The sequence below is a fragment of the Eubalaena glacialis genome, chromosome 6 (genome assembly GCF_028564815.1).
Source record: "Eubalaena glacialis isolate mEubGla1 chromosome 6, mEubGla1.1.hap2.+ XY, whole genome shotgun sequence".
NCBI classification, from domain to species: domain Eukaryota; kingdom Metazoa; phylum Chordata; class Mammalia; order Artiodactyla; family Balaenidae; genus Eubalaena; species Eubalaena glacialis.
The window spans coordinates 118,881,990-118,954,078 of NC_083721.1; the positions used below are offsets into that span (position 1 = coordinate 118,881,990).

The window sequence follows — 72,089 nt, forward strand, 5'->3', positions numbered from 1 at the left end:
TTATTTAACATGTGTGGAGGAGGAAAAAGTTTCTCCTCTATCCTCTTATGTTTAGTGTCTGGGGCTCTGCAAATTAAAAGGACAGATTAACAGGAAAATAAAAGAGAGTTTATTTATGTGTGCAGTGCTCATACACACTGGAGAACCCAGTAGTGAGTAATTCTGAGGGGTGGTTAGAATTGGGGGCAAATATACCATTTTAACAAAGGGTGATAAATTTGTAGGGAAGTGCAAGACAAAGGAAAAGGGGGTTGGGCTCCTGGCAGTGGTAAATTGTAAGAAAGTAAATATATGGGGAAACTAATGGAAGATAAGTTATTTCAGTAAGATTTGTTTGTGCAGACCCATCTTAGGGGAAACTTTCTGTCTCCCGTGGTGATGGTTGTTCTCCTCCTGGTCCAGGAGCGAGGAGGGGGAACATCTTCACAAAGCAAAATTTATATCCTGCTTTTAGGCAAATAAAGGAAGAGCAGAGAGCTCTTTCTGTATTGCTGCTTTTTATTGCCTTCGGCTCATAGTAATACTATGCCAAAGTGGCATATATTGGGGTGGCATATCCTGATCCTCTTCACATGATAAAAACTGCTGGGCACATTCAATTTCTTAACTGCTTCGTCCCCCCTCATTATATAATATATTGTTTTGTGTGGCTATGTAGTCTTTATAACTACCATTTTTCAATGAATAAATAACATTTCATTGCGTAGATCTATCATTATTTGCTCATGACGATAAACAAATAGGACATATAAGGCCCTACTACGAGATATTTGGGCTGTTCCCAAATTCCTCATGTTATCAATAACTGCAGTACACTTCATCTTTTCTATACTTACCAGATATATTTTATTCTAGGTTAGCAGAGTTTTAATTCTCTTAAAGAAGCTCAAAGCATGGTTTATAGCTTTGTGAGTTTAGATAGGAAGAGCTTAAGAAAACGTAGATGGGCCATGAGCCAATCCAGAGTCTCAGCCAGTTCAGTGAACACCATGAAAAATCAGTAGCAACAAGCACCTGCATAAGTCAGTAGCAACAAGAGGAGAGAGTTGTCACATCAACCAAGAGAATATGTACAAGTGATTTAGGAAGGTTAGAGACATCACCAGGGCTCAGTGTCCCAGCTGGAGAGACAGCTCTCATATCACAGTGAACACTGGCTACCCATCTACACTGAAACAGTTTTTCTAACATGACAAGTTAATTATGATTCCCAGATCACTTGGGGGCATTCTCAGTTCTTTGCAATAACCACAGTGCACAGTGTGCACACACACACACACACACACACACACACACACACAATCTATAAATGTCCATTTTCCTGCTCATTCACGTAGCAAAGGTGGGAGACCTTGGGATTAGGAGGTAGGAAGACCTTGATTAGGATCTTGGCCTCAACCCTTCCCACCAAGTTGACTGTTATCCAACGTGACTATTTCCCAGTCTTCTCACGCATGAAATGGGAATTGCATTTAAGGGAGTAATTAAATGGATTTTTTAAAAAGTACTTTAAAAACCACAAAACTGTACATAAATGTTATCTCTTATGTATTGTTAGGGCATTCAGAAATGCTGGCTTTGGGGACTTCCCTGGTGGTCCAGTGGTTAAGACTCTGTGCTTCCACTGCAAGGGCATGGGTTCAATCCCAGGTTGGGGAACTAAGATCCTGCACGCCCTACAGTGTGGCCAAAAAAAAAAAAAAGTGCTGGCTTTATTATATAATTAATACCCATCTTAAGGGCTGAGGGTAGAAATGATTACATAGCCACAGGCTGGTATTTTATACTTCCTTAACAGGGTACTTAACAGGATAGTTTGAGATTTTTTAAATGGGAGATATTGGTAAATGGTTTACGTCTTCTGCTATAGGAGATTCAAAAGAAAGAGTGGTATTTTCCCTTCCTTTTTGCCCAGTGGTGTTCAGAATCTGAGCTACATGCCTCCATGTGTCTAAACTGCTTTCCTGATGCTCCGCACCCAGAAAAGCCCCACCTACTTCCTTGCCTTCTTTTGGGGAGGTGGGAGTACATTTTGCTCAATTACTTATCTATTGGACCCTTGGGATCCCTGTAGACATTTGAGTTTGTGAACCCCCATTCTGAGAAGTCGTGATCAAACTTTGGCAATCTCTCTCACCTCCTTGCCCATATGCATGAAAAATTCAGTTGACAAATTCTCTGTTTCTATTCTTTCAGTTGAGTGTCTCTGCCCTAGTCCTCCCACTGCTGTCCTAATCTGTCCACATTACATTACCTCTTGCGTGTCTAATGTGATCACCTAATTGGCCTCCCTACTTCTAGTTTTTCCTCATTTCGATCCATCTTACACATCACTGCCAGATATTGATTATATCCCTAAAATAATGTTGCTTTTTGCCTCAAAATAAGCTACTGTCTCCAAATTGCTTGAAAAATTAAGTACAAACTATTCTAACATGATATTCAAGGCCCTCTACAGAATGTCCATGTGTCAGAGATTGTCAATTTGTCCTCTCCCTCCTTCTTAATAAGAGACAATCTTTTCCTACTGAATATTAGCCAGACACATGGCTGTTCTGAATAAGGACTACATTTCCCAGCCTCCCTTTTAGTTAGGGAGCCATGTTACTTAATTCTGCCAGTGAGATGTAAGATGTGATGTGTGCAACCTCTGGGAAGTACCTTAGGGAAAAGACGCATACCTCTTTGCCCTCCCCTTCCTCCTTCCTGCTGGCTGGGATGCAGATGTGGTGGCTGAAACTCAAGTAGCCATCTTAAACCATGGATGGAAGCCACATGCTGAGGATGACAGAGCCTGGTTCCCTGACCCCTTGGAGCACCACATCAGTCCTGAATTGACTATCTTGGAGCTTGTTTTATATAGGAAAGAAATAAACTTCTATCTTGGTTGATGTATTTTATTATACTTTCCCAAATATTCATTTTTAACAGTTTTATTTTGGTATAATTGATATACAAAAACTGCACATATTTAATGTATACAATTTAATGAATTTAATGTATACAATTTAATGAATTTAATGTATACAGTTTAATATGCATACACTTGTGAAACACTTGCTGCAGTCAAGGTAATAGACATGTCATCATCTCCAATAGTTTCCTTGTACCTCTTTGTTGTTGTCATTGTAAGAACACAACATGAAATCCATCCTCAACACATTTTTAAGTGCACAATACAGTATTCTTAACTATAGGCACAATGCTTTTCAGTAGATTGCTATAACTTATTCACCTTGCATAACTGAAACTTTATACTAATTGAACAACTCCTCATTTTCCCCTTCCCCAACCCCTGGCAACCACCATTTTATTCTCTACCTCTATGAATTTGATTATTTTAGATACCTCTTATAAGTGGAATCATACAGTGTTTGTCCTTCTGGCTTTTATCACTTAGCATAACATCCTCTGGGTTCATTTATGTTGTCACATATAATAGGATTTCCTTCTTTTGTTTTTCAAGGCTAAATAATATTCCATTGCATGAATATACCATATTTTCTTTATCCATTCATTTGTTGATGGACATTTCGGTTATTTCTGTCTCTCAGCTATTGTGAATAGTGCTGCAATGGACATGGGAGTGCATATACCTCTTTGAGATCCCGATTTCAACTCCTTTGGATATATACCCAGAAGTGGTATTGGGGTCTAAATATGCATTTTAATAAGAGATTTATTGAGATATAATTCACATACCATAATTTTCACTTTTTAAAGGTGCCATCTTCTCCTGTAATTGTCCCCTCTCCTTTGGACCCATAACTTTTTTGTTGTTTATTTGTTATGGTTGGCCTTATTTTATAATTATTACACCCCTGTCACATCTCTTCTATTCATATCCTATAGTACCTGGCATTTTTAGTAGCTCAATCGTTTGTTAACTTAAGAATTTGTATGCTATTTGTGAACTTATGAAAACACTGGTTAAGTTCAAATTCCAACATGAACAAAAATCAAATATATTTGAGAAACCTATACATACTTTGACGTATTCCTAGAGAATGGGTATTTTATTCAAGGCAACACATTGAATTTAAAGAAGTTTAGCAATGTTAACACAATATGGTTCAAAACAGGATCTTAATTAATAAATTTGTCAATTGTTCTTTCATTATGCAGATTTTAGTCAGGGTCCTGCCACAGAAAAAAATGGGCACCTCTTATGGTTAATAAATCTTATCAATCCCATTTTGCAAATGAGGAAAATAAAGCCCGGAATAAAAAAGTGTTATTTCAGGAAATGGTATCTCATTATTTGCTATTATCTAAAGACTTTAATCATAAACAGTTTCCTGCAGCTCTGAGAATATTACTTCCCCTACATCAATCAGCACTTCTCAAAATGTTAGCTATAGAAGACTATAGATGCTTAATCAGCATATGGATTCTGGGGCTCCACCCTATTCCTATGAATTAGAATCTCTGGGGATGGGGCTCTGGAATCTGCATTTTTAATAAGCTCCTCAGAAGATTTTTTATGTACATCGGGGTTTGAGAACCTCAACTCTGCATAATTAATAATACATTACACCAAATATCTCAGCCCTGGTTGAGCATCAGAAGCCCCATGGAACTTGAATTATCTTATTTCTGGGCTCCAGTCCCAGATATTCTGAGTCAGCCAGCTTTGAATCCTACTCCATTCTGCTCTCACTTCACCAAGGCTCAACTATCCAGAGGTTTGGAATCATTGTTTTGAGGACAATGCATTTAGATGAAAAATCAATCATCCATAAGATCATCTAGGGCACTGAATAGCATCTGGAAATAGATAAAATTCCTTTATGTTCTTCATACTAAGCCATCCCTGCTATGGAAGAAAGTTGGAATACTACATATATATATATAGATATAGATATACATATACATATATATATATAGACATACATATATACAGATAGAGAGATTTTCAACAATAGTGTCAACTTCCTTTTTTTTAACCAGAAAAACCTGTTAATTAGGAAAAACTAAGCTTTACTTAGCTTTATTGTAATAAGAGAGAACATCACCTTGACAGACAAGATTGTGTCTCAAAAGGGGAAACTCAAGGGGGGGATATTTAGAGGATTTTAAGAGGGATAAATGACTTGGGGATAAAAGCCTTGGAAGGCAGGAAACGGATTGGGCAGAGTTTACAACACAATAGCTTTGGGTTGTTGGGCACAGGGAGGACAGGGTCTTAAAGAGTCTTGATGGGCAAGTTGTTAACGCTTGGTAAGTAAGTCATTTTCACTGGCTCCCAGTCTTATTTTCCAGGAGCAAATACTTCCTGGAGCAAGCAGGTAAATTATTTGATCTGGTCCCAGGATCGCTGAACACAGGAGGAAAGTGTGTTTGTTTCCACTCTAATTGAAATGAAAATATTTACACTGAAGTCTCAATTGTCCCTAAAAACCCACTTTCCAGAATTTTACATTCTGTGATCACTGTGGTAGAAATCCATCAATTAACATTTGTATTTTGTTTCACAGTTTACAGAAAGCATTCCCACACGTGGTGTCTTTTGATACAATAACTTGTGAAGTAGTTAAGCCAGGTCATTTAATATTCCCGTTTTACAGATAAGGAAATGAAAACTCAGGGAAGTTATGTAATTTATCCTGTAAGTAAAGTGCTTTAGCTAGGAACTAAACCCTGCTATTCAGACTCCAAAATCCATACTCCTCAATAGCACCGCAAACAGGTTTTACAATGTTACATTGGAGGCTTTAAAAAAAAAAAAAAAGAAAGAAAGAAAAAAAGTGCTGAGGAATCTGGAGTTAGCCCTTGAAGTTTGTTTAATGTAATTTGGTTATAAGAATACTGGAAGGACCTCATTATAACTTGGCCACAACAATAAACTTCCAGAATCATGGACCCTAGAGAAGGAGCTATAACTGGTCAACAGCAGAGCGCTAATTAGCCAAGTATACATCAACTGAGAAATAGGAAAAAAAAAAAATTATGGCTTCCTGAGTGCAAAAACCACTGCATAGCACTTTTGTCCAGGTTGCTATTAGCTCCTTAAAGCAGACAACCTAGAAGCAAGTTCTGTGGGTTCCAAATTATAAATTCTTGGAGTGAAATGTGTTTTTCAAGGACACAAAGCCCCACAAGCCTGACCAGGAAGTTACACAGTTTTCAAGTGGAAACTTACTGGTGGGACTTAATGAGCCATGTCACTTCCATTAATGAAATGAAATATACCACATTTTCCAATGTCCCTTTGATTTGCAGATTCATCTTTATCAGATAAACAAATATCACAATCCCCTCTGCACTAGAAAAGCACACTCTATGATGATCTGGAAAAAAAAAAAAATCACAAAGTCAAATAAGGAAATAAATCCCAGATATGGTAGTTCATTATATGAACTATCTCTTGGAAAGTGAATGTCCAAATAGCTTAAGTAATTATCTATGGCTGCTTGAAGAGTGGAAGAAATCAATTGTCCCATGTGCTTTTCTCAGGCAGGGCCCATACTCTAAATCGGGGGCTCTCAACACTCACTGTACCTTGTAATCATCTGGGGAGCTTTGAAAATTCCTGATTTTCAAGCCTCACTCCAGGGCACATGAGTTTTTTAATTTCCCCAGGTGATTCCAAAGTGCAGCCAGAATTTAGAAACAGTGTTCAACACCAGTGGTTCTCTAAATATGGTCCCCAGATCAGCAGCAGCATCTGGGAACTTGTTAGGCATGCAAATTCTCCTACCCCACCCCTGACTCTCTGAAACAGAAATTCTGGGTGCGGGACCTAGCGATGGGATCCATCCGTGTTGTCACATGCCTCCAGGTGATTCTGGTATACGCTACAGCACTATTCAGAAACACTGTTCTAAATATAAGGGCTGCGTCCCTCTACCTGCAGCTTAAGGGAACACAAGCCTGACCTGCCCCAAACACTGCTTGAGACCTGTGGCTTTTGTTTAAAGACAGAAGCCACTGTTGACACAACACCCAGGCCTCTGGCTTTAGGTAAACTGTGAAGTACCATGTAAGTGAAAACTGTGGGGCTTTAAGGTAGAAGGGAACAACAAGTCCCAGGGCCCAACTCCAGGGCTGGTCCCATGAGGCAGGCTGGTCTCACACAGAGCATCTACTGAGGACCACAGTCAATAACCCATGGCCAACATTTGAGGATTTCCTCCCAGGATGCATTACACCTTCTTCCGACTGCCAAGATTTTTGTTCAGGGATTCACCTCTTCCCCTTTTAGTCCCTGAGTGGAGTCTCACTTCTCAGGAACCAGGCCAGTCACCTAAAGGCGTTGGCACTGAGGACCTTGGCCCCATCCTCCTGGCCACACGAGCATCACCCTGGAGGATCATTCAGTTCCTCGGCCATGCACTTCCTGAACTTCATTTCCAATGACCTTTCCCTAGACTCCAGCTCACCCATCCCTGCCCACAAATCTTTTAAATTCAGTAATTCAAGCGTGCCCTCTCTGGCCCTCAGCCTCCTCTCCTTCCAGTGCCTTTGCTTGAATGCTCTTGTTGACTTCCACCTGCCTTTCTCATTCTCTTCCTCTTTTGCTCCTCCTGAGACAATGAATGCCCCTCCCTCAAGGTCAGGGAATAAAACATGCACATGTTTCGCATCTCCAAACACTCTTTCTGTCACTGCTATTTGAATTTCACCATTTTCCTCAAATCTCTGCCACTCTAATATGATGGAAGAAGTCCCTTCTGCTTTCAAAGGCAAATCTCTAAATGCATTCTGGTCCCTCCCTCCACCCCTTTTCTAAGAAATTTCACGTTACTCAGTATCTGCCCTTATTTTTTTCTACTTTTTCAATCTTATTCTCAAAACTGGATCCTTCCTGTCAGCTGTTAAACATATACCAATCACTCCTGACTGAAGTCTTCCCCGTAAGAAGATACAAGCAGGCACTGTTCTATTCCCTCCCTTCTTGTTCATTCTTCCCACAGGAGTTGGCCACATTTCCTCTCTTGATGGGTTCATCATTTGTTCCTTAGCCCTTCTGGTCTGGTTTCTGTCCCCTACACTAATGTTTCCTATGAACTCAGCTCCATGTGCTTAAACCCTGTGGCTGCTCTTCAGTCCTCATTGTTCTTGACTCCTTAGAAGCATTTCACACCCTTGACCACTCCCTTCCTCTCCTCCTACCTTATTATCTCCACCAGTTAATTCCCCCTAGAAGATAAACTTCATGAAAACACAGGCCTTGTCTGTTTTGTACCTGCTGTATCTACATCCTAGAACAGTTTTGGCACATAGTAGGTGCTCATTTAATATTTATTCAATGAAGAAATGAATCGATTGCATAAATTTTCATCTCATTATAGTACAGGAAGGAAAGTACAACTAGAAAAGAACATATTATGGGGAGTGGGATCTACCCTCGTATTAGGTCCAGAAGTCTTCTGGTTTCCATGAAGCCACACTCTCACACTCTCTACCTCTCCTACCTCCCTTCCCAATCTCCTTTGCCAGATGCATTCCCCTTCTCTCACCCTGATGTTGTGTCATTCTTCAGGAATTGTTCCTAGACCCTATTTTCTTCTCACCTTACATCCCCTCCCCAGGTAACGTCAGCAGTGTCATTTACTGTCTGCATACCCATACCACCTTCAGTTAGATGTCCTCTCTTCTGAGCTCCGGACCAGTATATCCAGTATATCCCTTCCTGCTCAACATCTCCACCTGCATGACCTATAAGCACCTCAAATGCAACATGTCCAAAATTAAGCAGACAAACTAGTGCTTCCCCATTCCCCCTATCTGTTTATTTTCCATTGCTCTCTGTCTCAGCAAGTGACATCACCTTCTGCCTAGTTACTCATGCTTCCTTCTCCCTTAATTCTCCTCCCCAGAATCAAGGATAATGATTTTAGACATTGTTATAATAAATGGGATTCTGTCTCTCTTAGGCCCCTCATTCTTTTTTCCCCTTATCTACTAGATGCAGGTAAATCCCAATTATAGTACACACACACAACTTTCCTTTACAAACTTGCTTTATCTGGAGTTATTAAGTGTCTCTTTTTCTGTTTGTTCATTTCATTTGTTTACTAGCTAGGTCTTCCCACACCTCTTCCCATACCTCAAACAGCTCTGTAAGACATTTCTCCGTACAATGTCCCACTTTGTCAAACTTGATACATAGTCCGTCCATCCAATCCATTTTCCTCCCAGGGATATTTCTTTCAGAGTCCTCTCTTCTCTCTTTCTCTTCTCTCCCTGTTCCCCTGTTTCCTGGACCCCATGTCTTCTTCTTTTCTTGGTTTACTCTCTCATTCTAATGAAGCATTTCCTTTAGTAGCTTCTGAGAAGCATCAAAAGTAAATTTTTGAGACAACATGTCTGAAATGTCCTTAGTTTATCCTCATATTAAGATACTAATTTGCGTGAGTATAGAATTCCAGGTTGAAAATAATTTTCCATCAAAATTTTGAACTTGTTTTATTGTCTTTTATTTTTAAATGTTGTGGTTGAGACATCTGATGTCATTCTGACCTCCAATTCTTATATGTGACATGCTTTCTCTCTGGAAGATTTAGAGTGCCTCTATTTAGCATTGGAGACCCTTAATTTTGTGATGGGCCTTGATACATAGCTCTTTTTCATTCATTCCTTAGACCTTTACAATCTGAAAACTCATGTCCTTCAGTTCTGATAAGTTTTCTTATATTATTATTAGTTTTTAATATATAATTTCCTTTCCAGTATTTTCTTTTTCTATTTAAATCTCTTTCTGGATTTAAAGTTTTATTCTGTTTTTTTGTATCATCTCTTTTTCCTCTAACTTTTGGCTTCATATTTAATTTTGATTTTTCCCTTTTATACGAGAGGCTTTCCTTAAAAGGCTGTCATCCTTGGATATTGTAATTCAGCTTAAGCTACACTGTGTGTTTGAATGGAGCTTGTTGGTTGGTGGGCTTTACTGTGGGGCAATTGTATGGCCATCTGGCTTTTTCACAGCGACCCTAAGAAGTCAATTTCTGGATATCTTTATTCTGTGGTGGTTCAGTTTCTCCAGAGAAGATCCTCTGATCTCCAGCTTGGTGGTATTTATAAGCTTCCCTTGACTTCCTGGAGTAGGGGTCTGGGAACTTCCAAGGTCTCACTTTTCAGTTAGCAGACTTTCACTTAATCCCTCACTTTCCCCAAATCTGCGTCTTGGTTCCTGAATACAGTATCCTTCTGGTTCAATTTCTTCATAGGCTCTTTCTCCTGTATCTCTGAGCTTGACGGAGTGATAATATGTAAAGAGCATTAAAATGAATTTATCTAGGCAGAAATTTTGGAATCTGACCTTTCTTAGGTGCTGGCACTATCTCCTCAGAGAGAGATGGCTGTGAATGGCTGGATACTTGCAGGATTTCATGGATACCATGTCCTTCCATTGCCTCCAGGTTTAGAGTCTCTTTACTAATTCACGTGTTCCTTTTGCGCATAGTATTTTATGTCTGAAAGGAATCCAGCCCTATTGGTATGCAAAATTTTGGTATCACTCTTGGACAATTATTTATTTGTGTCAGACCTGTGCAGTGGGGCTCAGACAAACCTCCATTTTGTGCATTGCTGGGGTGACGGCAGGTGGAGAAGTGGAAAGAGGTTGGTGAAGAAAATGTGATGTTTGACTGGAAACATCTTTGTGGGACTGTCCCTTTGACCAATGTTTCTTTCCTGGTTTCCTAGTGCAAATCTACTGAGTAGTCATTGCCCATTTTAAAAGTCACTGGATTTTGAAAGTTGTCACTAATTCTGGCAACAAAAAAAGCTTGGTGTTTCACTAAAAGGGCTTCAAAATTAGACCAAAAGAAGATTTTTGACGGGGTGTGGGAAATGGAGCTGATGACTCTTTACACACTTGAAATGAAACCGTTAACACTGTGCTATCCGTTATAATGCACGTAAGTGACTTTAAATTTTTTACGAGCCTCATTAAAAAGGATTAAAAGAAACAGGTGAAACTAATTTTAATAATATACTTTATCTAATTCACTCTTTCCAAAACATTATCACGTCAACATGTAATCAATATAAAACGTCACTGAGTTATGCAACATTTTCAGGTGTGTCCTGAGTCTTTGAAACCCGGTGTGTATTGTATTCCTCCAGCACATGTCAGCTGGGGCTTAGTCACATTTCAAGTCGTTAATGTGGCCGCTGGTCACTGTACGGGACAGCACCGCTCTTAAATCATTCATTACCAATGGGAGGCAATGGGTTGTAACTATAATCTGTAAGCTTCCAGTGAAAAATTGCTGCATCTGAACCATTCAAATGTAAAGCAGGTTTATCTGTCAACAAGCATTGCTCCGTTGAGCTGAGAAAAATCTGGGCCTGCTGAACATAAGGCCTTGGGAGCCACTGAATGGAAACAGGCTTTCTGTCTGGAGGACCAGCTCCCATTAGCTTAGGAAGCCCTGGGCATTTTCCTTTCCTGAGGCGTCCAGTATTTTTCCTCAGTTTACAGATTAAGACTTTTATTTTCCCAGTTTCCAACGTGTCCTGTGTAGCAACTAAGGTATATTTTATGAGTCTCCGGGGAATTTCTGGAATTCAGATGGAATTCCATCAATGGTGTGCTAATGAGCGAAGCAGGACAGGCTCCACCTTCTCTCTGGGCTGGATGGGCCTGAACCCAGTTACAACTAATTTCTGCAGTAATCGAACAAGCGTGAATTCAAATAATATGCTCCTTTGCCTCACAATATATTCAGCTTCTGGGGATCCCAAATGTATTATCAAGATGACCTAATTCATTCGCACTCTACAGACCGGCTGTTTGGGTTGGTAAATACCCCATTTTATCTGTCTGCTTCGTTCCATGAGCTATTGTTTATTGCTCCTAAGAGAGACAAGGCTGGGGGAGGAGAGTGGGGTTACCCCCTTTCTAGACCAGCTGGCCCCTCCTGTTCCAGATTCTAAGACTATCTTCGCTGCTCTGTCCTCCATGCTTCTCACACACAGGACGGAGAGACATTCATGGAGACGGAAGTGCACCCAGAAACCCCTGTTTGACTTTCAGAGGATCAGCAGGGTTTTTTGTTTTTGGTTTGTTTTGTTTTTTCTGTCTGCGTGAAAGATGGTACCTTGAAATTCTCCAGTCCTGGCCAACTCTTCAGACAAACAGCTTGCTTGTTGTCAAATCGCCAACTCAGGCCAAGGCACCTCCTGCCCCTGGTCTGCTTGACTCCCAGCAGTCCTCTGCAACGAGCCGCTCACACTTCTAAAAAGGTGACATTTTAGCAGTCTGTTTATAAAACGGCCAAAGGAATATTCATCATGAGGTGCAAACAAAAGAGGCACTGGAGAGAAATGTTTTTCGCCAGGTTTTCCAGAACCCTGAAACCTGCCTCCCAGCCTCCCGGACACCTCTTTTTTCCCTGAGCAGCCCCACAAATATCAGAAGAACACAATTCAGCAGAACCGTGGCCCTGGAAGGCGGACACACGCTGTGTGAACACTCAGGTCGGGCAGTCTGTGATGGTTAGACATGTCAGAATCTGCCACGACTGTGTCCAAGGGATTATTAAAAGAATATGCTGAGGGGAAATTTTTCTGATTACAGCAAGAGTCCAAAAGGTTAAGGAATTGCTGAGTTAAAATATCCCTGACTGACTGGAGTTGCCCCTGGCATTATATTACATTTTGACAGGCGGCCCATGTTGGAAAACAAACAGACACTTCCTTCAACAAGATGGTGATAAATCAATTATTCTCCAGGAGCACGGCCACTGGAGCATAGATTTAAGAGTCTTATGCAGTTTTCTCTAGTGACTTATCCAGCTTGCTGTCTGCGAACTTGTTTGAACCTCTTCGGGGAAATACCAGAATCAGAAGTTAATGTCCTGAAGAGAAGCTACCATCAGAACATTACTCATTAACTGAGAAAACCTGAAAATAACCAGAAAGATCTGGCTGCAGTCATTGATGCCAGACCAATATGGAGCCGCTGTCTCTTTCCTCCAGAGGTCACCAGCCAGGCCATCCACGACACACTTGGAAAACCAGCGAAATAAACTCTGATGGACCACCTAGCCTGCATGACGCTGTTCAAGCTCAGAAGGGTGCAAAGTTACAGGGTGTTCCCAGCACCACAGGATTCCCCCAACACTAACCTCAGTCAGATGTTTACGGCCAAGGTACAATCCACCTCAATCCAAACAGCTCTGGCTGGGCTAGACGCCTCTCTCTCCCTCCTCTCTCTCTTTCTTCTCTCCATTTTTGCTCTTTCTCTCTCTCTCAACCAGCAAATGGAAATGGAGATTTAAGGAGTGGGGGCAGAGATGGGAGTCAGACGAATTTCACGGTGTCCTGGGCAAAGAGAAAGACAAACCCCTTTGCCCCTAATAATTAAAAGCTTCTCGGAGGAGCCACTTTCTGGCCGGAGCAGGAGGTGTGCAAGGGACTGAGGTAAGTCCCATACTGACATATTTTAAACAAAATACCTGACTGCTTCTTTCCTGGGCTGTGGGCACCTTGAAGGCAAGATCTATGTCTTAAGGTCTTCCTTTAAAACAATGTGTATTTTTTTCTAACTACAGAAGAAATCCATGCTCATTATAGAAAAACTGAAAAATACAAACAGATATTTTTATATAGCTTTAGAATAGTATTTGGAACATAACAGGCACTCAATAAAATTGTGTTGGAAGAAAGGACGGAAAGGAGAAATCAAGGATTCAGATAACTGTGACATCAATCTCCTCATTAAAGTGTACATAATTCAGCAGTGGTCACGTGGGGCACTGAGTCAGGAAGCGCTAAAGCCCAGAGCTGTTCAGGGTGTGGCTCAGGCTCACAAGCTGCCTGTGGCTCTGGCTGCCACCCCTGTCTTTGGTCTCAGGAGTTTATCAGGAGGTATAAAGTGAATTGATTGGATTGCGAGGAACTGAGATTACTTAGCTTGGAGAGGAGAAGCCTTGGGAACAACTTAAGAATTACTATGGCAATATTATCTCTATTATAAAAAGTAGTAAAGTTTATTAGAGACAAATTGGAAAATATAAATAAATCCCTTGGAGTTGCAAGCCTGTTGACAGTTTGGCACGTTCTCCCCAAGCATGTTTTCTAGACATACATTTTTGTCATTTGTTCTTTTTCCATCTTTGGGATCATGCTCAATCCGTGAAGGGTCACGAGCCGTCATTGGTGATGAAACCCATGTGGTGGGTCTAACTAGAACTGGAAAAGACCCAATGGAAGCTCATATAAAATGCCAAAATGCATGACACCCAGCATTGGCAAGCGTGGTTTCCTGCAGCCGTTGTGTTAGTAATAAAAGTATGTATAAGATGTCCTGGGTCAAGAGGCAAAATGAACTGTGTGGACAAAGAGGGTTGCCTGTCACTCCAGTAAACAACAAACGTTGGCTGCCATCAAGCCATCAGCCAGGGCACCACCGCCAACCACGGTGCGCCCTGCCAGGAGTTCAGGACTCAGGATGGAGGAAAAACAGGATACTGACCCTAGATAGTTAAGATGCATATCAAAGGAATAGTTTCAATGAGCCCAGACTCTTTCACCTTCCCATAGGTAGAAAAGCACTAAAATCATTAACTTGAGATGTCTGTGCTTTGTGATTAGCAGTGATCTTTTGATGTTCTACTATTGTTCCCCCCTCTCCCCCCGCAAAAACTCCTATATATCCCGGCTCCTCCCTTACCTCTTTGGAACAGTTCCTCAGAGCTATCTGAGAGGCTGCCTCCCCAATTACAGTCCTCAGTAAGGTCCCTGAATAAAACATAGCTAGCCACTTTTAGATTGGGCATTTTTTTTTTTTTTCAGTTAACTCTTTATTCTGGGTTGTGGGCAAAAGGTTTAAAAAATACTGTACAATATTTCTTTCTGCATGTTCCACCGACCAATTTAATAGAGAGGTGGTTATATGGCATTGTATTGTTAGTGGAAACATCATTGTAATTAGTAGTCTAATATGCCACCAAGTGGATGTACTATAATTTACCTAATCTTCTCCTACTGCTGGGCATTTAGATCACTTCATTATTATAAAATATATAGTAATTTAAAATATTTCTGCATAGTTTTTTTCTACTTTTAAGATTAGATTCCCCCAAATAAAATGATTATATTAAAGGATATGACTTAGGAAATGCTCAGAGAGCTCCATGCTTAATGCCAGAGGCACAGACACTATTTTGATGAGTTATTCTTCCCCCATCCCCAGCCCACACTTTCAAAGACTCCTATGGGAGTTGAAGTGCAGCTGGCAACGTGCACTTTGGATTTTCTTATTGAGAAAAGTTATCAAGAAGTAAACGTAAGTCAAGCATAGCCTATTGAAGCTTTGTTTCTGTTAAGCCATCAATCTCTCCCAACCTAGGACAAATACTTCCCAAGTGAGGGTTGTATGCCATTAAGATAACCTTATTTGATGGATATACATGCCATTAGACGACCTTGAATCAATACGGATATTACTCCTTTAACATTTCTCTCCCAATCCTCAAGTCTCTGTCAGGTGCCAGTATACCTTTAAACACTTGTTGTTTCCCCTGTATTAGGATGTGATTGGTTGCTAAAAACAGAAAACCCAACTCAGGATGTTCTCAAGGACTGAAATAGCCTAGAGGGCAGGAGGGAGGAGTCCTGGCTGGTCTGCTGAGCTGGCTCTGGGGCCTCTAGTATCTGGCCTCACTCTTGGGCTGGCAGCAGCTCTTCCCATGGCTGAGGCTGCTCCAGGGAGGGCATTTGTACTCAACATTGGCCCCAGTCAGCATCCAGAGGAAGAGATGCATTATCTTTCAGGGTCTCTCAAAAGAGAGAAAAAAATTTTTTTCCCCAAAAGCCTCCAGGAAATTTCCTCCTCATGTTTCATCAGCACAAATTGGCTCACACGGCCTTTCCTGAACAATCCTAATGGCCAAGAGTAGCCCTAAGCCTTAGGCCTAGGTCTGAGGCAAGGGGTCAGTGTGCTAGGTGACTGAACAAGACTCTCCAATCCCTTGTTAACAGAGAGCAGACCTCTGTCTGGATACCTTTAGGCAAACAACAGTGTCTGGCTTACTTTGAATAACACAAGGGTGTTTGGTTTTGCTTTTCTTTTTTCTCCCCCATTGCCTTCTCTTGATGGCAAATATTACTGATTTCTTATTTACAGTTGTAATAAAAATTTTTGTTTTTAATTATCATTCGGTTTTAAAATGTGATTTAGGAGATGTGGATGCCTATCTGGAGTGCGGAGTCAAAAGTACCTCTCTGAGTGGGGGATGGGAATGTCTGTGGCGCAGTCACTGCGGGAGCACGGGCCAGGGTCGCTGGGGCCATGCTTAGATCTCGTGATGTTTCGCAGCTCCAGACTAGACGTGGAGGCAGCTTCTCGCGAGAGCCCGTGCTGCGGGCTCTGCGCGGAGAGAGCTTGCTGCTGCTGTCACAGGGATGTATCCTGAGCTGCCGAAGCTGCCGTCCTGAACTCTCGTGCGGGGTCCTCTGATCCCATTGTTTCTTTTAGATTCACTGGGGCCTATCCGCTCTCAGAGCCCAAAATTTGGGGTGTGCGGTTCCACGGCCTGGGGCCTAGAGACTTAACAGCAACAGCCAGTGGCCGCCCTCCTCTTTCTGAGTACAAGCGCCGCAGGGACCCAAAAGCCTGCCCAGGCATGTAGAGAAAATGGCAGACAATACTGATTTTGAAGCAATGCTTGAGGCTCGTCAGAAGAAGGCTTGTCTAACAATATTTCACCTCAACGCTCGTGAATTCACCTTTGATGCCAGTGTGAACTGTCAGTCAGAAAGATGAGAACAAGGTGAGCAGTGCTAACGGCCATGAAGAACATAGCCCAAAAGTACTTTGCGTTAAAATTTAGATCTTCTTATATGGAAGAGGTCAAATCCAGTTATAGCAAAACACCTTTACATTAGAGGCCATATAACCAAAAAGTCCACATGTTACCAGAAGAGGGGGGACCTGCTTCTAGGGCCCAAGAGTGGTCTCTTTAACACTTGGAAGTGAATTGCCCAAGGAGACACACATACTGACAAAAACAAAAGACTTTATTGGAAAGAGGTGCTCAAGGGGAGAGCAGCAGGGTAAGGGAACCCAGGAGAACTGCTCTGCCCTGTGGCTCGCAGTCTCAGGTTTTATGGTAATGGGGTTACCTTCCAGGTTGTCTCTGGCCAATCATCTTGCTTGTGCCCATATTTGGTCTAACTCACGGTCCTTCCTGGTGGCGCCTGTGCATCTCTCAGCCAAGATGGATTCCAGGGTGAGGGTTTCTGGGAGGTTGGGCTGGTGTCTCCTCCCCCCTTTTGACCCTTCCCGAATTCTCCCCGTTAGTTTTCCGAGGCAGCACCGTGTTCCTTATCGGGACCTCCTGTTGTGAGACAACAGGTGCAAGCAGTTATTATTGTGCCTGGCCAAGGTGGGTGGTTTCCTTCAATGGTCCCCTAAAACAAAGGCCCAGCCCAGTGGACTACTTACTTACTTCAATGATGTTCAGTACAAAATTCCACAGCCACTAAAGACTTTGGAAAGTCCCCCTTTTTTTTTTTTAAATGATTTTTTTTTTAAATTTATTTATTTCTATTTATGGCTGTGTTGGGTCTCCGTTTCTGTGTGAGGGCTTTCTCTAGTTGTGGCAAGCGGGGGCCACTCTTCATCGCGGTGCGCGGGCCTCTCACTATCGCGGCCTCTCTTGTTGTGGAGCACAGGCTCCAGACGCGCAGGCTCAGTAGTTGTGGCTCACGGGCCCAGCTGCTCCGCAGCATGTGGGACCTTCCTAGACCAGGGCTCGAACCCATGTCCCCTGCATCGGCAGGCAGATTCTCAACCACTGCGCCACCAGGGAAGCTCGGAAAGTCCCTTTTAAGTTGCAACAGAACTTGTCTATTAGTGTGGATTTTGATGACACTTTTTTAGTTAACTTAATAAATGTTTTTGGAGCTTCAAAAAAAAATAAAATGTAATTTAATTTAGAGAAAAAGTTTAAAGACTAGGACACGTGATAGATCCATGAATGTGGTAAAAATTATGAAGGTGATAAGAAAATGAGAACTTTGAGGAACATCATCAAGCTATTACTTCCAGGCTAACAGATGTTTGGGCCTTCTAAATAAACAAAGTTAGATGTAAGAGACATTATCAGATCAGCTTCTCAGTTCCTATGGTTGTAGCCTGATGGGTTCTCAACCCCAGCTGGATGGCTTAGTCTGTGTGGGCTGCTGTAACAAAATACCACAGACCAGGTGGCTTATAAACAACAGATCTTTATTTCTCACAGTTCTGGAGGCTGGCAGTCTAAGATGAAGGTGCTAGCATGGTTGGGTGAGGACTCTCTTCCAGGTTGCAGACTTCTCTTTGTATACTTATGTGGTGGAAAGTGCAGGGCAGCTGTCTCGGTCCTCAGTTATAAGGGCATTAATCTCATCCATGAGAACTTTGCGTTCTCACCTACTCACCTCCCAAAGGTCCCACCTCCTAATACCATCACATTGGACATTAGGTTTCAACATATGTATTTGGGGGGCGGATAAAATATTTAGACCATAGCACTGGATTAGAATCATATAGGAGTTTTGATAAAGCAAATTTCTAGGCTCCACACTCCAAAGATTACAGATGGTCTCCACTGGGGTCTGAGTATCTGTATTTTTTTTAAAGCTTCACAGACTATTTTAATGTACAGCCAAAGTAAGGACAACTGCTGAGAACTTTGGTGAATCCTTTTGAAACTGGAAGTTTAAGGGCAACTTGAATTTGATTTGGTTTGGTTTGGTCTGCTGTCTCCATCACAGAAATGTCATGTTTGTATCCACTATTAATCCAGTCAGAAGGAACATAAAGATGTGCACAGTTGGCCAGAGAGCAAAGGGGACAAAAGCTTTTCTAGAGATGTTAAAACACATTTTGAAAATACTGCTTCCCAATTAGTGTTCTCACAATAAATTTGCAAGGATAGTTATAAATGCAGGAAGATATTAATGTTAGTTTGTGATGTCTTCAATGTGTGCTTTGAAAAAAAGTGTACATTAAAGCTTGGAGTATTTGAAAATGTTTTTAAAAAATCAGTGTCCCTTTTGTTATTATTTTCTTGGTGATATAAAATATTAACCTAAGGGTGTTCAGCTTCAAACTTCAGGTGTTTATGTGCTCAAGATTTTAGTTAGGTGTTTGAAGATGAGTATTGTCCCTGAGAGGCCAGAGTTACTATGTTTTCAAAATGCAATCATTGTCAAATTTATTTGTAAGGCCATATATTTATACATGGGTGCTTTGCTGCTGCTTTTGGCATTTACAGAATTAGGTACCTCACTCTTCACTAGTCAACAGTAGGATCAATGTAATTTAAGAGGTTACTAATATTCTTCTTCCACACTTCCTCCCCATGAAATTACACTTGTACCTTTGGTCTTCCTTCTGTATCATGAGAGTGTTGACATTTTTAATCTAACTACCTTGTAGCATAAATGAATGTTAACGAAGGGGCTTTGAGTTCCTATGTAAGAGCTGTTTAAAAATGATTAAAGAAGACAATTTAGGTGATAGAAACGAACTTTATTTAACACTTCATGAAGCAGACAGTCTTTTTTTGTAGAACTGCAAAATGAGGCGGAAAGCAGGAAGCTGTTATAGGATAAAGAATAAAGAGCAAGTAAGAGAAAAATAGAAACTCTCTGATTGGCTGGTACCACAGAGTCCACCACATAGTCCATTGATGTCTGGGGTGAAAAGGCCCAGAGTTGGCTTGGTGTTTGGGGATTGGCTGACTGGATATATTATGTTTCCGGTTGAGTGGAGCATTTATAGGGACACGAAAGTTATCTGAGATTCCATTTGCTGACGTGGCACCCCAGGCAGGAGTGTCTCCATGTTGGACCTAGAAAGTTATTTCAACAGAACTAAAGTTGAAATGCCAGCAAAGGAAGAAACCCAGGCAAAGGATTGAATGAACCTTCTGAAACTCTGAAAGGTGCCTTGTTTGCTAGGGATGTTCTCATAAGGGCCCTGGTGCTAGACCAGGAATGAATGATTTATTGAAGAGGGACCATCAGATGAAGAGAATGTGCCCACCACCGTTTGCTCCACTTTCCATCCTGCTCATGTTTTTTTTATTCAAAATTCATTTATTCAACAAATATTTAAGCACCTATATGTGCCAAGCTCGGGCACTGAGGCAACAAATGTGAATATGGAGACCACCCTTGGAGGTCTAAGTCAGACTAGTAGGCAAGACCTTTGTCCCCAGCTAGAGAGTTCTTAGAAGAATGAGGCTGACATTCAGTCCCAGAAGGACTAAACTTCTATTGGGGATCGTAACAAGCAAGGAGACCTTAGGTTGGAAAGATAGAAGTCCTTCAGAGGGTGTCAGAGAAGTTTGTCCCCTGGCATGCTCTCATGTATCTGCACTGCCTCTGACCCAGCAGGCAAGACCCTGTCTCACATTTTGTTTCCTCTCCTCGCCCTCCTGACCACCACTTTTCTTCACGCCATCCGCTGGCCCACCTTGGCCTGGCCTCAGTAAATTACCATCTGCACCTGACTGTCTGCCCTTCCTGGACCTCTGTTCCAGGAGCCCATACCCTTGGTGTGGTCCTCAAAATGTATATCTTTATTAGAAGCCGTTAACATTGAAATGTTATTTAATATTCCAGAATCATATCTGAATATCACTTTTTCACTCTTATATTCCACATTGAAAAAAAATTTCACCTAAAAATTTTCTTTAAGAATTAAAAAATTGGAAGATCATTTCTAACCTAGATCAATTGTATTCCATGATGCAACCGTAAGTCCATGTATGGTCTTATACCATGATACACACAAATACTTGGACATTGAAACTAACAAATAATATGACTGTAGAGCATCAAGAGTATTCCTACTACAGAGGTACCAGAAGGATGTATTATATGTATTAACATTTTTTTCAAGTTGTAAAGAAAGTATTTGAACTCGGCATCATTTGAAGTGTGAGAGCACATAAACAAGATATTTAATTCCGGAGAAAAACCATGCATTGGCACCTGCTAACTAGCCAAATTGTGGTGTGTGTGTTTAATAAACTGTTACTCATATTCCAGTTTTACTTTTTGACCAGTGTGCATTTAAATGCATGTCTTAACTAGATGTTTTTTAATACAATATTTATTTGCTACTCACCAAAGACAATATCCCTTGAAACTCAGCATGGAAAGTGACAGCTTAGAGAGGCTGAGGAGTGAGTAACTTATCAGTACTGATGACTTTATGGTTAGGTTTGTGGGCAGAGAAAAAAACAGGAGAAAGTCATGCAAAACAAACTATTACCTGTCAAATTCTTTCTTTCTTTTTTTAAAAAATTTAACATTAGAGATCAGAGCCCCCCCAAAATGAATTTTTTTCCTTTCTACTTAAAAGCACTCTCCCCTAGTTGATGTTTAATGCTTACAGTGACCACAAGGGACACCTTTGTTTGCATCCATGTAAGCTGCCTTCATTTAAGTTTAATATTATAGCCCTGGAGGGCAATTCATTTATTTAGTTGCCTCTGGTCAAAATGGTTCCTGGGCACTTTAGAGGAGTATTGATCATTCAGCCGCTAAATTATTTGCAGAAAGGCAGATGAAACCACTTTGTGTCTTTCACAAAAATCATTTCAATGACAGTTGAAAGAGTTTTTTTTACACCTGCCAATGCTGCCTTTTATGTCTATGTTCTACTTTCTGCAGAGTTTATCTATCTTCACTCCATCATATATTTAAATAGCATAGGTCTCAGTGATTACAGTAAAACTCACAAGGAAATGTGGGACTCCCATAGGGGACAATTTCAGTTGCTTCTTGTGGTAGTTATTAGAGCTGTTCCCAAATATTCCAGCTCTCCCTCCTTCCCGACTCACCATAGGACTGTACTTCCCTGCAATGGGAGGTTGGGAGTGGTCAGGAGACGTGCTCTGATGCAGAGATGGATGTGGAAGTTGTGTGTGTCACTTCCAGACAGAAGGTTTAAAAGCCAGTGTGTGCCTTTATACATTCTCTCTCCCCACTGCCATCACAACCAGCCTCAATCCAGAGACCGGCTTACTTTTCAGCCTGAGTCCCAGACAGAGGACCATGAAAAGGTGGAACAAAGCTCCTGCTGACATTTGACAGACACGTGGCATAATTATAAACCTGAGCTGTTTCAAACTACCGAGATTTGGGGGCTGTTTGTTATGGGAGCATAACCTACACTCTCCTATTTCATCTTTTTTTTTTTAGTCTCAAAGAGAAACTATCTTGTAAGTGCCAATTAAAAGGGAATCTTGTTTCACAATAACCAAATGAGAGCATTAGCTCTTATCTAAATTGAGCAAATTAAATAAAGTTCTGTATTTATATAATGACCCAGTTGCTTCTCCCTATCAGTAATATTTTCATTCTTAAATAGAAGGAGAAATCAGGGAAGATTTTGGGCCACAAACTGCCATTGCCACTTTCTTTTTGAAATTTTTTTCCATGCCATTTTATTACTAAAGAACACATGTCCCTGAGTAAGTCACTTCATTTTTCTAGACCTCGGTTTCCCTATTATGGAGAAGGAAGGTGTTGGAGGAGACTTACTGGATGATCCCTGCGGTATCTTGCGGCAGTAACATTCTGTGCTTAATGCACAGTTCACAGAAATCAATAGGAAAATTAAGTGGAAGCTAGAACTCAGATCTTTCAGCTCTTCTTCTAGTTTCTGAAAAGTGTTATTAAAGCTTAAAATAATTTTGCTATGAGACTGTATTCTTTTATGAGAGAGAGGCCTAAAGTGAAAGAAAGAGGATTTTCAAAGAAATTAAAATGTTGGAAATTTTGGGGGTTTTGTTTTTTAAACGTTTTATTTTTTGTTTGATTTTTTTAGTGAATGTTTACATATAATCTACATCCGGAAAAATGCACAAGTTGTAAGTGGAGAGCTCGGTGAATTTTCACAAAGTGAACACGCTCTTTTTTTTTTTCATTGAAGTATAGTTAATTTACAATGTTGTGTTAATTTCAGGTATACAGCAAAGTGATTCAGTTACACATACATACATACATATGTATGTATGTATTCTTTTCCATTATAGGTTGCTACAACATACTGAGTACAGTTCCCTGTGCTATACAGTAGGTTCTTGTTGTTTATCTATTTTATATATAGTAGTGTGTCTCTGTTAATCCCAAACTCCTAATTTATCCCCCACCACACACCTTTCCCCTTTGGTAACCATAAATTTGTTTTCAAAATCTGTTTCTGTTTTGTAAATAAGTTCATTTGTATAATTTTTTAAGATTCCACATATAAGTGATATCACATGATATTTGTCTTTCTCTGTCTAACTTACTTCACTGAGTATGATAATTTCTAGGTCCATCCATGTTGCTGTAAATGGCATTATTTCATTCTTTTTATGGCTGAGTAATATTCCATTGTATATATGTACCACATCTTCTTTATCCATTCATCCATCGATGGACATTTAGGTAGCTTCCATGTCTTGGCTATTGTTAAGTAGTGCTGCTATGAACATAGGGGTGCATGTATCTTTTCGAATTAGAGTTTTCATCTTTTCCAGATATATGCCCAGGAGTGGGATTGCTGGATCATATGGTAGCTCTATTTTTAGTTTTTTAAGAAACTGTTCTTTGTATATATGTACCACATCTTCTTTATCCATTCGTCTGTCGATGGGCACTTAGGTTGCTTCCATGACCTGGCTATTGTAAATAGTGCTGCAATGAACATTGGGGTGCATGTGTCTTTTTGAATTATGTTTTTCTCTGGGTATATGCCCAGTACTGAGATTGCTGGGTCATATGGTAATTCTATTTTTAGTTTTTTAAGGAACCTCCATACTGTTTCTCCATAGTGGCTGTATCAATTTACTTTCCCATCAATAGTGCAAGAGGGTTCCCTTTTCTCCACACCCTCTCCAGCATTTGTTGTTTGTAGATTTTCTGATGACGAATGGATAAAGAAAGTGTGGTACATATATACAATGGAACATTACTCAGCCATAAAAAGGAACGAAACTGGGTCATTTGTAGAGACGTGGATGGCTCTAGAGACTGTCTTACAGAGTAAAGTAAGTCAGAAAGAGAAAAACAAATATCGTATATTAATGCATACATGTGGAACCTAGAAAAATGGTACAGATGAACTGGTTTGCAGGGCAGAAATAGAGACACAGATGTAGAGAACAAATGCACGGACACCAAGGGGGGAAAGTGGTGGGGAGTGGTGTGGTGAGATGAATTGGGAGATTGGGATTGACATGTATACACTAATATGTATAAAATAAATAATTACTAAGAACCTGCTGTATAAAAAAATAAATAAAATAAAATTCAAAAATTCAAAACAAAAGCGAAACTGTTCTTAAGAAACTGTTCTCCACAAAGTGAACACACTCTTGTAACCAGCCCCCAGAAACCCTCCCTGTCACTACCCCCGACACAGGGTTACCACCTTCCTGACTTTCACTAGGCTGACTTCTAACGGCAGAGATTAGTCCTGCTGCTTTTTAACATCGCTGAAGAGCACCACATGTACTCTTTTGTGCCTCCCCTCCTTAGTTAATGGTAGACTCATCGGTGTCTTTGCATGAAGTTGCACTCTGTTCATTCTCATTGCTCTGTAGTGCTCTGCTGTGTGGATTTACTGCAGTCCGTCCATTCCACTGCGATGGACATTCCACTGCGATGGGATGTTTCCAGGTTTGGGCCAGTATTAATAGTGGACATTTTAATGCATGACTTTTGGTGGATATTATTTCCTTACATTTTCAACTTTAGGATTCAGGAGATAGACATCCTTAGACCTAAGTAAGAGGATCTAGCTCTGTTGCAGACGATTGCATTTTGGAGCATCTCACTAGGAATAGAGGGGAGTAAGCAATTCTGGAGTCCCAGGTAGGAGAAGGGAGAGAAGGAGGGAGGGAGAGAGGGAGGGGGCGGAAGTTCTGTGGAGTTAAAGGATTGAGTTCTACTGTTCCCAGCAGGAATGCTACATCCCTTTAATTTAATCCTTTGAACCCTCAGGCAGTGACACCGTGTGGAATTCCCTAAAAAGCATTTTCCGGAGCAGCATAGTTGTGCCAAAGTAGGAAGTCAGCAAAAAACGGTAGATGCTTAGAAGAAAAATATTTTTTCTAGACTTGCTATTCAAAATGGAAGGAATCTTGTAAACAAACACAGTATGTCAAATACTAAATAAAAATGCGTTAAAATTCATAAAGGAGAGGGAGAATGTGAGCAGCTGCTAAGCACCTGATTCCTTTTCTGATAGATCTTGAAACTTGCAGCCTCCCCAAGTCCACCACCAATCCAATCTGGGGTGTGTAATCATATTAAAAAATGGTAACATATCATTAAGTATGATTTTTTTTTTACTTGTTTTCTCCATAAAAACCATGAAATTATGAGAGAATAAATAACAGGCAGCAGGCCCATAAGCTTGTTCAAATGTCATACTTGTTTTCATTCCTGAAACTTGGGGTTTTTCTTGGCCTCCCAGAATGCAAAAGCCTTCTGCCATCAAACCCATCCCAGTTCACCCTGAATTTCTTTTTTTTTTTCTTTTTTTTTTTAAGATGCTTTGCTTTTTTTTTTTTAATTGTATTTATTTATTTATTTATGGTTGTGTTGGGTCTTCGTTTCTGCGCGAGGGCTCTCTCCAGTTGCGGCAAGTGGGGGCCACTCTTCATCGCGGTGCGCGGGCCTCTCACCATCGCGGCCCCTCTTGTTGCAGAGCACAGGCTCCAGTCGCGCAGGCTCAGCAATTGTGGCTCACGGGCCTAGTCGCTCCGCGACACGCGGGATCCTCCCAGACCAGGGCACGAACCCGTGTCCCCTGCATTGGCAGGCAGATTCTCAACCACTGCGCCACCAGGGAAGCCCCCACCCTGAATTTCTAGCTCCTCTCTTTAGTCATGTTTTCTTTATGCATGTTTGGGTGAATTGACCCACTAGCTATTGGCCCAAAGAAAGCAGTGGTTTAGTTAAATTAATGTAACTTATTGAGTTCTTTATGTACCTTCTCTCTAATCCTCCCTGCAATTTTGAGTGTTATGATCTCAGTTTTGCACAAGAGAAAACTGAGGCTCAGTGACCTGTGGCTTAAAAGATGCAAGATCAATGTTTGGACATGAATCTGCACACGACTTCCATCTTTCCACCAGTGGGGTATGTCTGTGCTGTGACCTATATTCTCAACCCAAAGCTGTAGAGATTTAACAGATTGTGCATGGTATCCTTAGAACACTGTTTTTTATCTGAAGGCTATTTTGGCCCCCACGGGACATTTGGCAATGTCTGGAGACAATCAGGAGGGGGATACTACTAGCATCTAGTGGTTGGAGGCCAGGGACACTGCTAAACATCTTCCAATGTGTAGGACAGCCCCATGACAAAGAATTATCTGGCCCCAAATGCCAATAGTGCTAAGGTTGAGATACCTGCCTTACAGGGGTTTTGTGCATCATAATGATGTTTATTAAGCTTAAAAGAGTGATAAATTGCATTTAAAGGGGGCAACGAGGGATAGTTGAAAATACATTAAGCGTCAGAATATATGCGTTCTGGTCCCAGGTCCACTGTTAACTAGCCTAACTTTATGAAAATAGACTCTGTAAACCTCAGTTACCCTATGACTAAATGATGATAATAGTATCTGTCTCATCTGTTTATTTATTTATTAATCCAACAAATTTGAATTTATTACCCACTATGTGCCAGGCACTGTATTAGACACTGAATAGGCAGAAGGGAACATAATGGGCACTGTCCCTACCTTTATATAACTGAGTGGAAAACACAGGTAAGATAAGAACTATGAGGTGCTCTGGTAATCTGGAGAAGGGACACATAATCTAGTCCTGGGCAATCAGAGATGTGACATGTAAGCTGACAACTGGAGAAGAAAAAGTTAGGTAGGCAAAAGAGAAGGAAAGAAAGTAGAGGGTACAGTGTTTGCAAAAGCCCAGAAGTGAGAAAATGCATGGGACCATCAAGAACCTGAGAAATGTTCAGTATGACTAGAGTATAGAATTCGATGGGAAGAAAGAGGCATGCCTGGGGAGGGAATCCCTGGTCAGCTCTTGGAGGATTCTGTGGGCCAGGCTAAGGAATAGAAACTTCAGCCTGGGGCAGACGGGAGAAAATGAAAGGTTTTAAAAGCAAGGGGATGAAACGTAAAATAGATAGCTAGTGGGAAGCAACCGCGTAGCACAGGGAGATCAGCTCTGTGCTTTCTGACCACCTAGAGGGGTAGGATAGGGAGGGTGGGAGGGAGGGAGATGCAAGAGGGAAGAGATATGGGAACATATGTATATGTATAACTGATTCGCTTTGTTATAAAGCAGAAACTAACACACCATTGTAAAGCAATTATACTCCAATAAAGATGTTAAAAAAAAAAAAGCAAGGGGATGACATGATTACATTTGAGTTTTAGGAAGATCATTCAGGCTGCAGGGTGGAAAATGGTTTCTAATCATGCTAGGGAGTGGGAGACTAGGTGGAAGTTTGCTGCTGCTGTCCCAGCAAGAGATCATGGTGGCCTCAACTGGAGTAGAGGCAATGGGATTGACAGCTGCGAGTGTATTTAAGAGAAGATCAACCAATTCCCGCTACTGAGGGGTTGACAGGTTATCTCTGTCATGGAGCAGCAAAGCTTCCAGAATGAGGCATGACTGCCAGTGCTATGTCTAGAAGCTGGAAATATCGATTGGATTCTCTGAGGACCTGTATCTTTGTCTCACTAACGTGAAGTCTTTGTGGTGTCTGATTGGCAGAGCCTAGGTCACATGTCTGCATTCAAACTACAAGGGATGTTGGGAAAGTGAGCATCTGGCTTCTCCCTGAAGAGAAAGCCATTAACTTAGGAAGGATGTTTAAGAAAGAAAGACAAATATGCCCTACAGTACCAGTGGAAAGTGACTTGTTAGAGCCTATTTAAAAGCAAACCTGAAAATATCTTTCAAATTAAAAATAGTCTTCCTCTTACAAACCCCACTTTTAAGAATCTATTCCATAGAAGTAAAATTCCCCATACATAGCGAATATATGCATAAGGATATTATAGGAGCAAAATTTTTTGCTATTCTTAGTGGCAAAAATTTTGTAACAAAGTGAGTTAGAGCTAAACCACCTGGGACTGGGATTCTATGAAAGGCTGAGAGGGACATGCTAGGGCACCTCAAATAGTAACCTCTTCATATTTCACACAAATCTTGATTCATACCATCTTCCGAGGAACGAGAGGAGGAAGGTTTTTTCTTAGTTCCACTGACTCACCCCTTTTTCTTCAACAGCCCTGTCCAGATCCAAATCACTGAATATTTTGCTCATAACAGCAGCTTCACTCAGGAATGAAGTGACCACTGATAGCTGGGAAGGTACCGAGCTTTACGCAGTTTCCCACAAAAGTCTAACTCCTAGTCTTGGATCAACCTTACATCACCCTTGGGCCAAGAGATTCTCTGTGACCTATCCTGCAGGAAGCAAGGTACTCACAGCGAAGCCCCTGAAATAAATCCCTGGGTCTCAGCTGAAACTCTCCTGCCTACAATTCCTTGACTCCGTGGGTAACAGCTTGGTTGTGATAGCTTTGCGGTCTTACTCTTCTTGGGCTGCTGTAACACAATACCAGAGACTGGCTGACTTAAACAACAGAAATTTAAGGAATTCCCTGGTGGCTCAGTGGTTAGGACTCTGTGCTTTCACTGCAAGGGTGCGGGTTCGATCCCTGGTCGGGGAACAAAGATCCCACAAGCTGCTGAATGCAGCCCCCGCAACTCAAGAAAAAAGAATTAAAAAAGAAAATTTACTTTCTCACCGTTCCGCCCCTCACTGTGTCCTCACATGGTGGAGAGAGGGAGGTCTGGTGTCTCTTTCTCTTTTGAGGAGGGCAGTAATTTCAGCATGGGGCTCCACCCTCATGACCTCATCTATACCTCCTAAAATCCCACCTTCAAATACCATCACATAGGGGAGTTAGGACTTCCTCATATGAATATTGGGGGGACACAAACATTCAGTTCCTAACATGGTCTCTGAGTGTGGTCATCAAGAACACAAGTTTTGGGGTCAGACTGAATCCTGGTTCTGCCACTTACCAGCTATATGTCCTTGAGCAAGTTAGTTAGCCTTTCTGTGCTCCAGTCTCCTCATCTATAAAATGGATTAGGTACCGTATCAATTTCATAAGGTTGTTATGAGGATAAATTAGCTAACACATGAAATATGATATAGAGCAGTGTCTCAAATGTACAAAGAGCTCAGAAATGTGATCATCGTCATTCCCTTCTCAATCCAGGTATGTACTAAGTTAGTATCTTCCCCAAGTACTCAACCTGGTCGAAGTACTCCAGCAGCTTTCTTCCTCTCCCAACCTTTGTTTGATCCTTTGGTTTAAAAACAAAACAAAGCTGTATTTATTACACAAGCAATATTATAATAATGGGGATTCATAAAGGACACATGGCTAAACTTCTTGAGGGAAGGAGGAATTTCAGGAATTCTCTAGATCCAGCCCAGTTTGGGAATGGTAGGGAGGGTATTCTACCCCAGTACTGTTCTGTCCTTGCAATGTTGCTATTTTCCATTTTCTAAAGCTCTGTTTAACCATTGTAATTTGTGGCTTTCTTCAAAGCTAAGTATAGAGCAAAACATAATAATGCAAACTGGCTCCTGCTGAGCTGAAATGAGTAGTGTTCTCTCCCCAAATTCTCCTGTGAGCTTTAATAACTTCTTTAATTTCTCTGTTATTTTCCAATGTTGTATACCTGTTCCAGAAGTACTCATTTTGGCTTTCCTAAACTGGCTTTCCTCTGCTGGGAAAATGACCAAATTATTCTGCTCCCGTCCTCCTGCCACACCTCTATTTTTTGGTTTTCAGCTCTCATTCTGGGTTTATAATCAATTTAGCAGTTGTTGATCATGGTAAGAGGCTATAATTGAGTCGGCACTGGAGATTGAATGACTTGTCAGAACATTTCATTAGAGGAAAACCATTTCTAGGACCCAGGGCAAGAGAATGAGCAGGACCATCCATATGTATTGTACTTGCTTAGGAAGTAATAGAGTAGATTTCAAAGTAAAGTTAGCTTGGGTCATGTTCTTTGTTTTTTGGGGTTTTTAAAAACTTTTTATTTTATATTGGGGTATATCCAATTAAAGATGTTGTGATAGTTTCAGGTGCACAGCAAAGAGACTCAACCATACATATACAGGTATCCATTCTCCCCCAAACTCCCCTCCCATCAGGCTGCCACGTAGCATTGAGCAGAGCTCCCTGTGCCATACATTAGGTCCTTGTTGTATCCATCTTAAATAGAGCAGTGTGTACATGTCAGGGTCATGTTCTTTGACTCCATGACACACTGCCTTTTTTTGTTTGTTTGTTTTAAAATTTAAGATTATCCTCTAACAGAAGGGAGGAAAATTTCCCTGTCTGGGTTGAGGCATGGACACTATGTTTTGACTGTGAGCTCTCAGAAAGAGCAAAATATTAATGCTCAGCATGTCATGGGAACTCAGAAAACATGAATTCAAATCTACAGGCAGAAAGAAAGTGCCATGCTTGAAAAAGACAGTGGGTTGGTCAGTGGTTACCATATGGCTGCTTTTATAGATAATGTGCGGCTATGTCTGTTTCTATATTTGGATTCCTATGAGAAGAAGAATGTCTGGCCATTTCAAAGTACCAGTGTAAGAAGGGTAAGGAACTGGAGCTGAAGTTTAGGATGAAAGGGGCCAGAGAGAACTGCCTCCTTGCTGGAATGTGTGGGGCTCTGGAGTACTTTCCGGGAAAGTCTGAGATACTCTTCTACCCACATTCCCTCTGGACCCAATTGCCTACAATTCCTTGAGTGCTTTGTGTTCTTCAGCACCATCGTGCCCTTGTTTGCTCTGCCTGAAGCATCTCTTCCCACAGGTGCGCTCATTGCCCCCACCTAGACTGCATTCAAATGATGCCAAGTCTTCTCCAGCTAGAATTAATCACCTCCTCCTCTGCATTCCCATAGCTCTCTGTTCATGCCTCTCGTACTTATCACACTCCAGTGTCCATGCTTCTTCTAAAATCAGAACCAGAGTAATGGATTTGGGGAGAATAGTTTATTTGGGAAGAGATCCCAGGAAGCACTGTGACTGAGTAGGAAGTGAGACCAAGAAAGGAGAAAAGCTAATAAAGGGTATCTTAATGAGCAGGTTACTACTGTGAGCATCTGGGCTCAGCTCCACTGGGGACCCCCTGAGAGTCTGAGTGGCATGTGCTCAAAAGTGTCCTACTGAAGGGCAAGGAACTGCCACCCTCATTTGATGTGAGTTGTTCTGGAGATGTTATTTCTCTGATAATTCCAGCCTGCCTCTAAGGTGCTGAGCTACTCCAAGGCTAAAGAATGCCTTCATGTGAAGTGATGCTGGAAGCCATAATTCCTGGTGGAACTATCCAGAGTGGGAGGAGGGGGAGCCTGAGGGGATATGGACTTGACAAAGACAGCCTGCTACCATGATTGACAGTTGTGTAAGCTCTTGGAAGGCAGGGAATGAACTACACTCATCTTCATACACCCCAAATACCCAATATGCAGCCTTGTACCTAGTAGGTGCTTAATCACTGTTAAACAAATGAGGTTAATTAATATTTAATATATCTGATGAACCAATGATACGTTCAACCAATATATATTGAAATACTGACCATGTGCCAGAGAGTAATCAGTTAGGCCTTGTCCCTGCCCTTGGGGAGCTGACAGTCTCACAGAAAAGACAGGCAACAAATAGTTACAGTGAGGGTGATGAGTATATTGACTGACATCATCAGTGTACTTATCACTCATTGGTACCCCCTCTATCACCCATTGGTACAAAGCCTATCATTTGAGTCTCAGCAGATTAGATTTTTATCTTCTAAGTTTATTTTTCAGATAGAGAGTAGGAACAGAGAATAACTTTGATAGAGCTTTTTCGATGTGATTTCACATTCTGGGTTGATGGACTTGGACTTGGATTTGAAATAGACATAAAAAGACATGATAAATGGAAATGTAGAAATACAACTTCCTGATTCCTTTCCATTTTTTACTTGAAAAATGATCTGTTAAAATAGCTAAGTAGATTCTTGAGTCAAGAAACCAGAAGAAAAAGGTTATTTTCTTGCCTTGCCTGATAAATAATACTCAGTGAATGCTGAAAAGAAGGTCAGAAAAGGAAAGAAAAAATGTCCCCCAAAGTGGGCTTATCTGTTCTGATTTCAATTTGAAATGAGGAGGCTGAATAATATAACCAACAGAACTTTTGACCATAGTATTTTAGTTTTCTAGAAATTTTAAAAATAATGCCTTTGAGGACTTCCAGTTTCCAGCCTGGTATGTAAGGGACTTGCTGTTTACCCAGATGAATTGAAAACTTATGTCCACACAAAAACCTGTGCACAGATATTTATAGCAGTTTTATTCATAACTGCCCAAACTTAGAAGCAGCCAAGATGTCTTTCAGTAGGTGAATGGATACAGAACTGTGGTACGTCCAGATGATGGAATATTATTCATGCTAAAATAAAATAAGCTATCAAGTCATTAAAACGACACAGAGGAAACAAACGAATATTGCTAAGTGAAAGAAGCTGATCCGAAAAACCTTTATACTGTATGATTTGAACTATATGATTTTCTGGAAAAGGTAAAACTATGGAGACAGTAAAAAAAAAAAAAAAAAAAAAAAAAAAAAAAATCACTGGTTTCCAGGGGTTGTAAGGGAGGGAGAGATGAATAGGAAGAGCACAGAGGACTTTTAGGGCAGTAAAACTATTCTGTATGATACTACAATGGCGGAATTAGATACATGTCATTATAAATTTGTCAAAACCCGTAGAACGTACAGCACCATGAGTGAACCCTAATGCAAACTATAGACATTAGGTGAAATGATGTTTTAGTGTAGGTTCACTGATTGCAACAAATGTACCACGGTGGTTTGGGATGTTGATCGTGGGGAGGTTGTGCATGTGTGGGGATACGGAGTATATGGGAACTCTCTGTACCTTCTGCTCAATTTTGCTGTGAACCTAAACCTGCTCTAAAAAATAAATTTTATTAATTAAAAAATGATTGAATTGTTAGAAATACAAACCTGTATTTCGCCAAATTAAAAAGAATTCTTTTTTTGAATCATGGTACAACTAATTAACTTCTGGGTGACATAATTTGACATGAGAATTCATGGTGCCTTTTTACATTTATATTTAAACTAAATATAATTCAATAAAGTACTTATTATGGATTCTACTGCCACTCACTTTGACAAGTACTATTGAGAAATATTAATCTTAAAATACATAGTTCAGAGACGCTAGATCATCTTTATTCATGAAATTATGTTCCCAGAAACAGTCCAGATTTCATTTACACAATTTGTGCTTCCCTGCATCTCATTCCCACATTTGTATTCTCTGCCTCTCTTCATAAGCATAAGGGCTCCACATAATGGGACGTGATTTGCAATATACATTTAGAGAATGGTCCTAAATTGCTTTGGATTGTCAGCTCAGAGTATATATTGGTGGGTAATTGTTAAACTATTATATATTATTCTAAATACAGATGATAACTGTTTTACCAGTCTTATCTATCAACAAAGAAATTTTATCCACAGGGAGATTAGGCAACTGAATGATCATCTTGTGTCAGACTTTGCAAGAATAAAAGAATGCAGCGAATTTGGGGGCCAGCTCTTGCCTAACTTTTCCTTAGATTCAGAGAACATTTCATTAGTTCTGATGACTTACCCTGAATAACACACACGTTTTTAAGTGAGATCACCAAGACTTTTGTTTTTGTTTATCTTTTCTCTCATTACTTTGTCTTTGATGAGCATGCATTAAGGATGTAATAAAAACATTTTTAAAGGGGCAGAATTTTTATTTGTTTGTTTGAAAATCTTATGAATGAGAGATTTCACTCAGGAATTCTTAACCACTTTTGCTCCATGCTGCCCCTAGGCAGTCTGGGGAAGGTTATGGACACCTTCCCAGAGTTAGAACTGGAAGAAGAAATGTTTACTGATTTGAATAGAATGTAAGGCTGGGATCATACCCTAAGCTGAGTCAGGGCAATGAATGAATGAATGAATCACAAACAAGGGAAAGGAAGCTGGTAAAGGATTTTCCTGAAGCTCATGAAAAGCTTCTGATGGAATCCCTGCTGCTTTGTTACAGCAAATTTTTTTTAGGAAGCCAAGCTTATCTTTTTCATCATATGTACATTCCAATCAAGACATTTTAAATATGAAACATCCGCATTTTCCATAAGGCTGGTTTAATTTGCAGACATTCACAGAAAAGAGGTTAGACCCTGACAGATGACATTGCTCCAAGTGCGTCCATCCCAGTTGGGGTTGCGCAGGACTCCAAGGTGAGCATCATCAAAGGTCCTGCCAGGGGTTTATGCCTTAAGTACATGAGAATGACCTGGCCCTGGTATTTGGCAGGGCCTCAGGGTATCTGGGGGCAAGACAGGAATTCACAATGAGAAAGTTACTTGGGGCCTGTGTTGGAGATCCTTTCAATTAAAGCTTTTAACATTTTTCACAAGCAACCCCTAGGGATTCAGTCACTCTCATCACCAGCTTTGATGGATAGCAGGCTAACACAGCAAATGGCTCACCCAGGTCACTTGCAAATACCATCAAACTCAGATACTCTGCCTTCTCTAGAAATCTCCCCACGCTTCTGATAGTGACATAGGTCAAGAAGCTTTAAGAAATGTTGATTTCACTTAAATAAGTGCATAAATGCAGTTTTCAACAGAAATTATTCCTGTGGCTTGTTTTGGTCAGAACAATGTTCATTCATCTTGTGGTCTCTTCATAAACTGGGCAGCAACCTGGTATCAGGAGCAGAACAGCCCAGCTACTTATTGTGTGACTCTAGGCAAATCACTTACCTTCTCAAAGCCCACTTTCCCTCATCTCTGCAATGGGAGTAAAATACCCGGCTCATAGTTTTCATTCTGATTCAAAGGACGGTCCTAGTCAGTACCTAAGTCACTATTATTTATGAGTCTAACGCTAAGGAGCCGTATGTATGAATGGAGTTATCTGTGTTTCTACATGTGTATACATTTGTTAAGTACATTATCTATCTATCTATCAATCTATCTATCTATCATCTATTTATCTATACATATACATGAGCCAACGTTTAAGAACTGAAAAATTGCATACAAAAAGTGCAGATTTCCTGTTTCTTTTGAAAGTAAAATCAGAAAATCTGGCAACATTGGGCTGAGTGGTGACGACTCCCTGAGCCATGGCAAGTACACACAGTCCCCCCACTTCCTGGACCACGTCCCTTCCTCTGTCGCCAGCTCTTTGGTCATTTGACGGTGCCATTTTCTATCGGTGCCTGCCACCACCCCGTCCCCTACCACAGGTCTTGGGACAAGAATTCTTCAGAAAGGCAGAAGGAAACTCCAGCTTAAATAGACCCGGGATGGGTATTTACTTTCAGTGATGGACCCCCTTGGTCTCTCAACTTGGTTAGTTAAACTTAGAAGAGAGGGATTCGGAGGAGACGAGTCAATTCTTTAAGTTAAAAGTTACCTCTGGCCTAACCCTGTTCAAGCAGGCCCTCGGCTTTTCTCCATAGCTGCCCGGCTGAGCAAATGGTGTTGCTGGAGGTGGGGATGAAGCGATGGGTCCCCGGGCATATTTCAGCTACGACAGTGCTTCTCCATCAGGGTAACTCCACCCTTAGGGAGTGTGTTGGTAACTTGTGAGACTTTTTGTTTTGGTTGTCACATGATTGGAGGGTACCACTTGCCTTCAGAGGACAAGGCGAGGGTAGTAGATGCCCTGCAATGTACAGGAAAATGCCCCACAGTAAAGGATTTGCTATATATCCCACAGCTTTGGAGTGTTCTGCCAGATATTCGTATAGGTGAAAAACATAACTATCTTAACCTAGAACCCAATTCCATTATACACATAAATACAAAGTGTTCTCAAATGGTTTTAATAAGCACCTCCTTTTCTAGGAGTTCAGGTACTGTGTAAATTGAGGGAAGAGTGTACTTTCTTTGTTCAGAGATTTGCCAAGAATTGGTCTCCATTTCAGAAAATGTCTGAAAGCATCACTGTTCAATGTATCTGGGGTGACAATTCAACCAACTGAGTCAGTCTGCCTGTGTAGATGCCTTATTCAGGGTGTTGTTACCTATAGTGGTGAATGTCTGATTACTTCATTAAGGATAGTGTAGGCAAAAATTTGTACTTCGATGAAAAACTGTGTGTTATCTACAGCACACCGCTCTGAGTTATCTGATTCTGATTCCATGGGAACAATTCTACAACTCTGTAAAATGTAGATAAGTGATAACAATGCAAGATAATTTTTGTCTGTAGACATCTGTGTTCTGTCCTGTCTGGTAGAGGTTCAATTAACCTCTCTTCCCCACTGCTGACGAAACTAGTTTTTCCTCCATTTATACATCATTTCAATATTCCCAGTTTATAAATATATCCATTCTTTCTCTCTTGAATGGGTTATAACATTTGCCTGGTTCCTCTTTATGAGTTAATTACCATAAAAACATTTTTTATCTGGGTGAGGGTCATGATTTTATCTGTTTGTTTGGTTTTTTAAATTATCTTTTAACAGTTGCCTTGTCTGAGTATTTGCGAATTGAGAAACATCTCTTATTGAAAATTACTTTCCTTAGTTCTCCTTTTATAACAAAGTGTTTTATTTTTTAATGTGTAATATATAAATTTCATTTCAGGATAATAAAAAGGGCATTCAAATATTTGTTATAAAAGGGAGCATGGGGTCTGAAAGGATTGCAATCACAGATTCCATCAGAAATTCTCTGAACAAGCCCACATATGTAACTGATCAACTGGGTCATTATTTTTCCCAGTCAGACAGAATGTTCTAGAGCTCCAAGCTATTTAGAGAAACCAGTAGGCTGTGAATTGTTTTGGGAACCACTCTCCTTCCCCCACACTCCAGCTTGGTTTGGAGAGATAGAACAGTTATAAAGTAGCCATTTATGGGTACCAATGACCCAAGTTTATTTTTCAATATTTTTCCCCAGATCATCAAAAGCCAAGAGTATTCCCAACAAACTGCATTGTCTGGCTATCTTAGGTAATATCAAAAAATATTAAATAAAGGCACTTTCCCTTATTCCCCCTTCCTTGATTCATATTTTTTCATCCCAAAATGGGAACACCCCATGAGTGCTTTCCCCACATCACCTCCAGGGAATTCTGATTCTGACTTGCTGCCCTGCAGTAAGTCTTAGGCCCAACTATTGTAATACATGTATCTGGTGTCACATTTTAGAATCCAGGAAGAGTGGAATATCAGGCTGAAATTTCTTTAAGCTCAAGAAGAAACAGTGAAGTGGCTCACCCATCTTGACGCCATAAATTTCACCCCTAGCTGCAGGCTGAGAATGTCTTCAGCTGACAATGATGAATGAAAGAGAAAAAAGATCCACTCCTGGTTGTTTACTACTAAGATATCCTTATTTCAAGATATCACTTTTCTTTTTATTAAATAAACACTTATCCCCCAAAAAATACAGAAAAGCTTGGCAAATAAAAATAAACTTTAGAAAATGTATGAGCCTGGTTTATATATTGCTTTATTTAGAGGATAATTCTCATGTATTTTTTTCTTCCACCTACTAAAAGGAACATGCATAATAAATGAAACTAAGCTTGGCAGGAAATCCGTCAATAAGGTTAATTTAAAGTGTAGGCAGGATTGCAAATCTCCATATGGATATCAAGGGGTTTGTTCTTGTTTCAAAAACCAATTGACTCCCAGACATCTGAACATGCCTCTCTGAAGAACCACCAGATAGAAGGAAATTCCAGCAACTTAAACATCCACGTCCACATCCTGATGATATGTTCTCTGAGAATTCATTTTTAGGATCACTTAAAACACAAAAGTAAGGCTTAGGCTAGATATTGGGCCATTTGCAATAAGCAGGCACTCAGGACTTGGGCTGCCTGGGTTCTAAATCTGGCACCATTACTCACAAGCTCTATGACTTTGGCTAAGATATAAAAATTTCCTGGGCCTCAATTTCCTCATCTGAAAAATAATGACAGCATACAGTGCTGTATAACATCATATATCATATATATGGTTGAAATGACTGTATTGGAATCCATAAAAAATTCTTAGCATTGGCTGGGCATTATAACAATTATGAAATATTTAAGACAATTTTTAAAGTATCATAACTGGTGAGGGGGTATATGTGCAGAAATATGGGAGAGTGTAATTTTAGAGATTATTTTAAAAGAGCAGCTATTTTTAGAGGAGGTAAGGACATAAGGCCTCAGAAAATGGTAGAAATAATTTGTTTTTCAGCATGAACAAACTTGGTTCTCTGCAGAGCCTTACTATTTTCTTGACCTAAGTCCTCCACCAAAGAGGACTTAGGACCAGGGAGGACTCTGACCCCTGGGTAAAAGACAGCTTTCCTGCTGATTCCATCGGGATTAAGTGTGTGCATAAAACATGAAAAACAAGAATCTTGGGAAATGAAGGTCTTAAATGTTTGCAGTAGTAAGACATTTCCTAACAAACACCTTAATGTTTTAATCCACAAACTGAAGAGCATTAAAGCCAGAGCACTAAGGCAAGGAAAAGAAATAAAACACATCTAAATTGAAAAGGAAGAAAAAAAGAATCTCTTCACAGATGACACGATCTTATATGTACAAAGCCCTAAAAATTCCACAAAAAAAAAACCCCTGTTAGAACTAATAAGCAAATTTGTCAAAGTTGAAGGACACGAAATCAAGACACAAAAATCAGTTGTGTCTGTACACTAACAATGAACAACGTAAAGAGGAAGTAAAGAAACAATTCTGCTTATAATAGCATCAGGAAGAATAAAATACTTCGGAATAAACCTAACCAAGGAGGTGAAAGACTTGTACACTGAAAACTACAAAATATTTCTGAAAAAATTAAAGAAGACACAAACAAATGGAAAAACATCTCATGTTCATTGATTGGAAAACTTAATATTTTAAGATGGCCACACCACCCAAAGCAATCTACAGATTCAACACAATCCCTGTCAAAATTCTAACAGTGTATTTTGCAGAAGTAGATAAATTCATATGTAATCTCAAGGGATCCTGGATAGTCAAAACAATTGTGAGGAAGAAGAACAAAGTTGAAGGACTCACACTTCCTGATTTCAAAATATATTATGGAGCTACAGTAATCAAACAGTTTTGTACTGGCATAAAGACAGACAAATAGACTAATGGAATGGAACAGAGAGCCAAGATATAAACCTTTGCATAAATGGTCAAATGACTTTTGACAATAGTGCCAAGAGGTGTCCTCTTCCCAATGGGGAAAGGACAGCCTCTTCAGCAAATGGTGTTGGAAAAACTGGATAACTACATGTAAAACAATGAAGTTGGATCCTTATCTTACACTATGCACAAAAATTAACTCAAAATGTAAGACCTAATATAAGACCTAAAACTATAAAACTGAGGAAAAACCAAAGGGGGAAATTTTCATGACATTGGATTGGCAGTGATTTCTTGAATATGACACAAAAAGCACAGGAAACAAAAGCAAAAATAGACAAATGGGACTACCTCAAATTTTAAAATTTTTATGTATCAAAAGACACAATCAACAGAGTGAAACGGCAACCAGCAGAATGGAAGAAAATATTTGCAAGTCATATATCTGATAAGGAGTTAATATCCAGAATATATAAAGACCTCCTACAGCTCAGCAACAAAACATCAGATAACCTGATTTTAAATGTGCAAAGAACTTGAATAGTTGTTTCTCCAAAGATGAAATGTAAATGGTCAGCAAGCATATGGAATGATGCATAACATGACTAATCATCAGAGAAACACAAATCAAAGCCACAATGAGATATCACCTCACACCCATTAGGATGGGTACAGAAAGAAAGAAAGAAAGAAAGAAAGAAAGAGAGAGAGAGAAAGGAAGATAGAAAAAGAAAAGAAGTTTTGATCTTCATGTGGACAAATTGGAACCCTTGTGCACTGTTGGTAGGATTGTAAAATGGTGCAACCACTATGGAAAACAGTTTAGAGGCTTCAAAAAATTAAAAATAAAACTACCATATGATCTAGCAAACCTACTTCTGGTTATACATCAAAAAGAACTGAAAATGGGGTCTTGAAGAGATATTTTCACACCCATGTTCATAGAAGCACTATTCATAATAACCAAGAGGTGGAAGCAAACCAATGGTCCATCGACAGATAAATACATAAACAAAATGTACTATATACATATAATGGCATATTATTAAACCTTAAAAAGGAAGAAAATCCTGTCATATGCTGCAAAATGGATGAAGCTTGAGGACATTATGCTAAGTGAAGCAAGCCAGTCACAAAAATACAAATACTGCATAATTCCACTTATATAATTATCTTAAAATAGTGAAATTAATAGAAACAAAGTAAAATGCTGGTTATTACTGCCTGGGGGAAGTGGGAAAAAAGAAGTTGTTATATAATTGGGTATAGTTTCAGATTTGCAAGATGAAAAAGTTCTGGATATCTGTTTCACAACAATGAAAATACATTGCTGAACTGTACACTTAAAAATGGTTAAGATGGTAAATCTTATTTTTTTAATACAATAAAAAAAATGAAGAGAGTTAAATGAGATGCATGTGAAGGATTTGTGAGGGTGCTTGGCATGTAACAAATGCACATTAAATACTAGCTATTAGCTATTAATGGGGTTATCAAATGCAAGTTCTCCAACATGGTTCTTTCTGTACCACCCCCTCCCCAGCCTTTCCTCCATAGGTACAATGTGTTCTTTCTCAATCTGCACTTGTATTCTGTCCTGTTTCATAGCTACATTTATATCTTCGTACTGTCAAAGACAGGAGCAATGAATTGTTGAACATTGGGTTCCCTGCTGAGTTCTACCCACTGCTAGGAATATAGTAGATACATGTTTTTAAAAGTTAAGATTTAGTTTGAAGTCTGGGAGCCTGATTCCTCCAGCTCTGTTTTTCTTTCTCAAGATTGCTTTGGCTATCTGGGGTCTTTTGTGTTTCCATACGAATTGTAAAACTTTTTGTTCTAATTCTGTGAAGAATGCCATTGGTAGTTTGATAGGAATTGCATTAAATCTGTAGATTGCTTTGGGTAGTACAGTCATTTTCACAATATTGATTCTTCCAATCCAAGGACATGGTATATTTCTCCATCTGTTTATGGAATCTTTGATTTCTCTCATCAGTGTTTTATAGTTTTCTGAGTACAGGTCTTTTGCCTGCTTAAGCAGGTTTATTCCTAGGTATTTTATTCTTTTTGTTGCAATGGTAAGTGGGATTGTTTCCTTAATTTCTCTTTCAGATTTTTCATCATTAGTGTATAGGAATGCAAGAGATTTCTTTGCGTTAATTTTCTATTCTGTAATCTTACCAAATTCACTGATTAGTTCTAGTAGTTTTCTGGTGGCATCTTTAGGATTTTCTATGTATAGTATCATGTCATCCGCAAACAGTGACAGTTTTACTTCTTCTTTTCCAATTTGTATTCCTTTTATTTCTTTTTCTTCTCTGATTGCTGTGGCTAGGACTTCCAAAACTACGTTGAATAAGAGTGGAGAGTGTGGACATCCTTATCTTGTTCCTGATCTTAGAGGAAATGCTTTCAGTTTTTTACCATTGAGTATGATGTTTGCTGTGGGTTTGTCATATATGACCTTTATTACGTTGAGGTAGGTTCCCTCTATGCCCACTTTCTGGAGAGTTTTTGTCATAAATAGGTGTTGAATTTTGTCAAAAGCCTTTCCTGCATCTATTGAGATGATCGTATGGTTTTTATTCCTTAATTTGTTAATGCGGTATATCACATTGATTGATTTGCGTATATTGAAGAATCCTGGCATCTCTGGGATGAATCCCACTTGACCGTGGTGTATGATCTTATTATTGTGTTGTTGGATTCTGTTTGCTAGTATTTCGTTCAGGATTTTTGCATCTATATGTTCATCAGTGATATTGGTCTCTAATTTTCTTTTTTTGTGATATCTTTTTCTGGTATTGGTATCAGGGTGATGGTGGCTTCATAGAGTGAATTTGGGAGTGTTTCTCCCTCTGCAATTATTTGGAAGAGTTTGAGAAGGATCGACTGCAAACTATACCACAAAGCTACAGTAATCAAGACAGTATGGTACTGGCACAGAAACAGAAATATAGATCAATGGTACAGGATAGAATGTCCAGAGATAAACCCATGCACATATGGTCACCTAATTTGCGACAAAGGAGGCAAGAACATACAATGGAGAAAAGACAGCCTCTTCAATAAGTGGTGCTGGGAAAACTGGACAGCTACATGTAAAAGAATGAAATTAGAACACTACCTAACACCATACACAAAAATAAACTCCAAATGGATTAAAGACATAAATGTAAGACCAGACACTATAAAACTCTTAGAGGAAAACACAGGAAAAACACTCTTTGACATAAAACACAGCAAGATCTTTTTTGACCCACCTCCCAGAGTAATGGAAATAAAAACAAAAATAAATAAATGGGACTTAAAAGCTTTTGTACAGCAAAGGAAACCATAAACAAGATGAAAAGACAACCCTCAGAATGGGAGAAAATATTTGCAAATGAAACAATAGATGAAGGATTAATGTCCAAAATATACAAACAGCTCAATATCAAAAAAACAAACAATCTAATTAGAAAATGGGCAGAAGATGCAGTGCAGCTAAAAAAAAAAAAAAAAGATAACTCATAGAATGGCGTAAAGCTTTTGCAAATCATATGTCTGATAAGGGCCACGTATCCTGAATATATAAAGAACTCTTACAACTCAACAATTTAAAAAGAAAAAAAAAAGAAAATGGGTGGACCACCTAAATAGCCATTTCACCAAGGAAGACATACAGATGGCCAAGAGGCACATGAAAAGATGCTCAACATCACTAATTATTAGAGAAATGCAAATCAAAACTACAATGAGGTATCACCTCACGCCAGTCAGAATGGCCATTATCAAAAAATCTAGAAACAATAAATGCTGCAGAGGGTGTGGTGAAAAGGAAACCCCCCTGCACTGTTGGTGGGAATGTAAATTGATACAACCACTATGAAAAACAGCACGGAGTTTCCTTAAAAAACTAAAAATACAACTACCATATGACCCAGCAATCCCACTACTGGGCATATACCCACAGAAAACCATAGTTCAAAAAGAGACATGTACCACAATGTTCATTGCAGCTCTATTTACAATAACAAGGATATGGAAGCAACCTAAGTGTCCATCGACAGATGAATGGATAAAGAAGATGTGGCACATATATACAATGGAATATTACTCAGCCATAAAAAGAAACAAAATTGAGTTATTTGTAGTGAGGTGGATGGACCTAGAGACTGTCATACAGAGTGAAGTAAGTCAGAAAGAGAAAAACAAATACCATATGCTAACGCATGTATATGGAATCAAAAAAAAAAAAGTTGTTGATGAATCTAGTGGCAGGGAAGGAATAAAGATGTAGACATAGAGAACGGACTTGAGGACACGGGGTGGGAGGGGGAAGCTGGGGCAAAGTGAGAGTAGCATCAACATATATACACTACCGAATATAAAATAGACAGCTAGTGGGAAGCAGCAGCATAGCACAGGGAGATCAGCTCGGTGCTTTGCGATGACCTAGAGGGGTGGGATAGGGAGGGTGGGAGGGAGGCTCAAGAGGGCAGAGATATGGGAACATATGTATGCATATGGCTGATTCACTTTGGTGTACAACAGAAACTAACACAGTATTGTGAAGCAATTATACTCCAATAAAGATCTATTAAAGATCTATTTTTTTTAAAAAAGGTTTTTTTCCTTTCCATTATGAGCGCAGCACATCATTGATCCAGAAAATATGGACAATAGTAAAGTAAGAAACAGGAAAAAAAATTGTCCAAAGTCCCACCTCTTAAAAGCAATTGCAGTCAGTATTTTTTTTTTAGTAACTATTTCCTGAATTAAACAGAGTGAAAATAAAACACCAGCTCTCTTAAAAGGAAGGTAAGAATTTACTATTCGAGTAAATTCAGGAATTGTTTCCTTGAGAATATTTCAGGGTAAGTTGAGGCACCTGGTAGCCAAGAACTTGATAAGGAAGTTGGAATAAAAGAGACAGTATAACTATGATAATACAAATATAGCTCTTTTAGTTAATATTATTGTGGTTGCAGTCGAAAGAACCCAGCTCTGGCAACTAAAGCAGAAAGATGAATTAACTGACGTCAAAGTATAATTTTCAAAAAGGTAAAACATGACTCTCCTACTCTATGATATAGTGTATATGTGTCATAGATTCATTTAACTAAGTAATGAGGGAACCAACAGGATGGTAAAGCTGGTTCAAAAAAGGATACATTGAGATCGATGTATACATGGTCAGTAAGAGACATGATGCTGAAATCAAATTGCTAAATTAGACAGAAAAACCAAAGCAGTATAGCCTCTGTGGATCTCCATTCCACTGGACAAAAATTATTTGCTTTTCTTTTAGACAAAAATTATATGCAACTTATTTTTAACATCAAAATTTTAGGAAACGGGGCCCTAATCAATAGTCCACTGTGGTGCTAAGTTCCTTCTCTACTGTGTCACATAATCCTTAGGCAGGCCTATTGGACACTTGTCCAATATGACATTGAAAAGCACACAGTCATCCATCCTCTTGCTTTATTTCCAAAGGTTTGATCTTTTCTTTTTTAAGTGAACCCAGTTTAAAGATTTTATTTAGCTTGTTATTAAAGAGAGAATTGGTAAGGTATTACCACCAGTTCAAAGGAGGAACACATTTATAGATCAGGAATATCAAAATGAATATGCCAACAAAGGCAAAACTGATGTTTTCTACAGTGGGTAACAGAAACCAGTTAATCCTCTATTGGATATAATTTACATGTCTATAAGCAAGAACTATTTTGCATTACTATTTTTTCTTTCTTTTTTTTAATTGGAGTATAGCTGATTGACAATGTTGTGTTAGTTTCAGGTGTACAACAGAGTGATTCAGTTATATATTGGGTTGGCCAAAAAGTTCGTTCGGGTTTTCTGTAAGATCTTATGGGAAAAACCCGAACAAACTTTTGGGCCAACCCAATATGTATATATATGCATATATACATATATTACATATATTTCTATTCCTTTTCAGATTCTTTTCCCTTATAGGTTATTACAAAATATTGAGTATAGTTCCCTGTGCCATACAGTAGGTCCTTGTTGGTTGTCTATTTTATATATAGTAGTGTGTATATGTTGATCCCCAACTCCTAATTTATCCCTCCCCCCAATTTCCCCTTTGGTAACCATAAGTTTGTAAATCATTTTTTAAAAACTGAGAGCCTCAAGTCACTGAATAATCATTACTGACAAGTACTGAACATGTGCCCTGGATCAGGCCTGAGCTAACGTGTCGCTTCATTCTCACAACAACCCCTGCGAACTGGTACTATCATTCCTGCATTTTACAGATGAGCCATCTAAAGTGTAGAAAGTCATGTCATTTCCCCACGGTTATATGGCTGATAAAGTGGCAAAGTCCAGACAGGGTTTGTCTGACCAGTCTAAATGCCAAACAGGAGTCTCCCTGGCTCTGGGTTTTGTGAGGGTGGAGGGAAGGGAGGTTTGCCATGAGATGGAGAGTGACTCCCTCTTGATTCTGAAGTTCCTACCAGGGCTTATAGGAATCACGTTGGAGGACGACTGAAATGATCTGAAGATGAAAGAAAGTGAACCACTGGGTCCTCGCCTTAGAAAACCAAAGGGTAGTGAACGCTGGACACAGAGTCCACAAGAATTCAGATTTGCTTCTGGAGCCAAGTGCCAGCATCATCCTCAAAGCCTAACTGAGGAAATGCTTGGAGCTTTCGGAGGGAAGCACTCCAAGTGTGCTATAACATTAGTATTACTGGGCACTTTCTGAATTACTAGTTACACTAGTTACAATTGAATAAATGCTCCTAAATGCAGTTAAGAATGTATTGTATGTTAACTTCCTGGATGAGCTAAGAAAAATACTCATTATCTTGTCTCTCTGGGAAATACTACACATTCTTAGAGGATTGGCCCTCTTGCCACAGTTGTAGGGGACAAACAAAGAGGGGAGAGCTAGAGCTCCCCAGCCCAGCTGAGGGTGCCACTTCAGTCCCCCCTACCGCCCCACTCCCACTCCCACTCCCACACACACACACATAGAGCTCGTCACCCCAGCTCCCTTCCTCAGCTTGGAAGTTTCACTGAGAAAGCCCAGTGTGGTGAGGTTGGGAAACACAGCTTCCCGCCTGGTGCCAAATGCACTCCCCAAAGCAGATGGCCTTCAGGGACCTCCAGGTAATGGCTAACTGGGAGCATGTAGCCCCAGAAAAAGGAAGAGGCCTCAGAAAGGGCATGGTTGGAAATCCTCGCCTCCGAGGGGAGCCCCTCAAACCAACCCTCAGCCTTCCCTCAGGTGAGTGGGATAAGCCCACCTGCTGATTTCACAGTTGCAAGGTGCTTCCATAGTGGACTGAGTGTAGTGGGTTTCAGCTCCCCTCTGCAGGGAAGTTTTGCCTTTTGTTTGACAACTAGTTGTGCCAGGTACTGTGCTGCTTGGAAGTCCTCACCCTTGGTGTAGTCGTTCAGAGACACTTCTGCAGCCTCCTTACCAGACAGAGGTCCCTGCCTCAGCAGTGTCAGCATCACCTGGGGGCTTGTCAGATAGGCAGAACCCCAGCCCTGGTCAAAGCCTACTGAAACCAACTCTGCACTTTAACTGGACACCCCCCCCCCCACCCCGACCCCACCGCCTGCCAGGTGATTTGTATGCGTCTTAGTTTGGGAAGCACTGATCTAAAGTTTAACAGATCCGAGATCACATACCAGCTCCACCATTTACAGGCAAGTTACTTCACTTTTCTGAGCCTGAGTTGTTGCATCTGTAAAACAGAAAAATAGGTCCCACCTCACAGGCAAGGAGGCAGTGTGATCCTGTACATAAGCCATAATACCTAGAACAAAGTAAGTGCTCAGAAAATGTCTGAGAGTCATGTGGCATTCCCCCCCCCCCCCCACAAATAGCCTGCACTGCCATATTTGTGTATTAAAGGTTGTCCCAACCTTCCTGGCATCTTCTTTTTTCAGCCTAAATTCACAAAAGGCTGATTAATAATATAATACTTTATCTGGGGGTGAGAGCATGAGGTAGCTTTGGTACATCTCAAAGACCACCAATGGGATTCACTGACCATTTTCTCTCCAGAAGTGAAGAAAACAAAATTCAGTCTTTGGCGAGTCAACCACTTTGGTAGTCAGCCTCCAAGATGACCCTAATTAGCCCCTAATTATCTCCCAGTCTTCATGCACCTGTGTGTCCCCTCGCACTTGAAAAGGGCTGACTGTTTAACTAATAAGACATTGCAGAAATGACAAAGTGCAGCTTCCAAAGGTAGGTCATAAAAGACATTGCAACTTCTGCTTTGCTTTCTGCTAGATCACTCATCCTGGAGTAAGACAGCTGCCATGTCATGAGGACACTCAAGCAACCCTAAGGAGAGATCCACGTGGCAAGGAAATGAGGCCTCCTCCCTACAGCCACATGAGTGAGTCATCTCAGAAGTGGATTTCCAGCTCTAGTCAAGCTTCAAAAGACTACAGCCCTGCAGCCCCAGGCAGCATTTTAACTACAATCTCATGAGAGATCCTGAGCCAGAACTACCGACCTAAGCCAGTTCCAAACTCTTGACCTGCAGAAACTATGTGAGATAATATTTAATGTTGTTTTAAGTCACTGTGTTCAGAGTAATTTGTTATGCAACAATAGATAACCAATACATCCACTATATGTCTGTCGATGGGCATTTAAGTTGCTTCCATGACCTGGCTATTGTAAATAGTGCTGCAGTGAACATTGGGGTGCATGTGTCTTTTTGAAGTATGGTTTTCTCTGGGTATATGCCCAGTAGTGAGATTGCTGGGTCATGTGGTAATTCTATTTTTAGTTTTTTAAGGAACCTCCATACTGTTCTCCATAGTGGCTGTATCAATTTACATTCCCACCAATAGTGCAAGAGGGTTCCCTTTTCTCCACACCCTCTCCAGCATCTGTTGTTTGTAGATTTTCTGATGACGAATGGATAAAGAAGATGTGGTACATATATACAATGGACTATTACTCAGCCATAAAAAGGAGTGAAATTGGATCATTTGTAGAGATGTGGATGGATCTAGAGACTCTCATATAGAGTGAAGTAAGTCAGAAAGAGAAAAACAAATATCGTATATTAAGGCATATATGTGGAATCTAGAAAAATGGTACAGATGAACTGGTTTGCAGGGCAGAAATAGAGACACCGATGTAGAGAAGGAACGAATGGACACCAATGGGGGAAAGCGGGGGTGGGGGGGATGAATTGGGAGATTGGGATTGACATATATACACTAATATGTATAAAATAGATAACTAATAAAAAAAAAAAAAACAAAAAAAAATTGAATTGAGAGACCGGAAGAGAGAACTCTCATATCCTGCCATGATAGTAGAGCGCAACAGGAAAAAGACTTGTCTTCTTTCTTGGCAATAACTCAACCAGTGAAAAACCACGGACTCTTTATTTACTCCAGCCCTCCCAACTTCCTTTCCCCTTGATAAGAGTTCTCCTTTCTTCACTGTGCTGGGACTTGCATGTGACTCACCATGGTTACAGACCCCAAATTACAATTCTCTGCTGATCCCAAATAAACCCATTTTTGCTGGAAAAATAACTGGCCATCTATTTATTTTAGGTCAGCATTTCAAAGTAATTTTCTTCAATATTGAGATCCTATAAATTATTTCAAATAAAAATTTGGGAGAAAAAAAAGCATGTTAAAAAAAATACATCCACTATAGTAGTCAAGTATCTATACATCTATATCTACCTATCTGTCATCTATCTATATATCTTTCTGCGTGTATAGTCTTTATCTACAGAATTCTCATATCTAAGATCAATTGAAAGGAATAAAAAGCAGAGAATAAAATTCTCTTTCACCCTCATTTGGCAAAGCATTCCAACAGTTCCAGGCAAGCATAAAGCATGCAGATCCAAGATAAGAAATGTTAGCTGGGGGGCCCACTTCCTCCCCACCTCCCCTTAGGTTTCCGTAGAGGGAAAGGATTAACCACTCCATTTCCCAGGAAGAGAGAGGAGGGGGAAAAAAAGTTTGAGAGTTTCCCTTCCAGGAGCTTCTTTTGTCCCTCACTCTCTCCTCCCTGGGCTGCCAGACTTACCTGAACGGTACATTTGGGAGAAGGAACTCAGCCCAGCGCTCCTGCTACAGGGGAAGAGGCTGACTCTGCAACTCCACAAGTGAGCTTAGAAAAGCGGGTCCTTGTGGGGATGGCCCGCGGTGGTGCAGCCCTTCTGAGGGAGCTGTGCAGAGTCTTAAATTAGGTGCCATGTTAGGATCCATGTGCTATGTGCTTAATCTCTGTCCTCCAAGCCAGCTTTATGAGTAGCAAAGTCTCACTTTGATCTCCATCTATGTGACTTTGTGTCTACCTCTCAGTTGGTTCCAAATTTGGAACAGGAAGGAAGGGGTGTTATCAGCCTCCGAAACCTCAGCAAGAAGCATACATTCAACATCGCTATGTTATTCTAAATTAGTTTTTCTTCCTCAGTCGTCCTCAACATTTTCCGAGCTATCACTTCCCCATGCCATCACCTATATAAGAAACCTGTGGTACATCCTAATTCTGGTCTCACTTTCTCAACATAATTGCTTATCTTCAAAATCTAAGTAGTGCACAGTAGAGGGAGAATCTAGGTGGCTGAGGAAGTCAGACCATCTCATTAATCATAATAACGATAATGACACCTACTAGCACTACTGTACTATTTATATTTATGGTCTCTCCTTTAATCCTCACAGTAACTCTCTGATATAACTATCACTTATTTCCATTTTATTGAGGAGGAACCTGGGGCTCAAAGTGATGGTTCACATGGGAAGTGGCAGAACATCCTATGGTTTGTACTCATGTCTGGCTGGCTCTCAAGTCTCTGTTGTTTCTAATATACAATATTACATTTTAAGCCCTACTTTGGAGCCCGATCCTTAGTTTAAGAAACATTATTTTAGATGGCTTGGAAAATTTTCTTTAAGTTTTATACCTTGTTAATGGTAAGGTGAAGTACATTTTTAGGATCGTTATCAAATTTGGGAAGTTCTCTCCCAAGTTTCTTTCATATATAAGCTATAAAATTTCAGAACATTTCAAGTTTTCTTAGGTAGTGACTAGTCTTAAATACTCTTTAAATTAATGACCCCTATTAACTAGTTTGTTGCTGATGCCCAGGTTGTAGTGGCATATTATTAGTTTTTGTTATCTTAGTTGATGTCAGTATTTTGTGTGAAACTGGCAAGAAATTTAAATCTTTTTCAACGTGGTCAGATATTTTACTTTTTATTAATTTCATGTTCAAGCTGTCCAAGAATCCATTTCTACTTTTATCTGAAATTTATGTCTTTCTCTTAATCATTTACTGCTCTTGGTATAATCTAAAAAATTTTTGCTGCTACTTGTTTCTTTAAAAAAAAAAAAAAATTTCTATCACCCATGCTAGAGTGGAGAGTAAATCATCTTTATGTTCCCCATATAGAAAGTTACATTACAAAATCACTGTCATATAAAAAGCCAAAAAAATTGGGGGAAATGGTTCTATTGAACCAGTCTTTTAATAAATAAAAGTAACTTATTTTTCTGAAAAAAAAAAAGAAACATAATTTTAAATTCTGACCTAAAGAGTCAATTCAATCAGTAGAGTTTCAGAGAAGCATGGAATTTCTAGACTGGAAAGGTCTCTGGATATCATCAAGTCCTACCCCCATACCCCTTCATTTACAGATGAGGAAACTCTCAGAAAGATTAGATCACTTCCCAATAATTTAATGGTAATTTGTAAAAACTATGGGTAGTCCAAACTGCTTATATGATTACGAAGTTAACTGTGCAGAGATTTTATTCCCAAAGGTCTCTTATTTGACTATCCAATTGTTGAAATATGCCCTGGATGACCAACTCAAATGTATGGCTTGGGCCCAGGAGAAACAAACAAACTGAATTTATAATCAAAAAATGTGCTATTCCCCCCACTCCTGCCCAGTTGCTTTGGGAGATAGTTTTAAAGGGGAAACATATAATTCTTTCATAGAAGAACAGAAACATTGGGTTTGTCTCCATCCAAGCTTTGGGTTTCACATTTTATAGTTAGTTATGGGATGGTGGTATTCACCATGAAAACTTAATTTCTAGACCCAAAGAGAATTGCATCCATGTCACAATTACAGATGTTCAAGAGGGCTAGTTTGTCTTGGATGCACACTCTGACATTTTGTAAGCATTTTGGATTTGGTTCACATGGGAAGCTGTCAATTACTGCCATAAAACCAATCTTTCTTAACTAGAAATACACTTAGAAACTCCATTTCTGACACTTTCAGGAATTTTCTTAGCATTTTACCAAGAAATATCACTTACTTGGAAAGGAAAACAACTCCCATATTTTCCGTTATAAATGACCCTTTGCCACGCGAGGAAGCACATGCATACACTGTCCAACGCTGCTGGGCTCTGTGTGTACCATGGGGGCCAGTGAGCCCACTGCAAGCCCAGGCTCAGTCCAATGGGGGACCAGTTGGAGATAAGGTGGGGCATTCTGGACTTCACCTTTCTGTTCTGGTAATACTGCTATGCCTTGTCCCAGTGACCAAACTTCAGTTGGTCCCTGGGGCCTTCCCTTGTCTCCTTCTTCTTGGCCCAATACCCTCTTCTGGTGCCCTTCTTACAGGATCCTTCCAGATGTAGTGCAAAGCAGTGAAAAGAGCACTGGCCTCGAAGTCAGATGGTCCCAGGTTAGGTTTCCGTGCTAGGATCCGTCACACTGGTTTGTGACCTTGGAGATGTTTCTTTAGCCTCTGATCCTTGATTTCCTCACCTGTGAAATAGAGATAAAATACCTAATATGTAGAGTTGCTGTGAGGACTGAAGGAGATGGTATTTGTCTAACGTCAGACACAATACTTGGCATGTAATAGGTGTCCATAAGTCAGAGTTCTCCCTCTTGGTTACACTTTGGAATCACAGGGAGCAGTTTTTAAAAATACCCATGCAAGGGCTTCCCTGGTGGCGCAGTGGTTGAGAATCTGCCTGCCAATGCAGGGGACACGGGTTCAAGCCCTGGTCTGGGAAGATCCCACATGCCGCGGAGCAACTAAGCCCGTGAGCCACCACTACTGAGCCTGCGGGTCTGGAGCCTGTGCTCCGCAGCAGGAGAGGCCGCGATAGTGAGAGGCCCGTGCACCGCAATGAAGAGTGGCCCCCGCTCGCCGCAACTGGAGAAAGCCCTCGCACAGAAACGAAGTCCCAACACAGCCATGAATGAATGAATGAATGAATAAATAAATAAATAAATAAATAAAATACCCACGCTCAAGACCCATGACCCAGGATTTGACTTAATTGTCAATTTTTAGAAGCTCCCCATGTGAATCTAATATACAGCCAGGATCATACACCCACTATTATAAATGTTTCTCTCTCTCTTCCTTGCTTCTCCAGTTCCTTATAGAAATGAAAATTTAATCATGAATAATCTAGAACAGTTCTATTTCTGGAGTCTGACTCAGGACATGGTACCCCAGGTTCACAATCTTTGTGACGTATTTAAATTATTCCCTGGTACATGGTTACTATAACTGCACATGTTGAATTCCTTCCAGTGTGTCTAACATTTTTAAACATTTGTTAACATATTTAAATCTCAACTAATCTTAATTTATCCCTATGAGATAAGTTACATTATTGTCCCCATTATACAGAATAAGAAACTGAGTCATGAATGTACATTCATTTTTTCAACAAATATTTATTGCATGCCGTAATTATGTGCCAGCCACTGCCTCTAGGTGATACGTCAAAGGGATACCTCTAGTTGAATGAGCTTGCCTGAGTCACAACATTTTAAGAAAGAAAGGAAGCCCGGACTTAACCCCAGACTGCCTGACTCAAAGTGCAGTTTCCACTACAGCTCTTTGCCACACAGCGGAACTTCTCAACCCAGTAGCAGGCACCAGAAGGGGTTCTTATTTATTCATCCATTCATCCCTCACCCTCCAGGGGGTGCTACTCACATCGTACTCTGCCTGAATGACGCTCCCGGGAGTTGTGCAAGCCAGCGGCTTCTATCACTGCCATTCTACAGATAGGGAGCCAAGGCACACTGAGGGTCTTAGGATCACAATGCTAATAAGTGCCTCCCAAGCCTCAGGCTGGTTTGCAAGCTTCCAAAGGACAAGGTGTCCATCTTCTGTGTGGGCCATTGCCTTATATGCTGTAAGTGTTTGAGCCACATTAAACAACAGCTGAGTAATGCCTGACAGGGCCCTCCTGACAGAGTCAGTGCCCTGAGGGAGTAGGACAGGTAGTGAGTCTCATTGTGGATTCCAAGCAGACGCCAACCCTAAGCATGTGGTGACTGTGCGTCTCCATGATTATATTTAGCTTGTATTGCGTCACATTCTCAACCAAACATACTAAAACATTACCTGCATCCAAAGAACTAAATATACAAAAAGACAGAGAGAAAAGGGAATGAATGTGTCAGGAGGAAGAGAGCGAGTCTCTTCTTTCCATGCTGTTTTGGAGTTCTGGTTTGTACTGAGAGTTGATATCAGGTACTGAATCAATACTTAATGCTTTTTGTTTTTCTTATTGGTAGGTACAGTGGAAAGACATGGCCTTGAGAGGCTGATAATGTGGTTCTCTCTTCACTGATTTCTCAGGTACATTGACCTGGGGGCAGCCAGCAGCCTTGATTGGGTGAGGCCAGCCTCATTCAGAAAGTCTAGAACACTGGTTCCCCAACTGTAGTGTGCATCAGATGATCCAGAGAGCTTGTTAAGACACGTATTGCTGGGCCTCATTCCCAGAGTTTGTAACTTATTTGCATTTCTAACAAGTTCCCAGGTGATGCTGTTGCTGCCTGTCTGGGGACCACACTTTTGGAACTTCTGGTCTCCAAGAACAAGATAGTTCCATAGATGCTAGAAGGGGCCCAATCTAAGACTAAAAGGCAAAAGGAAGCAGGGGAAGGGTTCACTACTGTTTATGTAGAAAATGAGCTGGCATATACGTAGACTATTTCTGGATGGTTATAAAATACCATGAACAATTGTTGCCAGGGGGCGGGGGGCAGGGCACTGAGGGTCAGGGGTGCTATGTTGATTGTTCTCTGGGTCTGTCCCCAACCTCAAGAACACCTCAGCTCATTTTCCTTTCTCTCCTCTGTTCCTTTCAGAGAGTCTGTCCTCCACAGCCGCCATCATCCAGTTCCCCTTGATGGTTGGTTGACTTCCTCTTAGATTTGGCCAATGCGAGGCACCAGCAGGAGATCTGAGGGTGGGAAGAGAGAAAGAGCGATTTCTTCCATGCTCTCTTCCCGCTTTGGTGCAGTGTCTGGAACACAACTAGTCCCAGCTCTCACTGGGCTCCACTAACAACATTTCCTTCTTTGGCTGTTGCTAGTCTTCACGTCCCTTTTTTTTTTTTTTGTATATGTATAACTGATTCACTTCACTGTACAGCAAAAACCAACACATTTTAATTTATTTTTTTTTATATTTTAATTTTTTTATTTTTGGCTGTGTTGGGTCTTCGCTTCTGTGCGAGGGCTTTCACTAGTTGCGGCGAGAGGGGCCACTCTTCATCGCGGTGCGCGGGCCTCTCACTGTCGCGGCCTCTCTTGTTGCGGAGCACAGGCTCCAGACGCGCAGGCTCAGTAGTTGTGGCTCACGGGCCTCGTTGCTCCGCGGCATGTGGGATCTTCCCCGACCAGGGCTTGAACCCGTGTCCCCTGCATTGGCAGGCAGATTCTCAACCACTGCGCCACCAGGGAAGCCCCACATCCCTTTTTTAATCCCCTTAACCCTACTCACACCTCTGTGAGTGGCCCCTTTATTAACGTCTCTGAATTTGAGTCTTCTGAAGGTAAATTTTGTTTCCTGACTCAGAAAAATGGGAAACTTACTAGTTACTGTGTATCTTTTTCTATCATTTAAAGATTTTGCCATGTGCCTATAATATCTGTTCAAAAAATACAAATATTAAGAAATAAATCATAGAAATGAAAATTCAATCTTGAATAATCTAGATCAGTAGGTTCCAAAGAGAACCACAGAAGAATTGGTCTACCTCAGTACCTAATGTTCTCTCATCTTGTTTGGCTTTAATCAGATGCCAGCAAGGAATCATTATTTATATTCTTATACATTCCAGCCCTGTCAGTATAGCTAAGGTGAAAGCTATACTGGGCAAGGACAAGGACTGCAGCTGACGTCTCTTTGCAATGCACATGGTATCTGAGTAGCCAGGGTATAATACGGTTGCAAGAAACTTTCAGCTTGGGAATCACATGCGCTAAATTCAAATCACATCTATGCTACTTGGTTGTTTTGATTCTATGAGTCTCCTGTCCCTCCTAGGTCCCTAAAGGGGACTCATCACATCACTCAAAGGGTCTGTACTCTTTGGACATGGCCTCCTGGATGCCATAAACATTAATACTTTTACATTCTCTCATGAACCTAAGAAGCAGAACATTAAACCCTTAGCTGTCTTCATTCCCATATATGTACACAGCATACCCTTACCCCATGCCCGAGTCACACCCCTACTGGCTGGAGGAGGGGTGGTCCAGGGGTCGAGCTTGGGAAAAGGCTTGGACCTAAGGCACTGAGATTTAGAGGGCACAAAAATTGTAAATAATGATTTTGAAAGCTTAACATCTATTTAGCAAGAGTAATGGTTTAAAGTGGAAAGCCGCCAGATGGTGTGCACTGTTAATAATGCCCATCTGTTTGTCCCAGGTGACAAAATGTCTCCTTATAGCTCTGGGGATCAGGTACGGGGTGAGGCAGGTTGAAGTGCATGTTGCTTAAAATAATACTATATAACATTTTTATATAACCATATTAAAAAATCCTTGAATGCTAATTTATTTTAGGTTACAGAATATCTGTCGCATCCAGAAGACCATGTCAGAACTTCCTGCTTCACACACAAGCCTGCCTCTAGGAGCATGCAAATGCCTGGCTGTAGGTAGGGCTGCCTGTCTCCAGTGATGCACTGGGTCACTCCTGACCTTCTCTGGTTCTGGTGACCTTGGCTTGTGAGCCTCTTCACCTTGACTTGGCTTCCTGACAAGGGCCTCAGGTGCTCTTGCATCAAAGGTCAGTTTGCTCCTGCTTCTCCACCTTGACCCTGCAAACTCTCCCCACCGGTGTCACAGCTGCAGATTAACAGGGTTTCCCTCCTTCCTCCTTGGTCCCTCAAGACCAGGTCACCTGGATGCCCAGCCTGAATGCTCTGGCGGGAGAGGGGACTAGACACTGAGCAGCTTCCTAAAATCTCTGAGGTGCAGTTTCTTCACCTGTAATGATACTTCACTGAGGGGTTACAGTGAAGACTGATGCAAAGCATCGGTGGAGGGTGGTGATGAGGGCAGAGCAGGGCAACCCGCAACCACAGCCCTGGTGCGGTCTACTCGCTATTTTCATACCCCGAGCACACTCCTTCCCTTGCTCTCTGTCTCACCTGCAATGAACACCCTCCCCTTGCTCACCACAAAGCTCCAACTCAACGCATCCCCTGTAGGAAGCCTCTTTACTATCCACGCCCACAGGGATTTCCAGAATCCCTATAGGCGTAGCATCCACCTAACTATACTTTGCCTTATGCTGCACTCAGTTATCTTCACTTGTGCTTGTCTCTCAGATAGGATAGAAAACTCTGGAGAGCCATGTCTTCTGTGTCTTTACACCTTCTCGCATGGTGTGTCTGACCCAGAGTTGAGAGGACAGAGCAAGTTTAATTATTTCTACTCACTGTGTAATGCATCTTGTCCTATTATTTCAGTAGTCCTCAACCCTCAAATGCACTAGAATCACCTGGGAAACTTTAAAATACGCAGATTCTCAGGCTCATTTCACTAGGTCTAGAAAGGAGCCAGCTTTGGATGTATGTTTGAAACCTCCCCTGGTGGCGCAGTGGTTAAGAATCCGCCTGCCGATGCAGGGGACACGGGTTCGAGCTCTGGTCGGGGACAATCCCACATGCTGTGGAGCAGCTAAGCCCGTGCGCCACAACTACTGACCCTGCGCTCTAGAGCCGGCGAGCCACAACTGCTGAGCCCGCGTGCTACAACTACTGAAGCCCATGCTCCTACAGCTCGTGCTCCGCAACAAGAGAAGCCACCACAACGAGAAGCCCGTGCACCGCAACGAAGGGAAGCCCCTGCTCGCCGCAACTAGAGAAAGCCTGCGCGCAGCAACAAAGACACAGTGCAGCCAAAAAAAAGAAAGAAAAACCCTCCCGCAGTGAGTTTAACTAAGGTGCAGCTCAGAGCACTGTGTGAACCGGGATGACTTTGTCCTCGGCTGTACTGAATTCCCCTGCCACTTCAATTTGTCTGCTGGCTGCACTTTCTCCGTTTTAATATTTCAAATTGTATCTTACAAGTTAAATTGCAACCCTCAGCTCCTTTTTGATATAATATACAAGGAATCATCTTTAAGGCAAGTGAAAACTTTCTGCCATTACCTCATTGGGCAGAGAGTCAAGCTGTAAAAAACCAGCCGAGTAATTTCTGCAAACTGAGACTTTCATTAATCAGTGAGCCGTCCTCCAAGCACCTGTGTGAAGCCAGGCGGTCACCATTTGTAACATTCTGCTTCCTTCCCCCAAATAAACCAGACAGGAGAGCTAGCAATCAACAAAGACCGAAGGTACTTTTACTATTGGGGTCACCAATAAGTAATGATAAAAGAATAGGAAGGGGCTTCCCTGGTGGTGCAGTGGTTAGGAATCTGCCTGCCAACGCAGGGCACATGGATTCGAGCCCTGGTCCGGGAAGATCCCACATGCCGCGGAGCAGCTGAGCCCGTGCACCACAACTACTGAGCCTGAGCTCTGGAGCCCGTGAGCCACAACTACTGAAGCCCGCGCGCCTAGAGCCCGTGCTCCGCAACGAGAGAAGCCACCGCAGTGAGAGGCCTGCACACCGCAACGAAGAGTGGCCCCTTCTCGCCTCAACTAGAGAAAGCCCAAGCGCAGCAACAAAGACCCAATGCAGCCAAAAATACATACATACATACATACATACATACATAAATTTATAAAAAAAAAAAAGAATAGGTAAAGAGGGAAAAAACAAGAATGATGAATTAATGAGGCTATTATGACAAAATGATTTAATGGCAAATACGTGAAAGTGAATTAATGAGGCTTTGATGGCATTTACAAGTTTCATTTCCCTTGAGTATCTCAGTGAATTCAATATCTCCTGAAAAACTTTTAAGAATATTCTATTTTGAAGACTTTCTGCTAACAAGACAGGAAAAACAGCCTAGAGAAATATTTTTCTCATTCACTTCTTCCTGGTTTACTGCAGTTTTAATTACTGGTAAAATGAAACAATGAGGTGAAAAGAAAAAAAGCTATAATCCACAGAACTCTTAAGGAGCCAAGGTGATTTTAAATGAATATTTTTGTAAGATGGTTAAAAAAAAGAAAAAAGGAAACTGTGAGGCAGTGTACACTATATTAATGGAACTGTCTCTAAGTTATGTTTTTCAAAAATTTCCATCAGGCATCAATAAGTTTTTAAATATTGTCAGATTAATTTTCTTAACAGTTGCTTTAAAGGGAACTCTGTTTATCTGTTCAGAACTAAGAGAGCTGTTATACTTTTTATAAACTGTGGAGCTGCTTTACTGAGGATCTATTACTTCAACCTTGTCTCTGAAATATACAGTTAAACTAAGCTCTAGAGTGAAATAATTTCCTTCTGCATCTACCCAGTTATTTTTTTCATGAGCAAAATTTTCATTATTCATGAATCTTAGGTATTGAATGGGTTACTTTTTCCTTGGAAATCATTTCAGGACATTGTTTTTATTAAAATTTGCCATTTTTCTTCTACAGAGAAGCCCACTAGGTGACACACACTGCTCATACACACAGAACTTTCACACGTCTTAATTCTTCCCTCTAAAAGATGAACAGAGGCCAAGGATAACCAACATTGAACAAATCATCCAATATGAAGGAAAGTGACCCCAAAACAAATATACAGGCTAAAGGAATGTAGATCAATGAGAGACGATGAAGAGAGCAGAAGAAAATGTTGAAACAATTAGAATTCACAGCCTCCAGGAGAAGAGAGGAGCTATTGCACACATTAAAAAAAAAAAAAAAAAAAATCAAACCTGGGAAAAAGGAAGAAGACCAGGGGAAAGCAACATGGGCTAGAATGGTTGGCTTCAAGGAAGAAATGGGTCTTAAAGCTTCTTTACATGTTAGGGGTGAGCATTCCATAGTGCAGGGACTGTATAATCAAAGGTGTGGAATCAGGAATAAGCAGTGTGTCTCAAGGACAGAAAAGTCGCTCTGATTGAGATTAGACTGAGAGTAAGGATAAATGTCGACCAGTTGTGGGAAATAAGACTGGATAAGTAAGATGAAGCCACATTGATGAGGGCTTTGACATGAGGATTTTGGACTTGGTTCCATAGGCAATAGGTACACTGTAGCTGGGGATGAGGAGATGGGGTGGATGTGAGGTTGGGAGCTGGGCTATCGAATTGCAGTTTCCATAGGCTTCTTCAGTTTAGTGAGGGGGTGGAGAGAGAGAAGTCAGAAAGATAGATTAAAGTTTATAGGAAACATCCAAAAGCTAAATGATGTTATCTTAAAATAAAAATTTACATCTAATACAATTCTTAAAAGAAACAGAAAACTGGGTATTTGCCTCCATACTCTCTTGTTTGAGTCTCACTAATACCCTGAGTTAATTTTTTAAATAGCATTTCAAACAAAAGCATCATGACAATAATTATTGCGAGATCACTGATGAGTGTTGTCTCTAGAAAAAAACTCCTCTCTACGCAGGAATGGTTATGATTCAGCCACTGCTTGGGAAAAAATTTAAACAGCACTTTTATGCTTTACTTACATAGAGAAGCATTAGAACATAGTGGTCTGGGTTCAAATTCTACCTATGCCATGTTAGAGAAGTCATTTAACCTTCCTAAACCTCAGTTTCTTTATCTGTAAAATGGGGATAATGATGATTAGAAAAATATCTGTCACATAATCAATGTTAACTCTTATTATCCTGTGAGGTAAATGTTATGTTTATAGACTCATTAGAATATTGGCTGATTAGAGCTAATTTATATTAGAAAGAATATCGTCATTTATTGTAGTGGTAAACGAAGAGTTAAAGGATGTTGTAAGTAACAATTAAGTAATGAACAATGGGAAACGTAATCAAAGGCACCATCTAAGGACAAAGCGCCATTCTTTGGTTTTGCATCTATTGTAACTGTAGCATTATTAATAGTAATAAAGTGCTTGGTTTCTATAGAACCCAGGACTTGGAAACAAAGCCAAGTGACATATGTATATATTTATTTAATGGTGGGAGACCCGGCACATTTGGCGACAGGCATGGTGTTCCACTCAGCGGGATGAAATGTGTGCCTCACGCCAGCTTCTTTAGAGGGACTGTTATTCATCACAGCTGTAATGTTCCCTTCAGAAAGCTCCCACCAGAATGGAAAAGGAGCACTGGCAATTTATATACAAAAACCAACCCACGTTTGGCTTTGCAAATTCACTGGAAAAACTGTATGCAGTCTGTTAGTTATTCATGGACATGCTCTGGTTTCTGATGGAAGTGCTGTGGTTTCGTTTGTTATCATCACAGTAAAATTAGAAAGCAGCAAAGAAAAATTAAAGGACTGGCATGTAGATATCTTCTAGCCAACAAATCGCTATGCGTAAGTTTTCATGGTTCAGTTGCCATGTAAAAATAGTCATAATTCACACAGCGCTGTGTTTGGAGTGTGCAAACTGGCCTTTGCCCTGACTGTTCGGCCCTGTCCCCACCTTCCTTTATATAGTCATCCTCTGCCTTAGGAATACTCAGCATGCCCTGAAGAGCTACTAAGGGTTTGGGTTGCACTAACACCCTGCCTCTCACAGCAGTGTCTTTTTAGAACATCTCTTAACAGCTAATGAAATGGTGTGACTGAAAATATAAATGTGCAAATTGCTTCACAGCTGAACCTTGATTCAAAAGGAATATTATCTCCAGTTAACCTTTCAACCAGAATAGTTTCCCACCCCTTAGTTAGATAGGTGCCTAAATCTAGACACCAAGATTTCTCCCCAAATAACATACTATTTAACATCCGCAGAGGGATGATATGCTGTTCTAAAAGTACATTCACATCTACCGTCACGACTGATCTTCACAAGAAGTGTGAGAGGGAGACAAGCCTCACAATGCCCATTTTACAAACACCAAAATCCAGGAAAGTGAACTACTTTGCCCCAAATTTCGCAGCTAGGAGGGGCAGAAGTAGGGTTTGAATCCAGGGCCCAGTAAAGGGTCCAACGCTTATGCCACTTTCCTGAAATGTGTTTTGCAAGGGAAATAGGACTTTGTCTCCTATTATGATGAGTTAAATCTTAATTTATTTAAATGGTAAAGGTTAAGAATACATAGTTTCTTTTAGTCCCAGCCAGAAAAGCAAGCATGATACTGGAATGCTTAAGTATGGAACATATAAGAAATGTGATGCTGTCATTTTGTTGACTGATATTTTCCCATGGGATCAGTTCTGTACTCATTTTAGTTCAACCAACCTAGAACTGGGCAACTGCTATGTAGCAAGCAATGTGCTAGACATTGAAGACACAAAGGGTTAAATTCCAGCCTTTGTCTCAATAGCCCTTTGTGGAGACAGACAAGCAAACAGATAATACCTCACAGTATTCTGAATGCTGTGATAGAGAGGTGCACACAGGCTGCTAGGGGAGGGGTTGGGTGTGTCAATTAAGAAAGATTTTCTGCAGAAGGAAACTAATCTAAGATTAGTTTTGAAGGATGAATAGGAGTTCTCCAAGCAGAGAAGAGGGGAAAGGCATTCCAGTAATGTTCAGAGACATAGAGATAGAAGACAACAGGAGTAAATACAGTTTCTGCTGACAGACACAGGAAAGGAGGGGCACTTTAAAGGGGAATAGCATGTAATCATAAAGTTCGCATTGTGCTTGCCATGTGCCAGGCTTCTAAGCACTTTACGTGTACAAACACATGTAATCCTCACACCCACCCTGGAAGGTAGGTGAATTTATCATCCCCAGTTTTGCAAACAGACAACTGAAGCAAAAAATATTAAGCAACCTGGCCAATAGTCCATGGCCCATGCTTTCAACACTGTGCTATACTGCCTTTCAAAAATGTGTGCACATAGCAGAGAGAGGGGGGAAAGGGAGAGGGAGAGGGAGAACACAGGAAGCTTCCAGAGAAACAGAGATGAGAAAAATTTTGGAAAATTTATAAATTTTCGAAAAATATTAAACCAATAGAGGGGTTTTATTCTGGAAAAGTGGGCCGAGAAGGCGGATGAAGAAAATGAAACTCAGTATTGTTAAGGAGCCTACAAACTAAACTCAAGTAAGAATTTTCTACTGGTTAGATTAAGTCCCATCAGACCTGCATCACGTAGGGGGCTTGTCAACGAACCTTCCTGCAGGGTCTGCTCCCCATAAATGTTTTGAGTAGTTAGAATCCTGCCAGGTTATTAGGGCAGCACATGAGGAAGGCACATGAGTTTATTGGAATGCATGAGCCCTTTGAGTACAGATGTTCAATAAATATTGATAACAAATCATAGTTAGCGCTACAACTAAGGTTAGTAAAATTAATTGGAAACACTTTTAATGTTACCATAGTTGTTATGACTCATGGCTAACAGGTGAAAATTCAATAAGTAAAGTTTTACCCTTTTTCTCACTTTTAAGAACGTTAGTGTAGATAAGCTGTCACTAGCTAATAAGAAGTTCAAATTTGCAGTCTACTTCTGTCAAGGAAGAAAGAACTTTGTGATATGTATTCTAATTGCTAATCTTGCCATCATCTTATCTTATTTTTTCAATGCTAATTTCCTCTCCATATTCACTATTTCCTTTTAAACAATTTTACTGCACTCTATGTATCTTTGAAAATGCCCACAAATTCTTTTGCAATGAGGTAAGGTATAATGAAATACATACATAAACCAGATGTTACTTGAAGACCCCTTGGAGGGTTAGTTAAAATTAGTTTACCCCTGACTGGAGGACCTCAAAGAATTCCCATGATTTCCACACTCTTGTGGGCCACATCAATTCAGGCCCATTTATTCCCTTTTCTACTCATTCTTTCAACAAGCATTTACTGACCACCTACTACATCCCAGGCATTATTGCAGGCATTAGCATCACAGCCATAGGCAAGCCCCTGTCCCAGAGGAACTTACATCCTAGTAGGTGAGAGGCAGGCAAAGAAGTAAACAAGAATAAAAGAATAACGTGCAAGAAAAGATAGTTTCAGGGAGTGAAAAGTTTGATGAAGAAAATGAGACAGGGCGGTGTGAGGCCCTGTGATGCAATGGATTTCCCCTGGGGGGGTCAGGGAAGTCCCCCCTGAAAGGTGACCTCTGACTGGGACCCAAATGGCTAGCTGGGTGGCCTGCAGGTCTTGGGGAGGAATTGCGGGCAAAGACAACCACCAGGGCCAAGGCTCTGAGGTCGGGCCGAGCTGGACGCGTTGAGGCAGATGCAGGGAGGCTGTGTAGCTGAGGTTCGCTGCACTCGGGAGAGGGGCTGGTGATGATGATTAGTGGCCAGCTGGGGCCAGGTCACGACAGGCTTTGTGAAAGGCAAAGGGAGATGAGAGTTTATTCTTAGTTGGGGTCTGAAGGCATCTGCTTTATGGTTTTTAAAGACCACTGTTTCTGTTTGGTAGAAAGAAGATGGCAGAGAAGCAGGAGACCCATTAGGGGGATCTTGCAATTGTCCGGGGGACAGAGAGTGGCCCTGGAACTACAAGGTGTTGGGCACCAGGATAGAAGTACAGTGGATGCTTGAACAACACGGGTTTGAACTGTGCAGGTTCACTTATATGTGGATTATTTTCAGTAGTAAATACTACAGTACTACATGATCTGCAGTTAGTTGAATCCGTGGATGCAGAATCACGGATGTGGAAGAACCTCGTATACAGAGGGCTGATTATATGCGAATTTTCCGCTGCGTGGAGGGTGGGTGTCCCTAACCTAGGTACTGTCAACTGTAGATGGAGGCGGGTTCAGTTTTAGAGACGCTGAGAGAGAGGCAAACCTCCCTCCTCAATCCCCTACCCACTCCCCTTGCTGACTTCTGCAAGAAATTCAATTGCACCAAAACTGTAACTTTTGGAATTTTACTTAAGATTTAAGGAGCCAGAGGGAAGGGCTCACTTTGGGGAACGTAGGGGCATCTTTGATAGGGCCCCCTTTGTCTCACTCTGCCCCCCTTTAGGGGTCTGTGGTGCCCACCCATGAGCCCTCCTCTCTATGCAAATCCTCTGGCACGTGTAATCCGGTCCCCACTGCCAGCTGCCACACAGGGAGCAAGCCCCTTTGCCTCAGTGCTGGTTGAAGATCCTTGCAAACCTATTAAATCGGATGGAAATCCACCCACAGTCCTCATTAAATATTAGTTACATGTGAGTTGACTTGTGGCTGACTAGGTGATACGCTCCTATGGTTTGTAAGCATTTCATTAGACATTTATTTTTAGTTTATGGTTTTATTTTTCTGTAATCAATTTTCTTTTCAGGCTTTGAACATTCTGTGGGCCATTACAAAGCTCACGTCCTCTGTGCCCGTGGAGCTTCATGATTCAAACGGCCGTGACCAGGCCTGTCTGGGTGGCCAGGCTCACCGGCAATGTGGCGAGTGACCATCTCCTCGTGACTGCACACGCACACAGGAGTACAAACTGCAGTGTCAACAGGCTTCTGGGACCCCGCCCATGATGTAAACACACGTTTCCCCACACACCTGTTACAACAGGACTTCCTGGGCCATCCACCTTCCTCTTACTCACAGGTTCTTCTCCACTCCACACTTCTCCACTCCCTGGACTTTGGGCCTAGAAGGGTCAACTCAGAGCTTGAGGTAGTAGAAATTCTGGGCCCTGAATTTTCCATGGCTGACTAGGGGTGACAGCATGGCCTCCACTCAGAAGCCCCTGAGGCCAGAGATGGGAGCTGAGGGTGGAGCGCAGGCTGGGCAGAGAGAGGAACAGCTGAGAGAAAGGATTCAGGACCCCCCCCCAAGTGCAGGAGTCTTGGGGCAAAGAGATGGAGAGAAAGCCGGGAGGAGAGGGAGAAAGTGGAGGGGGCAGGACCACAGTGCAGGGCCGAGGCTGGGAAGCTGCTGGGAGGACAGGCCGACTCCCGGTGGATTCCAGAAGGCAGCCTCATCTCCTTGGCTCCAGCAGGCACTGCAGTTTGTGTTTCAGCAATCACACAGCTCACCTGGGCCCACCCTTCCCAGCATCATTCCCACGCCTGTCCTCCCCAACTTCTTTGTCCAGCTCCTCTCGGAGATACAAGGGGTCCTCCCCATGTGTGGAGACTTTCAGACATGAGAATCACAGCAGATTTGGGGGCTGAACATGTTAGCTCTGGAGCCAGACTGCCTGGGCTCAAACCCCAACTCTGTACTCAATCACCTGTGGGTGTTGCCAAAACTCGGCCCCTGATCCCCAGTGCTGAATAGAAACACGGAGCCAGAGTTTGGGGTGAAGTAGAAAAGAGTAGCTTTTATTGCTTTGCCAGGCAAAGGGGGCCACAGCAGGCTCATGCCCTCAAAACCGTGTGTCCACCCTGAAGGGGGTAGTGAGGAGTCTTACAGTGTTCAAGGAGCAGGGCGTGATCAGCTAGTGGACATTCTTCCGACCGGTTGGTGGGGAGGTAATTGGAAGTCGGCATCATCAACCTTCTGGTTCCAGCCCGTCTGGGGTCTACGTGCTTGTGGGCAGCATACAGCTACCTTCTCCCACCTGGGAGGTTTCAGTATCTGCAAAACAGCTCAAGGGACATGGCTCAGAATATTATCTATAGTCCTTGAGGAAGAACTAAAGGTCCATGACTTTGTTTAATGGCTAAAGTATTATTATTTTGTCTTGCTTGACTGTTTTCCTTTCTTTCTGCATTTTCTCACTTCTCTGATTATTATCCTCTGACTAAAGTTCTTCTACAGACAAAAGGCAGGCAGAGGACATGGGTGGGGATCTATTCTGAGAAGGCCTCATAGGGTCCTGCTCGGTTACATGGGCCCTGGGCCTACTTCTTATCAGGCCTCAGTTTCCTCAGTTGTAAATGGGATAAATGGAACGGGAATAGTTCCCACTTCACCAGCTTGTCGTGATGTCACCTGCAAAGTGCCTAGCATATAAGGACTCCACAAGTGCTTCGTTATTGTTACTTTAAAGTATTGTCAAAACAGGATCACAAAATTGTGGCATATATTAATGTTTACATTAACAAGTTATGATTTTAACCCAAAAAACACAATGGTATATAACTGTGCTATTCTCAGGTAATTACAAGTTTGTTTGTTTTTCTTTAATTAATTCGCAGCACCTGAGAGGTGGTATGGGCACATCATGGGACACAGATTAGAGGTGAATGAGAAGCATCTGTGTCCTTGACTATATAGTAAGCCTCATCTGGAAATAATGTCAAAAATCTAAATTTGAGATCCTTTGTGAATGTTTGTCTCCAGGCCAAATGCTTTTCCTTGTCCCTCTGTGACCCCCATTGCCACTCCCATTCATATCGTAAAATGACTACAGCAGATAAGTGTGGGAGTTGGATTAGACTCCACTTCCTAGCTCTCTGATTTCAAAATTAGATTAACAGGGTATGAGGAGATATATTCTATTATATCCTATAATTGGGAGATATATATATCTTAAGATGCAAACGTAGAGGGAGAAATGATGCAAGGCTAAAACTCGTATGTCCTATAAACAACTGAAGTCAGAACAGTCTTTAAGGAGGTGAAGGCCCACAGGTCCTGGCCACAAGAGAACTGTGGGAGGAAAGGCAAGCTCTCTCTACCGCACAATTTTGTTATAACTCATCTTGTTTGTGTGCCCAGTAGAAGCTGTGTGTAAGACCAGCGAGGAGTGGATGATTTTCAACCAAATGGCGCTTCAGGGCTACAAACATGACTCTAAATTACAGCAGCCCACAAAGTAGGAGCCTGAGAGGGACGCAAAGTTAACCCCGCCCCACGGTTTCCCCTGGAAACACCAATGCATGAAGGGCTTTGCGGCCGCTACCCAGGGAATGTTGCTTGCAGATCTTTAAAAACAGGAGCCTTGGCAGCTCTCTGGGCAGCTGAGATGAAAGCCTACCTAGACTGGAGCAGACTGGCTGACCTTTCAAAGGCCCTTTTATCCTTGAGCGTCTGCTTTTGATGTGGTGCTGAGTATTTTTCAACTTCCTATCAAGAAGAGTCAGGGAACATATGAAAAATAAGGTCGGGTTCTACACTCATGCCCTCATGCATTTTTAAAAGATTTTATAAATGGATAAATATTGTAGTCAGTCGATAAATAATAATTTCAACAAGGTGAGAAATTTAAATTTGTCTGTTTTGCAAATCTAAGAGTTCAAAATTCCTATGAAGGAATACTTGAGGGGGGAAATGCCATTTTTTTAAAGGTGGGAGACAAGTCATTGTTGACCCCCCCCATAGGAGGAACAAAACACATTTTTGTTGAGTGAATGAGATATTAAGGAACACATCTTTTCATGTCTTAATGTTTATTATTTTGGAGGAAATAAAGTCAATGGATAATGATGACAACTTTAAAAAATAGCTGACATTTATTGAATGCACTTTATCTCAGTTACCTATTGTTGTGTTAAAAACCACTACAAAATGTAGTGGCTTAAAAGAACATTTTATTATTTCTTAGGATTCTATGGGTTTATTGGGCTCAGCTGGGGGTAATTCTGCTCCACATGGTGTCTTTTGGGGCTGGAATGTCCAAGATGGCTATCTGGAGCCTCGGCCGGGATGGCTGGAATGGAACAGCTAGGGTTTCAGTGGGCATTTATCTTTCTCTCCAGGGGGGTCTCTCCAACAGGATCGCCTAACTTCTTTATACGGTGGCTCAGGGCTCCAAGAGCAAATGTCTCAAGGGGACAAACCCCTATGTGCAAGCACTAATTAAGACTCTGCTTCCATACCACTTGCTAGTAACCCATTGGACAAAGCAAGTTATCCAGCCAAGTCCAGAGTCAGGGTGGGAGGGCATTACACACAGGCTTAGTATTGGGAGGCATGGTTCACTTGAGGCCACCAGTGTAAGTCAACCACACAACCCACTTGCCATACCTGTGTTGGACACTTTACATTAATTTATCCTCTTTAAAAATTAGAATACCCTATAAAGTGGACACTACTTAGAATCTTCATTCTAAGATGAGAAAACAAAGGCACAGAGAGGTTATTGACTTCATTACCCAAAGTCACACTGGTGAGAAGTGACAGAGCGGGATTGAATTCAAGCCATCTAACCCCAGAAAACCTGAACTCACAAGTCTTAAAGCAGAAGCACAAGAATAGGAAATTATTAACTTCCAAAACTAAATAATATCTCAGAAATATTTAGGTAATATTTGATTTAGAAGTTTATACATTCAGTAGCATTTATGAGAATTTTGTCCTCCTTTTTCTAACAGAGGTCATATGCATCTTATCTCCTAAAACAATCGTGAACCAGGAGAGGTAAGTGCACTGGCTTGATGAGTTCCATTGACCTGGGTTAGAAATTTTCTTCTCCTTAGTCACTGAGTCACTTGATGACTTAATTTCCTCAAATATAAATTGGGAATGATAATCTCTAACTTGCAGAGTTGTGGTGAGGATTAAATGAGATAATATAGTGAGTGCAAAGTACCTAGAATGTTCTTGATGTGTAGAAGGTGTTCATACCTATGTATAAGTATGCATACTGGACAGAGCTAAGTGTGATGGGACATATGGGGAGCAGATTTTAGGGGATTCATGCTCTCCTACATGAGCTCACTGGAGAATAATTAGGGTGGTGAGTTTTAACCATAGCATAGGCTGTTATGCTCACCCACAGCTGGGAAGCATGGACCAAAACAGAGTGGGAGAAATTACAGGTCTGAACATCCCAGCCCAGAAACAAAAGAAAAATAGACACCACACTCCCCAGAAGACTCATGGCTGTTATCCTCACAGAACTAGTCTAACTGATCTAACCCAACTTGACCAGGCTCTATTAGCTGCAAATTTAATCCAGTTCTAAGAATCTTTGGGGGCATCCCCCAAATTTGGAGAGTCAGGTACTAGCTGAGTACGGATCAATGATCTATTCCTGGTCACCTTCCAATACAGAAAAGTATTTTGACTCTAGTGAAGATGTGGAAAAGGGGAGAAAGAAAAAACAATTCATCATGGGTAACTTTCCAAACCTTAGTTTCCATTGTCTGGCTATGCCCACAGCTGTCTGCAGGTTTTGAGGCAATTTACAGCTGGAAGAAACAGGACTCTGCATTTCTTCCCTCAGGGTTTGAATGATGGCTTTTTCCATGGTATTATGGTCACAGTTCTTCACATGAGTTATGGCAGCTTTAAATTACAGCCACAATATTATGGGAAAAAGGATAAATCCCTCACTGCCTTCTTTTATCTCCAAAGCAGTTGGGAAATGGGGAGGAGGCCACTTACCCAAAAGGAATAAAATGATGTTGGGGGATGTGCCTCTGTCAGAAGAGGCAGCTGGCAGCCGGCTTTGCTGAAATGCTCTCAAATGCTAACACGTTATTATACAAATCTCTCTTTCCCAGCTGCAAGAGGAAGGACAAAGTAAAAGAGGATAAGTGAGGAAGATGAGACCAGGGCAAACCCTCTTAAAATCTGCTCATTCCATTTAGGTCACTGGCGGTAACTGCCCAAATACTGCTCTCCGAGGACTCAGGGATACTGTCTTCCCAAAGCAAGTTTTTGGTTTTTTAAAGGTAGTTTCCAATAATCCCTTAAATGTGTTTCTCACTATCTTACATGCCTGAGTAATCGCTAAGCGTGGTGCTGCCTCACTACCATGGTATGATTTCCAGCCTATTAACTAGTAAACTCGTGTGAGTTAATTTAACCTCATTAAGCTCAGTTTTGTCATCTGTGAAATGGACACCACAGCACATACGTCACCGTGTTATTGGGGTATAGCCAGAAGAAGTTGTTTGCACCTTCCTTTCTCTCACCTTCTTCCAGACTATTAACTCTGCATCCCACGTGCCCCTGAGATGGATTCTCTCCTCTCCATCATCTTACTGATGCATTATCTCTCTCCTGAACCATGGCAGGACCCTGCAACAGGTTTCCCTACCTTGGACAATAGAGAGATCTCCAGAATGCACACTGACCGTCCTTTGCTCGTTCCTGTTGGCTGTAGCGTAAGGTCCAAACTCCAGAGCAGAGTGCCCAAGTCCCCGAGATCTGGCTCTGTGGATCCCCCTACTCCGCCTCCTCCCTCACCTCATTCTCTGCACACAGGTTCCAACTTAGTGAGATGGTTGGCAAGTAGCATGGCCTTTGAGAGAGGAACAAAATCTATTTGTCAGATGGCAGGATTGAGAATCCGAAAGATTCTTGCAACTGTGTGGTCAAATGAGCATTGGCCAAAGCTGAAGTTTTGGGTTGTAATTTTTGTACGGATTTGTGTTTGGACCACATATCATTGTCCTTCGAAGACCTTTAGCAACCAGGGTTTCTTTCTGAACACGTACATTCCCTTGTATTCTTCCCCCAGCTTAAGAATGTGTCTGCTAATTATAATTTAAAAGAAAAAGCAAGCAGTATTCCCTTGCTTTGATTAAAAAATTCCAAGGAATTCTAGTCCTGGGATGAGTCGGAGGTACTTTGAGGTGAGGGGAGCCAGCTCAGTGAGTGACAGCTCCAATGTAGCAGTGTGGCACACTGATGACACTTCTGGGGTCAAACAGCCTGCCTCCACATGTGCTCCTTCAGTGGCATTACCAGGGTTTCAATCTCAGTATTTTAAGGAAGAAGGAAAATTATCTGAATGGAAGGCTTCATGTGCTATGCAGAAAAGAATCAGAAGCTGAAGGGCAACTTTGAAAACCACACAAGAACCAAGAGACTTCTACTCAGCAATAAAAAGGAACAAATTACTGATGTGTGCAAAACCATGGATGACTCTCAAAAGCATTAGGCTGAATGGGAGAAGCCAGACACTAAAGGTTACATACAGCATGACTCCATTTATATGATGTTCTGGAAGAAGCAGAACTTCAGGGACAGAAATCAGATCAGCGGTTTCTGGGAATGGAGGTGGGGGGAAGGGACTGACTACGAAGGAGCAGGAGGGAATTTGGGGAGTGATGGAGCTGTTCTGGGTCTGGACTGTGGTGTTATTACAAGACTGTGTCAAAACTCATCTAACTGTATACCTAGAAAGCGTGAATTTTACTGTATGCAAATTATACCTCAGTAAGCCTCACTTACACATATGCACACACTCAGGAAGATCCTGCTCAGCTGGCTAGAATCAGGGCTACGGGGGTGTCTAGGAAATGGCCACTGGGATGTCGCCTGTGTTACACATTAGGATTCTGTGGCAGATTTTGTTTGTAAAAAGAGTGGTGCTGCTAAAAACATTCGGAAACCACTGGATGAGATTAATGTCAGTGGGGGGCGGCTGAGGCTTCTTAAGAAAGCAATGCCCTGTTGTTTTTTTCAGATGTATCTTACTACAAGACAGAAACCAGAAGAGGGGGGGAAAAAGGCTATATATACTTACTTTCTCCGAGAAAACCCCCAAAGTGTTTTCTTTCCCTGGAATTGAGTCTCACTAAGAACTCTGTGCTTCTCTGCACTAAGGAGTAGAGGGTTGGAAGCCGTCTGTCTTTGCCAGCCTGGACCAGCCAGTTGACAAGCGCCCCTTGGTGTGAGCAGGTGCAAGGCAGTGAGCCCTTTGTTCAGCCCAAACCAGCACCTGATGGGCTTTCATCGGGTGATGCGAACACCGCAGTAAAAGGACTTTGGAAAGTTTGTCGAGCCTGGGAAGCTGGCTGAACAAACCATCCCTGAAGCTGTGGTTTGGCTCCAGGTACCAGACGGCTCTC

At 41.2% G+C, this 72,089-nt stretch overlaps 1 long non-coding RNA gene across 1 annotated transcript; it reads left to right on the plus strand.

Moving 5' to 3' along the window:
- Positions 1–12,944: 12,944 nt before the first annotated feature.
- Positions 12,945–48,360, plus strand: LOC133093628 (uncharacterized). Its single transcript, XR_009701296.1, has 3 exons — positions 12,945–13,103; positions 13,212–13,374; positions 47,471–48,360. It is a non-coding gene; the product is annotated as an uncharacterized LOC133093628 (long non-coding RNA).
- Positions 48,361–72,089: the final 23,729 nt, after the last annotated feature.